The following is a 72,089-nucleotide window of genomic DNA, read 5'->3' as shown; positions in this document are numbered from 1 at the left end:
CGAGCAAGGCTGTTCTCTATGATCTCAATCAAGTTATATTGAATTTGAAAATATTAGAGTTTTCGTTATTGTCATTTATAACAGCAAAGATTAACAAACCACCAGCTCGGTAGCCTAGATGCAGGGTTGGGTAAAGTTACTTTAACTGGATTACTTTCAATTACTTTTGGATTACTCCAATACTAAATATGCTAATAAATGACAAAATAAACTAAATATGAATACAATTACTAAATTTTGTGCTGGCTTGGGGAGTAACGGAATACATGGAACGGCAAAAATGATGTTGGCAAGCTGTTTGGATTTATTTTCATTTTGTTTCTGTCGCATTTTATGTTAGTTTTGGAGGAGATCATAGAGATCAAAGCCAGGAGAGAAAGCTTACCACGTGTTGTGGGTCATCATTTTATTCATATTTAGTTTCTTTTGTCTTTTATTAGCATATTTGGTATTGGACGAATCCAACAGTAATTGAAAGTAATCAAGTTAAAGTAACCCTACCCAACCCTGCCTAGATGGTAGGGCGCCCGCTCCGAAACTGGGAGGTCGCTGGTTCAAGCCTCGGCCGAGTCATACCTAAGACTTACAACATTGGTACTCATTGCCTCCCTGCTTGGCGCTCGGCATTAAGGGTTGGAATTGGGGGGTTTGGTTACCTAATGACTAAAATGGCTGCGCCCTGTTTGGCTGCGGCTGCATCGGCTCGCTACAGTTTAACTGTTCGGGTCAGGTGTATCGACATTTCGTTCTGTGTGCATGGTTACAAAGAATGACAATAAAAGTAAATTCTTCTATTCTTCTGTTTCTGTTTCTCCATGCAGAAATTCACTTCAAGTGACACTTCATTAGATAGTTTAGAAGTTTTTAGTGAGTGAAAAATGTTGGCTTGTACCACAATAAACAAGGCACTCCATCAAATCAGACTTAAAAAAGAAAAACAACACAAAAAAGAATGTTAGGCTAAATAAGGAAATATTTACAACGTAGAGCACGTAGACTGCCTTAACTTGTAAGTGCATCGGAAATTAGTTTTTTGACATTAGCAGCAATATTGTGTATAAAATAAAACATGAATATTTTTTTCTATTCATGTGGAATATTTTATTTCCACCATTTTGCCTGCTTATTTAGGGCGGTGATGGCTCTGGGTAAGAAACGGTCTCTGAGTCTGAAGTCCTTGTCTTAAGAGACCTGTAGCATCTGCCAAATGGCTTCATGTCAGAGAGGTGGTGAATGGGGTGAGAGGAGTCATTAAAAATGTTGTGAGATCTGCTGTGGCAATGTCCTCTAGATTAGGCAGAGAGCATCTGCTTATATCTGAGCTGTGTTCTGTAAGGGTTTTCTGTCTGCAGCCATGCTCCCCACGTCCAGAATATCATTATAATGCTGTAAGCCGATATGCACTCAACTATGGCTCTGTAGATGGACACCAGCAGCCTCTGTTCAAGGTTGTTTTTCCAAAATTTTAGTATTAGGTGTTTATGAATTAATAATGCAATAAATTAGAGTATCTAGAAACGGTACAGAAATTTATATCACAGTAAAATAACTACTTAGCTTTTTGGGCAGGTTAACTTTTCTCTTTGGAAAAGCCATTAGTTATGTTCATTCCAGGACTGACTTAATCATCGTTTTGGAAAATCACTTTCTTGGTTATTTAGCTTGTAGTAAAAGTCAATCAGTTTTGGACAGTGCCAACGTTTGGACGTAGGAGAGTAAAGTAATTTGACTGGTCTGGTATTTATTTTTTGTTGGGAAAAAAAACAAACAAAAAAAATACAGTTTATCCCAAGATCCTCAGGGCTTAAAAAATTAACCTGCAATCAATAGTAAACATATTTAAATAAATGTTGTTGATTATAACTGACTCTTGTATTAAAGAGTGAAAATCAGCTGATTATTAAAATAAAGTGTAAATTTGGACATAAAAGACAAGAACTAAAAAGTATGCAGAGGCCCGCTGCAGTTAACTTCCTGAATTAGTTGTAGTGAGACAGACCTACCTCCTTGTGCTATCAATGACAGATCTGGCCAGTCAGGTCATATTTCACTAGGCGGTGGTCAACTGCCCATGACATACAACATGAACAGGTGTTTGACAAGAATATTACCTGACACAACCGTCACATTTTTCAAACCTTTTTTCTTGAAGACCTGCCATCTGTTTCTTCCTTAATCTTCCTGGCTCAAGCAAACGCTGTTTTGGTCCTCTTAAACATTTGATTGTTGTCACTGCTGCAGTACGGCCGGAACGAGAGTTTGTTTGTGTAGTTGCTTTGTCGACTTTTTTTGTCTCGTCTGCACCTCACAACTATCAGACATCACCTTGAAGCATGGCACAGCTGTCTCAGGGGTGCATGCCGGGCATAATTTAACCTTGCATACAGCAACTCGCCACAGAATGCGACTTTAAATTGTTTTTTAGATGCCTTTATTCTGTGCCAAAATGCCCTTTAGTATTCATGGATTTTATTACTGAAACAGAATGTAACAGAACTCCAGATAGCCTAACTAATGTAGTATAAATTTTGCCTCAAGCATTTTAGCAAGATTAAGACAAAAGTAGCCAAAGGAGCTGATTGGCCTACACGAGGCAATGAAGCACATGCAGATAGACAAGATTAGGCTAATCGAGACATAAGAAAACATTGAACACAAGTCAAGCTCGAGTTTAAATTAGGGAAAACCAATGACATTGCCTTAGGACAAATATACTTAAGGATTGGATAAACCTGTCAAGACTGGGTAAGATCTGGTCAAGAGCAAGAATGTGGGTTAAACAGAAAAAATACTCCAAATCAGGTGGGAGTTATATGAAAACCCAAACATTGAAGCTGAATCAAAATGAAGATACAAAAAGGATTTGTGAAAACAGAAAAATGCAATGAAAAGGGTAAAAACACAAGAGCCATGTTGAAAATGTTAGATTTTGATGATGAACAATGAGTTGTGCAAAACCTAAGTCTTAATCTTCACAATCCAAAATCCTTCATATCTGAATCCAAGACAAGAAGAAAGTCAATTGGTTTTGAGAACCTCAAACTGGTAAAGCTGGGTTTGTGTTCTTTATTACAATTTTCCTGCATTTTGTTTCATTTCCCTCAATGTCTTCGTAATCAAGTCTTCTACCTACTGTGGTAAACAGCTTAATACCCAGAACAGGTTTTTCTCTTGACCAAGGCCAACCTTGAGTCTACCTGTAAACAGTATCAACTTGGCAGTAGCCTTCGGATCTCTTTGGGTAAAAGTAATTTCCTTACTTAAGCCCCAAAACATAAGTACAAGGTACTCTCCATCTCTTACGAGTTGTTGTTTCTGAGGTTTCTTGTTCCGACAGATGCGTTTAATGTGGCGTTTTTTTCCCAGTTTCCTGAAATGGAAACATTCCCTGACATGCATAACCCAATTGTTGTTAGACTGGCTAGCCGATAAAATCAAGCCCCAAATCGGGAATTTGTGGTGTTATTCTCAGTTGAATCAGAGGGCCAAGGCTACAAAGAAGTCTATTGTTCACCAACTCTGACTCGGGGAGGATTGCAACAAGTCATCCCAACCTTTATTTATTTTACTCAAACTTCTTGTTTTCCAATCACACATCATTCAAAAGTCCTTTCTCACTTCCTAGCCACAGGACGGCAGGTAAACCCAAATATTACGTCAGGCTGCCTTAGAGAATTCTAGCGTGGGAGAAGAAGTTAATGACCCAAGTTGATTCACTCACTAATGACTGCTTCACCACTGTGTGGCGTTTATTTTTTTATTTTTTATTTTTATGGGATTCAGAAGTCCAAACGTAAGCCCAATCTGTTTTAACTGCACTTTGGGCGGTTTAGTTGACGCTGCTGGGTACAGCGGCAAAGACGTCTGTTTTTACTTGGGCTTTAGGGTGATCTCATTTGAGGCGAGGTGATAAAATCATAATGAAGCGATTAGCTATGAAGGAACATGGTTGGGGAAAAGGGGAAAAAGGAGTTTTAAGTGCCTACTTTTCACGTTGTTTCGAACAAAGCGCAAAGCATTTCATCAATGTCACACCTGCATTGCTCTTAAAAATGAGTGAAGCCGTGCTTCTAAAATATGTATCTCACCAGTTGTATAAAAATGTGTAGTCTATGGATAAATCGGTATTAAGATCTGATTTACTTATTTGTTTGGGAATTTTGTCACTGCTAAATGTTATTTCACTACTTTTCATTGCACTATTGTTACAATGCATTGAATTTTTCATTGTACTATGATTACAACTTAGACCAGTCTCCAAGATATACCTTATAGATGTTTAGTCCATTTACCCTGACATTCTTTTTATATATTTTTTATATATCTTTATCCAAGAGTTCTGTGTCTAATCTTGTTGCAAACAATATTCACTACATTGTTATCAATGCCAATTAAGACAATTCGAATGCTAATTTATATGTGAGGAGTAGCAACATTTTGCTTTATTCATTTCTTTTTGAATTATGTTGGAAAAATGTGGAATAGAATGATGTAGTTTTCCAATATGTTTTGAAATTTTCTGTTTTAAAGGTATTCCCAAATAGATTTTATTTTCTTCCAATTACGCACAGAATGTGTAGTGTTCCTCATTAAAAATATGCAAATGGGATTCCAAATATGGTTGGCATAATTGGAACTTTGCTTACCCTGTTGCTGGGGGCCTTGTCACTGTTTTGTCTGAGGTGAGTGCTTCAACCTCCAAAAGCTGCATTGGGTAAGAGTACCTGTCACGATTACAGTGCGCATTGCCTTCACCTCCCTCTAGATGGGCTATTGTGGCCTTTTGTTAGTGTTTTTCACCACACGTGTCACACCTGGTATAATTTTGTCCAGCTAGCTCCCGATTAGCATCGGGGCTGCTCAGTGCTTTTTTGTTTCCTCCCAGTTGGAGCTCATTGGCTACCCTCTGTGTGTTATTTGGCCGGCTAGCCCGGAGTAAGCGACCTGTTTTGCCACGTCCCTTGTTTTTTCACTGGTTGGCTTTGCGTTTGTCACCATAGCCGTTCCCGCCTTTCATTGTTGGTACCCGGTTGGCCTGGCTGCTCACTGCGTTTTTTTGGTCAGTCAATCTTGGCCAGCCTCCGCAGAGGTTGCCGCCACCCTTCGTTGACCGGTTCCGGTTTGCCCACCCGTTGGCGGCTCTTTTTTTTTTTGTTTTTTTTTTGCCACTTGGCCCCTTTTTGGCTGCACGTTCTTTGTTGTACCATTACTGCATCCACCTTCTACACAAAGCATTCCCCACAAAACCTACAAAAACCTCGCATAAAACATTCATAACCTCTTCAACTAATTAGAAAAGTATGGCAATTGGCTCACCAGGGTGCTGGTGTTCTTCCTCCGATTACATCACAGCTAAGGAAGTCAAAGAGGAGACATGCTGTCTTTAAAATACATGATTTCAGAAAATAGTTGGAATATACAGATGAAATACATACAGTATTTTTTGGAAAAAAAAACAACGTACTATTTCCTCACATTTTAGGAATACCTTTGTCAACATTTTTGTTTTTTTCCCCAGGGTGTTTGAAAGCAGACTATTTCCCCACCTTTATGCCCTCCATTTAAACATCAAATACGTTTATAAGAGCGCTGTGAGTCACAAGCTGGCATCCTAAAAGACAAAATGTGTGACAGGTGAGCTGTCAAAGTCGGCCTTTTCCTAAAGAAATGCCAGCAAAAATATTGTGTTGCGTCTACAGTGGTGAAAGATGGGTTCGCTGGGTGTGCTTGGTGTTGAAATAATTGTCTACTTTTGTGTTCTTGTCAAAATATCTGGTCGACTACAATGTGTCAGTGTTTGAACTTTTCGCTTCAGCTGGTAGCATGAAGGGTTCATGGCGATTGCATCCATGTCAACCTATAGGTGTTCTTGTGGTTTATATGTTTTTGTGATCATTTCACATATTATACCTTGTATAACCATTTTATAAGGGGAAAAAACATATAAGAAGACCATTCTCGTCTTGACCATTTTAGCCCTAATCTGGACCGTCTCTGTCACTAATAGCAGTCGACAGCGTCACAAATGCTTATATTGTCGCTGTATTTTATATAGTCTATCTTGCTGTGAGTAAAAAAGTGCCACGTTGTGATTGTGAGGTTTATTATCGCTTGAAAAGAAGATTTGCAAAAATTAAATAGGGAGGAATTAGCGGAGGTTTTGACAGGTATGAGACCGAGAGACTATTGACGATCTGTACGCATTTGAAATGAAATGAAATGATCTGCATTTATATAGCGCTTTTCAAGTCAATGACTTCCCAAAGCGCTCTACAATGTGCTCCACATTTCCCAATAGCGGCCTTGCAGCCATGTAAGGCGCTAACCTGCTTATTGGGGGTATTAGGGGTTCAGTGTCTTACCCAAAGACACCTCGACATGTAACACGGACGAGCCGGGATTCAAACTGGGATCCCTTGATCCCAAGACGAGCGCTCTACCTCCTGAGCTACTGCCGCCCCATTTAAAATTAGTTACAATACTATATAAATGGTCATGAGCACGGAAAAATAAAATTCAGTCATTTTGAAAATTTAATTTTCCGTATTAGTTTGCTTGCACAAACATCCCGAGCTGGCGGTAAGCAGTCACGAGCAGTAAGCGGTCTCGAGCGGTCTCCAGCGGTAGCTTCTGGGACTGCTCATGACCTGGCTATTTCTTTGTATAGATTTTTGTTTGAAAATGAAATTAAAAAAACTTGTATCCTGAAATATTATGTTTAAAGGTGCTCGTATAAAGAGGTATCACTGTACCTATGGATTCCACCACACCGCCCTTTGTACCATATCTTACGAATTGCTTCTAGTATGGCCCCAAGTCAAACGTATATTTTTTCAGTTGGTTTCTTCCTAACGTGCCTGCATAATTAATAATCAGAGGTGGCCGACTTAGAGGAGACGCTGTTTTGACTGTTTGATTAGCGTGTGTGCTTAAGTGTGTGTTGTCAGGTCAAGTTTAAATAGGGGAGGAGGAGTGAAAGGAATTCCTGGACGCTGAGCACATGTTCTGTTTCGCCCTCCTTTTTTCGAGGTGTCAGTCATGTCGCGTTGCGTCGGTGCACATTGGCCCACAATGATTTACACAAGACTCGATAATAGGCGCACCATTTGAAAATAGCAGGTGTTCACTCGCTTCTTAGATCATGGAAAGGAACTTGTATTTAGGTGTGTGCGTGTGGGGGTAAAGGAAGGGAGGGGTGTAGATCTCATAAACGGTGCAGTCAAAACTGGCATTCAGGTCACTGAGTTTCCCTACCGCCGCTGTGCTGTGCCTGTTTCTCATCCAGCGACAATCAGTTTGCCAGGCAACTTCCAGCAGCACTGGAAGCAGTTATCCTGTCGCAGTTATTACTTTGGTGTAAGTCACGTCAAAGATATTCAGGTCAGGACTGAAAATTTAGGGATTTATAGTACTTATAAGCTACATAAGGGGTGAGAAACGATGCACGTGTGAAGTCAAGTCAAGTCAAGTTTATTTGTATAGCCTTTAATCACAAAAAGTCTCAAAGGGCTGCACAGACCACAGATTACCGCAAACCACAGACTATCATAACACCATCCCCTGATCTAAAACCTACATGAGGGCAAATAGAAGGATGACATCATGCTGAAAAGTGATGTTGGAGAGGAAAAACACGATTGAGAGATTAAAATAGACCACAATAGACTTGATTGTCATTGATAACAATATAGTGGATATGTTTGCAACAAGAATAGACATGGCACCTCTCGATACACAAGACAAAACGGGTAATAAAGACAGAAAAAAGAAAAATGGGATAATAGAATGTTAGGATAAATAGGCAAAAATATTGACTAGGTAGTGTAATTTATTTTGTAATAATAGTGAAATGAAAAATAGTGCATTGTAACCAGTGTTGGAAGTGTCACTCAAAAAAGTTTTTGGTTACAGTTACTAGTTACTTCACTCAAAAAGTAAGTGCTTTTCTCACCAGATTACTGACACCCATAAGTTACAAATTACTTGCATTGAAGCCGACCCCCTAAACCAGCCTAAAAAAAGCCACAAAACAAAATAGATAAAAGAAAATGTGTACACCACCCTGTGAAGCGGTAAAGCCTTAATATATCTTTGTGCAATCTTGACAGCCTGCAACCAAACACAGCCAAGACACTCCATGTCCATTTTGTCTTTTGTCGTCAAACCACTTGAAAATTTTCTCATCCATTTCCTGGACTTGTTTTTTTTCCAGCACATTTTCACCACTGTTTTATGTCAATTCTGTGCTCACTGCTTACGTTTCTTCGATTGATTTCCTTTTTCCTGTAAAAGCCACGCCTCCCTCCCACGCACTGCCTACTATTTGCTGCACCCAACCAAATTGGTCCAAAAAGTCATAAACTGAACCCTTGATTTCTGTAATTTATAGTTGTAAATACGGCTTGTCTCTGATTATATACTCTAGGGAGGATATCAGAATATCACTTGGGATAAATTACGCGTTCTCATACTCTGTGCCTAAAATGGCACCACCATCACTGTATTTTGTTGTATTTTGTGAGTAGATTTCAACCACCCTTCATGGTTTGTTTAATTCAGCATCATGTTGCTGGGGGGTAATGTATTGTATGTTACCTCATGAGCGAAGCCTTAATTGTCAAAAACAGGAGTCGTCTTGATTCATGACCTGCTTTTAAAAAAAGTGGAGTAACGCACCATGTTGTAAAAATAGAAGCATTATAGAGCATAGGACTAACAAGTTACAGTACAAGAAAAGTAATTGCTTTCCAGGAACGTGTTTCTTTGTATCGCGTTGCACAACAGTGCCATGAAAAGTGCCTCAATAGTATTAACAGTAAAGTCATTTACAACACAATTGGCCAGATATATATGTTTCACAGTGTTAACAGGACATTTCTAAATGTCTTCATTTTCCACAAATGTACAAAAGAGAATTTAAGTTTGACATGAATACTGTTTGTCTTTTTTTAATTGTGTTATTTCCTCCCAAATTGTTGTTGTCACTCACCAGTCTGGTTTTAGCTTGTATGGGTTGCTTATCTGCCTCCCACAGTGGTGATATACATAAAAGGCCCAGGCACAAAAAGAATAAGCCACCACAAAATGCAATTTAATGCTTGAAAGTTCAACCAAAGTTAGTTATGAAACTCCGGTTCTTTGAGCACGAATGAGGTCAGCAGGGGCGAACATATCTCTTGTGCGGTTAAAAAACAGATAGCTGCAAACAAAGGTCGTACAGTACTTTAAGGTAGATGAAAGGACTTTGTCGTACGGATGTACTCCGACAGGGACCCTCATTGGCATCAAAAGACTTTTCAACAAAAAGGGATTTGCTGCAGTGGCGAAAACAAACGCGCTGCTATGAAGTCCGAGATCCGACAATGTCGACGGCTTGTCAGAAATCGCTGCGCCTTCTTTCCTCCCCCTGTCGTGACCTCCTGCGTCAAAGCTGCCTTCCGCCCAAGCGCTCCCGCCTTCAGTCTCACCTCACTTCAAAGCCGCTTGTGTGGAAGCAGCCCTTATCCTTGCCAACATCTTATCTGGAGCACACAACCATCTTTTTAAAACATATTTGACAGGAAGCTTCGAGTGTATTTAACAGGAAAATGTCCTTTTTTGCCTGAGAGCCTTTCTTCAACCCTACACAGGAGTAATTGCACAATACTGTCGTCAAAGAAGTGGAAAACTGTCATCACTTCTACCTTAAAATTCTTCTCGTTCCTGATTCATGACTATAAGGGGCTGTTTGAGAAGATCATAATCCTCACATACTACATCATACTCTCACACATGAAAAATTATTCCCATGGCACAAACAATACTATCCTCTCTCATACATATAACTATACTGTCATACACACTACTATACTCTCATACACACACGACTGTACACTCTTACGGGTAACACTATACTCTCATATGTAAAGGGTGTAATAATAACTTTTGTTTTATTGAAATTCCTGCTGAAATATGTGTATAGTTTTTGGTAAATGTCCTGCAATGCTGAGTCCAACAGTGCCATCTGCTGGTATGGGGTGGGGTTTGGTTTTGGCTTCTAACATGTGACCAGGAGGCGGGGTTTGTTGTTAGTCTTACCAGAGAGAACTACAAAGGTAAGACATATCTTTTGGTGCTCCACAAAAGAGGTTTTTTTCAAACATCATAACCCCAGCTGACAAATCTCTCACCATGCATAGTAATGTGATTGATATTGTCAAGCTGTTTAGGTTTATTTTCGTTTTGTTTCTGTTTTACTAAATATTAATTCCCCTTGTAGAGATCAAAGAGATCAGACCCAGCAGAAAAAGCTAATGTTGTGACTCATCCAATTGCAGGTAAATTGTACCCATTTTCATACTCATTATTGTTTTCATTCCTATTTTCTCATATACATTAAAAAAGGATGATGTTGGTTAAAATTCAGACTAAAGAAAAACATGTTGAATTCATTGTAAACGTTAAAAATCCACTATAAGATCTCTTGTTAAAAGTATCTTGTTAAGATGTAAAAGTGTATTGAGATATTCTAAAATGTGTTTTATGTAAAGTGAAAAGAAAGCTCTTTGATATGCTTTGTTGTTAGTCTTACTAGAGAGAACTACAAAGAGATCAAAGAGATCAGACCCAGCAGAAAAAGCTAATGTTGTGACTCATCCATTTGCAGAAACTGTAATAATAAAAACCTCATCATCCAGTCCAGCGTGAATGTGGATCTTTGGTGGGACACGTACACCGCGGTTACACATACACATACTACTACACTCTCTCACACATATTATTTAGTCTCATACAAACATTACTATGCTTTCTCACTCATGTTACTATACTCTTAAACAAGAAATACTATGCTGTCACACACATGCAACTATAATCTCTCACATTCACTACTATACTCTCTCTCATATACCACTAAACTGTGAGCAACTTCAGTTTGGTGTCAAACTTCACAACATTTACACACAGATCAGCGAGCATCGCCTTGATTACCAGAAGTAACCAAAATAAAACAACACTGAGAGTTGTATTGTATTAGCAATTTTAATGGTGTGTGAGAATGAATAGTTGTTTGTGAGTTGAGAGTCTAATGGTGTATAATGGTATAGACTTGCGGGAGGCTGTAGTAGTGTGTGTATGAGAAAATAGTATTATGTGTGAGAGAATATAGTAGTTTTTGTATCAGACTCTAATAGTATGTGTGAGGGAGAATAGTAGTGTGTATGAGAGAGTGCAGTAGTGTTTGTGCATGGGTATGTGTCTGTATGAGAGTATAGTTGTAAGAGTATGATTTTACGTATATGTATGACTTACTTCTGCTCAGCCTCATATATGCATCCCTCTTATCTCAGGTTAGTTTGGGTGCAGTAATCACCCATAACCAGTCACTGCGGACTTTAAGTCTTCAAAGATCATGGTTAGAATCTTATGACGTCCCAACAACATAAAACAACACATTGAAACACCCATTATAAATCTGAAATACAGTGAAAGCAGAAAACATTAAATATGATGTAATTGTGCTTCATTTGAGGAGTGTCCATTATTTAATTAGGAAAAATATTGGAAAAAATAGTTTAGAGCCGAGGTTACCCTTGTCAAAAGTAGAGGCAAAGAGTCAAACGAGGCCATCGAAATATTGTGTAACGCTGAATATTTGTATGATTTATAGATTGTTTACTTCTGCAGCATCACATTCTAGTATTGCCGGTTGTGTAGTAGCATTATCCGATAAGTCCTTTTGCACTTTTTTCCATCTGTAAAAACAAAACAATTTGAGATGTGTCGTATAAATCATGCATTCAAAAAAGGTGGTTTGGGTGGGTGGTGGGTGGATAGGGTCCAAGGGGCACCATTTCCTGTGGTTTGTCTTGAGCAAATACAACCTGGTGGTGCTCATCTCTCTCCAGGCCAGCATTCATAAGAAATTTGTTCACAATCATTAAATGGGATGTGGAAGCTAAAGCCTGTGTTTTAAACCATCTAAATTGTTCTCTCTGGTGGCTCAATATTTGCTATTCCTGTTAAGTCAAAGTAAAGATTTAACCATTCATAGGAACTTGCATTGTTACAAATGTTCTCTAGTTATAAAAATGTTTTCTTATTGCCAAGACATAAAAAAAGGACAGATGCAAACTCTAGCCAATCCAATTGCTTCCCTCATTCCCATAAGATCAATGCAACTACAGATCACTTGACAAATTGTGCGACCTATTAAATTACTCACCTGAGTTAGTTAGCATGCCTGAGTCTTTATCTTTCATCTTGGACGTATACAATTGAACATTTACTAAATGTTACAATTATTCAGTGAGTATGTTCTTGACTCTAACTACCTCCCACTAGGGCAGGGGTCGGGAACCTATGGCTCGCGAGCCATATATGGCTCTTTCTATGAGTATCTGTGGCTCAGAGACAAATTTGATTGCATGCAAAATTTCTCCATCTTGTTCAAAACTTGAATTGTCTATCCTATTCAGGTTCACGCAAAGCCAAACCAAAGCTAAATAACATGGTATTACTTAGCAGTATATATAGGGCACGTTTTTCACTACAATTTACAGTCAAGGGGGGGGATTTTTTAAGGGTTATTGATCTATCTTCTTTATTCATTATCCATTATCTGTTATCGGTCAGTTCATAATACGCTACAAAGCCTAGGAGCTGGGACTCTTACTCTCAGCCAAAAGGCCAAGCTAAGGTCCTAGCCTTAAAGCCTTGCTGCGATCATTGCGAATGCACCGTTCCCGGAGGTACTGCAATACCGGGCCGATGGTGTCACACAAAAAAAGGGGGGGGGAAAAAACTCGTTTTGGCTGTACAACGCTAAAGAATCCTTTATATAAAAGTTCACTATACAATCTGTGTTCAGTGTTCAGATACCTTATGATGAATCCACAGAACTGTAAATACGCCAAAACACCGGAAGAGAACTTAGTTATTTGATTGGGTGAGTGGGAGGGATGGGTGGAGCTATGCAAAAAGTGCAAGCACTCCCTCCCATCTTTCGCCCTACGCCATCTGCGCCAAATGTGAGCTCATCAGGCTCCCTATTTGCAGAATGTTGTGACGTTTTTACACAATAACTGCTTGCATCTGGTTTTGAAACCAATATGTATGAAAAAAAGGGTCAAAAGGAGTTTAACCGATCTTGAGTAATTGCAAGAAAGAGACAAGTTTAAAGTGGTATGTTTGTTAATTTTGGGACAGGGGCTCAGGCATTATTCTCTTTTCATAATTTTTATCAAATCATCAAAACTAAATGTGCTGAAGACTAAGCTTTTGTCTGGAGCACGGGTTTAGCAATTTAGTAAATTTGTCTCATAATATATGGTGTGACTCTTTCCCAAAATAAAATTAATATTTTTTGCTTTTATGGCTCTTTGAGTCAAAAAGGTTCCCGACCCCTGCACTAGGGTAACATATTACTGTGCTGAGTGTCTGCAGATGCAGAGTGAGGCTCGCAATTCTCTTGCCTCATGAGGTAGGGAGCCCAGGATTCAGATTTAGCAAGCAAAGGGAATGTCCACCCATCCAGTGTTCTTTATCTTGTTGTATTGACTTTTTATCATAAAGGAGGATTAGCTATCTATTGACACTGTTACTCAAAAGAATTAGTGCATTGACTGCAGAATTTCATATAATATACAATATAATATGTGTGTATATATGTATGTATATCTTCTCTGGAAACTTGAGCTGTTTCCCCAGAGTGACTTTTAATTACTCTGACAAAGGTGATGGACTGCCTCGCCCACTGCTTGGTGTTTGCTGGTGGAAATCCCGGTGCAGATGGCTTTGGCGATTTCAGATAACTGATAAAGTTTATAAGACAATTGAAAAAATTATCAACAGTTTCTCTCCTCAATAGATATAGTAAGGGAATTGACAGATAGAAAGAAAATTCACAGTCAAGATCATCTAAGTGTTTCAGATAACTCATGGTTTGTTTGATGCTTGAAATGCACAGAATAAGGATATACCGGAGATCAGCGTATGATTGAGTGCTGAATGACCTTCATACCGCAATAGATGTGTTAGGTCACTGTATAGAAAGCTCGGTATTTGTATGGCAGATGTGTATGCCAGCAAAATTGAATGAATTGATGTAACTTTTGTTGAACATGAGCAGACAAAAAAAAACAAGTGAAAAACAAAAAAAGGTTTAACATAGCATGTCTGAAAAGGAATAGGAAAAAGCATATGATTATTCATTCTTACCCCTTTGACTTAGTGATTGTGTCTTTCAGCTAGACCTCCTGTCTAGTTACATGTAACAAACACCTCCCGTAAGTACATATTTTCATAGGTTCTGTGGTCACCTCATCAACATCATCATCACAACCATCACTATTTTCACCGTTGATTAAAAGAAGTAAACAAACCATTTCATTACGTTTATCTGATTTTCAATCACAAATTGAAGATGTAGCCATTCCTGATATGGTTATGAAGACATCTCGAGAAAAAAATGAGTTATGGTAATTGTCCTCAGAAAAGGAGTTCATAGTAGTAAGCTACATGTCGATTTGAATATATACTATGGTCAGCCAGAGCCGTCATGGTTTTAAGTGAGTCCAGTTGTCATGAAAATCATATATGTTGTGTCCATTATTTTGATGTATTTTTTTAAGCATTCAGGACCTGTTTTGACATTTGATGTAACCCCGAAAATATAGTAATTTTCTACTAATTACAGTGCAGTAATTTCCAAGGAAACTCCTACTCAATTCTCACATGAAGTGGCACGAGAGTCTTTCATTTGAAAATTGCAGTTGTGCTGCCCATTATTGTGAAATGACTAAATCTGTACAGATTTTTATGTACTTACGGTCATGTGAATCTCACCTCACTGTTTTTGTTTTCTGACCTACTAACACAATTTTGCCTCATGACTCTTCTCGCTTTTCTGTTTTGTTTTTCTATGTCAGCACCCCAACATTAGGTCAGGGTCTTTTCTTACCTCACAATGCAAAACATAAGGTCTTCCTGGTCATGTTTTCCACCTGCATCACTTTCTTTGTATACTTGACTGCATAATTACTGGGAAGGTTTCCAAAGGGCTGTGAGGAACCTTGCTAGATTTTGGAAATGGAACTGTTTACCATGGCAGAAACTATATACTGGGCATGGGTGGAGTGCCCACTTAGTTTTCCCTGGTACTGGTGAGTTAATCCCGTCTTAAAGACCCTGTAGAGTGAATTCAGGTATTTGTTTCTTATTACATTACACTTGCTGATATTTGACGCGTAGTAACTGAAAAAAATAGCACACCTTAAAGATACTAAGTAATTTAGTGAAAGAAATAAGACCGCAGTATAGCTTTAAGTATTTCAATTGTCTTATAAACTACCCAACACTTTATTAGTTATCTGAAGTATCACTTTTCAAGGTATTTTATAGAGCCCTTAATCACTAATAAGTGCCTTAAAAAGTGACTCCACAGGTTTGCAGTTCACTACAAAAAGAAAAAAATGACGAAATGATGAAGCAAAGGGGAACAACCTGTAGCACACTACTAGATATAGGAATAAACTGTGAGCTTCACGGAAAGTTCTGAAATTCAAGCCTACATGCATTTAAGTAGTGTTCATCTTTGGTTCACCCCAATTAAATTGTCTCTGGGTGAACCCGGAAAAAACAAAACTTGTAATAATGTCATTGAATTAACTTTCAGTCTCCAGGCGTCCGGAAAACCTGCCAACAGGCGTCAGGTAACGAGAAGATTTCCTCACGTGTTGGGCCAGGAGAGTGGTTAAACATGCCGCAACCACAAAGCGTCGTCCAGTATCTTGAATCCAGCCGTTGCTCATCGCCGCTCGATTTTGCAGATGGGAGGTCGGCTCAGGCCATTACTCCTCCCACGGTGGCAGGGATCAAAGTAAACAGTGATAATGGTTCCGCAATAGTTAATAATGCTGCCAGCCGAGAATGTCTGCCGAATACTCCCGACCTCACACACACATAGCTTCACAAACACACTCACACACACACAGCTCATTCCACCAATGCAGTGACACATCTTAAGCTTTCCTGTTTCTTCCCACAAACCAAACACTTCATTCTAATTGTAACACTTGTGATTTATTGGATTTGTAAAGGAAAACTGGCTTTGCTAGCTGCGCCCCCATTGGAAAATACTCTCACACACAGAGACATTGTAATTACAACACATGCAGTCCAAGGGCCCATTAGAACCTAAATTATCTTTTGCCACTGGCGTCCCCTCTCAGCAGTTCCTCTTACTTCTGCCTTTGTTCTTCCCACTCCCCATTTAGCGATATATACAACCTGTCAGGCTTTGCAAAGTGGGCTGAAAGTTGACATGTAGCCCCAAGTACGTCAGGTCAATCAGGGGTTGAATTAATCCCATTAGATCCCAATGGCTCTTTATCTTATGAAGGCATTTTAATGCAACTGTATGATTCTAACTTTGCGGACGAATTGGGGAGTTAGGTCCTTTCCTGCCCTGGTGCTCAAACCCAAATCTCTCAAAGGCTTAGATGAGTTTGGTTTGGCATCAACTGAGAGCTTCGAGGTCTATGGCATCAAACACCTTTTGAAAGGACTGGAACAGAGTTCGAAAGCGAAGCCATCTCACAATCATTCCCACGGACATACTCCAAATTCTTGCTCTTCCCAGAAAGACTAAAAGCTCAGCTTGATAAAAAGAGTATTTGCTTTGTCTTCTCTGAACCTTTTTTCTTGATTCCAACAAAAATTGGTTAAACTTTAAAAACACTTGGGTCAAACAAAACCAATAGAATGGGGTCAACGACAGACTCAATACAACTTTTTCAGGTGTTTTTCTACAAATCTCTTTTTCAAGGTTTGTTTTTTTATAATACCTACATTTGGCATTGTTCAAACAAATATATATCATTTTTTTGCTGACACTTAAAATAACGGTGTAATATTTAACCACAAGTGCTAAAAAGCACAATCAAGAAAACAAACTACGGAGACTCAAAGTGACCAAAACACCATTTTACTTTTCTTTTTTTTTTTTCCAAACTTTTTAAGGTTTTATGATATATAAGCAGTGAGATGTCAGACGATTTTGTCAGCTTCCTTAGGTGAGGCTCATGTTACAATGCATATTTCTTGACCTATGTGTTTTAAATATTGCACGTGTATATGATAGTTCATACATTTTTGGTTATTATTGAAATTAATATTGTTTTTTTAATGAATGATTTGTTTTTTGGGGCAGCACGGCGGCACAGTGGTTAACGCGTGTGTGGCACAGTTCTGAGGTTGTGAGATGGGACCTTCCTGTGTGGAGTTTGCATGTTCTCCCCGTGCTTGTCTGTGTTTCCTCCGGGCACTCCGGTTTCCTCCAAGGTCCCAAAAACATGCGTGTCAGGTTAATTGGCCAGTCCAAATTGTCCCTAAGTGTGAATAAGCGAGTGAGTTGTCTGTCTCTGTGTGGACTGCGACTGGCTGGCAACCAGTTCAAGGTGTCCCCGGCCCACTGCCCAAATATATCTGGGCTCCAGCACCCCCGCGACCCTACTGAAGATAAGCGGTGCAGATAATGGATGGGTAATTTTTTTACCAATAGGAAATGCTAAATAATACACTTTGTCCTTTAAAGAAAATGAATCACACTTTTTTGTCCGTTCTTTGAACAAATGGGTGCCCTTTGATGGTTGTTTAAGGCTATATTTCTTCTTTTAATTATTATGAAAAAGATTTGACTTTTATAGTTGATAAATATTTATTCATAACAACCCCAGGAGATGGGGTCAAATCAACCTAAACAATGGGAGTGTCAGCAATTGACCCAATTCGGGTTTCAGTGATCCTCACTATAACACGGTTTATTTTTCACGATTTAGCTACTCTACGGATTTGCATTGTGCAATTTGTTCTACATGCTGATTGGCTAAACCATCCCGAGGATAGTAGTTTTTTGGTAATAAATAAATACATGTTTACAGGAAACAGTACTTGTATTTATTAAATAAATACCTGGGCCTGTAACAAAGTTTTGTTTTTTTATTTCAATGAGTCGTAAAGAATTAACCTAACCCCTTCTCTAATGGGTACTAAATGTGTTTTTGACCCAACTCTTTTAGAATGCATAATATGTGGTAATGAAAGTAGTCATGAACTTTTGTTAATGTCACGATGAAAGTATTTCAGTGTGAGCACCTACGAAGTTGTCTTTGTTGCAGGCGAGATTTTATCCCATTTTGCTTTCCGTATCTTGAAGAGATCTTGATTGGTGCGTTCTTGTCGCGAGCGAGATGGAGCAGCCAGATTTCATGTGCTCGGACGTAGCGCGCTCGGTTTACATTGAAGTCACGATCTGTCCCGCGTGCGTTGTGGACAAATGTTTGTGAAGGATTGCCACCCACGTGTGAAACCGGAGATCCGCAAGCGCAAGCGACCCCGTGCCAAGCCCGTCGCCATCGGCCCTCTCCACAATCAGCCCCCGCTACCCTAATCCAGTGTTTACACAAAACGCCGGGCAGTAATGATAACCATGCGACCACCCCACATCCCCGAAAAAGACCCTCAACCCCCATCGCCTTCCCAAAGCTGTTTTCACGGGAGCCAAATACCTTAAATACATAATTAGCGGGGTCATTTCTAAGATGGGGGTTTGAGGGGGGCACTCCAACGGGGCCATGAGAGCGAGTTGTAGAAGAAGTCGGGGGGCGGGATGTGAAGACCTAAAGTTGGACAAAGAGACGCATTCATGAGCTCTACCCAGGACAAACTTGGCTGTCGTCGTCTTCAAAGGCCACCTCTGCCTTTCCTCAAAAGCCAGAGGCCAAAGAAAAGAGAAACAAAACTTTGGGGGGTACTTGAGGGGTGCTCTATTACTAGAGTGGAAGTATTAGAAATGCAATGAAAGGAAAGAAAATCAGTCTTAGAAGAAGCCCTTACTCAAATGAGACATGCATTTTTTAACGTTTTATCAGGTAGTATCAGATACAGGTAGAAGTGGGCGATACTGGGAATTAAGATATTGATCTGATCCAAGTAAATACAATGCAGTATCGATTGTAACCCAATACCGATATTTGCTTGGAAATTTCATGAGCATTGTATAGTTGAAGATTATTCCCATTATTTATAAAAATGATAAAACTAATAAAAGGCCTCCCAAAATATTAAAGAATAGTTTATTCGAGCTCTTCTAAGAAATGCATCATGACTTTCAGCCAAGAGATGGCGGCAGGGAGTAACAACGCTTCAAAGTGTTGACAGCACCTTTGATAAAAAAAAAAAAAATACTTGAAGTGGCTAAATATCATGTGCCTTGTTTATAGAAATGTTTAACTAACTCAATGGGGGATGGTTCAATTATTCAATGATCATGACATTTCCAAGCAAATATATCAGTATAGGATTGGTATCAATCAACCACCCTTTACAGACTTGGATCGGATCCATTCCAAAATTCCCAGTATCACCCACCTTTACTACCTAGGAAGGAAATAATCCCATTAGAGGCTCGATTAGATCGACAGCCTAAAGCATGATGCTATCACCACACAAGAACACCTCGTGTTTACGGTAAACAAAAATAGAGAATGAAATGCACTCAGCCAATTTGGATCCGCCCTCTGGTACCTCACTCCTCCCTGGCTCCCACAGAGTCCTGAACCCTGACCCCGCTGTGTATTATGGCTAGCAGCCCAATCATTTCAGTAGTCAAGGCGGCCCAAAATTCCTGCAGCCTGCGTTTCACACCAGGAGACCGCCTTTGAATTTGGAAAGCACACATACCCTCACACTTTCAAAGGCCATTCAAACAGCCTCTTTACACTTGGGCTGCTTGGTCCACCTCTGGCATTGTTTATGAAAGCATGTCCACTTAGCGCCCTACACCCCCCGCCCCCCTTTTGCACCCAACTTATTATCCACATCCTGTGTCCACTTGGCTTTCTCTTCCACCTTTGCTATCTCCTGTGCTCCCATTACAAGTTCTCCATTTCAAAGGTGTCCATGCAAGACCAGATGTAGATTTAGGCTCAAACTGATTGAAAGATTCTTCTTCTTGATCCAAAGTGGAACTGCATAGGCAAAGATAAAGAAAAATTATGCATATGAATAACTAATAATAAGATAATTAGTTTTTTTTGGTTTGCTTTTCAGATAAACAGCCCACATACTTTAAATACTGCTATCTTTTTTTGTCATAAAAAACTATAGTCAAACTTTTTAGTGTTGAAAAACAATATATATAAATATTTTCCTAAAGAATGGTGTAATAATATGATAATGATAATATGAGGGTTGTTTTGACCCCCTTTTTTAAACAAAAAATATTTGGGGGGAGTTATTCTAAACAGATTTACTTTTTTATTATTTATTTTTTTATTTCATTTTGTTGCGCAACTGAAAACAAGTGCTAAAAGGCACAAGGAAGAATACAAACTGAAGGGACTCAAAGTGACCAAAATACACAATTTTACTTTCATCTTCTTACCTGGACTACAACAAGATGGAAGATATTGTTGTCAGCTCCCTTTAGGCTAGGCCTATTTCATGTAAAATTCTTAGCCAATGAGTATTTTAATTGAAATGAAATGAAATTATCTGCATTTATATAGCGCTTTTCAAGTCAATGATGACTTCCCAAAGCACTTTACAATGTGCTTCACATTTACCCATTCACACACACTAACACACCAATAGCGGCCGTGCAGCCATGCAAGGCGCCAACCTGCTTATTGGGGGCATTAGGGGTTTAGTGTCTTCGACATGTAACACAGAGGAGCTGGGACTCGACCCTGCGATCTTTTTAACGAATTAAATTAATTTTACCACCAGGAGGAGTTAAATAATATAGTCGTCCCTATAAAAAATAATCTAACTTTTTCTTACTTCTTTTGTACAAATTACCATTTTTGGTGGTATTTATGAGGAGCAACCTATCGTTTAATAAAATGAGGTCTCAAAGGTTGTTCTGAGCCTTATCCCCCCTCCCCAAAAAAACCAAACATTGGATCGAGTCATACTTAACAAATTGATTCTCTTTTTAGTTATTCTTTTTTTTCATCACAGCACCAAGAAGGTGGGGTCAAATCAAGCCAAGTATCAGTCCACAATTGACCCAATTCAGGTTTCAGTGATCCCCTTCGCTATAACGTGGTTTCACTTTTCACGGTTTTGCTTTTCCGCGGACTTGCATCATTGTGTTCTGCATTCTGATTGGCTAAACAGTCCCGAAGATAGTGATTATTGGTAATAAATAAATAAATGTTTGGTACTTTTATTTATTAAATAAAAAAGGGGTAAAGGAATTTTCTACTTTTTTTTTTAAATCGTAAGTCATCCATCTATCCATCCATCCATCCATTCATCCATCTATTTTATGTGTTGCCTGTCCCAACCAGGTTCACAGGGGTGCTGGAGCCCAAATCAGCTATCTTCTGGCAGTGGCCGGGTGACAGCCTGAACTGGTTGCCAGCCAGTCACAGGCAACTCATAAATTATTATGTTATTTATGTTTAAAGGGACAGTGTGCTTGATTTAAATAATAACCAACAATACATGCATTTTTAGGGCAGCACGGCAGCGCAGTGGTTAGCGCTTGTACGGCACAGTTCATGTCATGGGAACCTGTTGTGGGTTCAAATCCAGCTCCAGACTTCCTGTGCGGAGTTTGTATGTTCTCCCCGTGCTTGCGTGGGTTTCCTCCGGGCACTCTTTTAAACACTCATAGGTCAAGGAATTAGTATTTATTTCAAATATCTTGAGCCTTAACTAAAGCGAGCTGGCATGATTGCCCGCCATCTTAATGCCACAGGTACACTAAAACTTCAAAAAGGCTGGGCAAAAAATAAAAACTCAGATAATGCATTTTGGTCACTCTGAGTTTTTGTAGTTTGTATTCTTCCTTGTCTTTTGTATTACTCGTTTGCACTGCAACATACCGCGTCATTAATTGGTCAAACAACACAAAGTGTCTCTTTGAGCAAATGATGGCATCGGAAAATTTAAAAAAAATGAAGAAATTCTGAAGTGTCATTTTTTTTTAATGTATTGAGCCGTAATATAACACCAAAAAAGATGAAGTTGTTGAACTTTTTTGCCCACCACAATCTAAAATATTTTGAAGTAAAAAAAAAGTGGAATAAATTATTAGGAGAAAAGAACAAAATCTGTGTTGCAAGTCATTTTTTTACAAACTGATCCTGATACTCAACTTTCAAGTACTCAAAAGTACAAATACAAGATACAGATAATACTAAGTAAATAAAATTACTCTCCTCCCCAAAGGTGAGTCATGTGAAAACCTATAAATCCATACATTTATTTTGTCTATAAATACCTGAAATTAAGACAATTTAATTTTTAACTATTTATATTTTGTGGATTTTAAATTTGCAATTATAGACGGGCAGCCGCTACTGGTATCGTCCACCATTGCTTGCTCTGATGCTTTTAAATAAGTCTGATAAACAGCAGCAATATTGCTGCCAAGTTGTTTGGGGAAATAGATGGTACTTTATAAGAAAAATAATGTTCTATTTTGTAAAATAAAAGCACATTTTTATTGGAAATTGTCATTTTAAAGTCTGAGGCTCTCTGGAACGTTTTTTTGGTAGCCCTCCGCGAGGTGCTTCAACCACTCAGTATAACCTTTTGGATCCTTACAGTTCAAAGATGAAGCGCATATAGTCCAAGAAAAGTCCCAAAGTCCTCAAGTATCTCACCAAGCTACACAAGGGTCAGACCATTGACACTGGCTAAATCGCTCGACCTTCATGCTGCTCAAGGAGTAATAGGAATATTTGTCAGGTTGCTTGTTAGCTGTTTTCAACATAATTAACTGTCAGAATATGGTTTTTCATTCATCCATCCATTTTTTCCCCTTATCTGGGGTAGGGTTGCAGAGGCAGCAGCCTTAGCAGTAAAGCCTTGACTTTCTATCCCCAGCCACTTTGTCCAGTAGTCTCTCCTACATGTCCTGGGTCGTCACTGGGGCTTTCTGCCAGTGGGACACGCCCGGAACACCTCCCGATATTATCAGATGCCCGAGCCACCTCAACTGGCTTCTCTCAATGCAGAGAGGTAACGGCTCTACACCGATTCCCTCCCGGATGACTGAACTTCTCACCCTATGTCTAAGGGAAAACCCATCCTCCCTTCGGAGGAAACTCATTTCAGCCGCTTTTATCCGGAATCTTGTTCTTTTGGTCATGACCCTCAGTTCATGACCATAGGTGAGGGTAGGAACATAGATTGATCAGTAAATTGAGAGCTTTGCCTTTCAGCTTAGCTACTTCTTCACCACGACGGACCGGTAAAGGGTCTGCATGACAGCTGACGCTGCACTGATCCGTCTGTCGATCTCCTGTTACATTCTTCCCTCAATCATGTACAATACCCTGAGATACTTCTACCTCTCCACTTGGGGAAAGATCTCATCTCCAACCCCGACAGAGCATGCCACCCTTTTCCGCTTGCTTAACACCCGGCTGTGAATCCCTCCAGTGAGAGCTGAAGATTACTGTTTAACATAGCCAAGAGCATTTGTGGGGATTGACATCCAAGAAACAAAGTCACAAACAAACAAGGGGCACCAAATAAATAACATGTACAAAGAACATCAAACCTGACAGTATCCAAACCCTGTTTTTACCCCTCGTTTGTTTGATACTTTGTTCCTGGTTTTGTTATTAAATACCCTCATTATTTTGAACACCCCTGCTTCAGTTCCTGCTTTACCCCTCTTGGGTCATCTTGTAAATCATAACAGGTTCTTTTTGGCCTTTTTTCTAAATCCCAATACAATTCAACCTTTATAACAAATGTTTTTGCCAAGCCCATTAACCCAATACAATTACTAATCATCGAAGACACATTTAGAGATGTTATGCATAAATTCAGCCCCCCTGCAAAATATGACTCCTCTTCACGTGAACTATGCTTTCGACAGCACGTGTGTCGCATTTCTAGTCTGAATAACGTGTTTATTGCTGTCTTGCTCTGCCAAACAAATGATGAATAAAATACATTTATTTGTAAATCTGACTGTGCCGCACCAGGCACGAACCTCACAGCACATCACCGATTCACAAGGAGACGGTTTTCAATTTGTTCCACGTAGGGCGGAAATAGTAAGGTATACAAATATCAGTTCCAACACCTTACATGTACAAATATCAGTTAAGCACTTTACTTGAACAAAGCAGGTTTGTACGTCAGGCGTTTATTTTTCACACCTTCGATTACATACAGTGCTGAGTTTGCATGGGTTTTCTCCGGGAGTCTGGTTTTCTCCCATCCATCCATCCATTTTCCAAACCGCTTATCCTCATTAAGGTCGTTGGGGTGCTGGTGTTCATTTGTTTACAGTGGGCAGAAGACACTCTAGACCGGTTGCCAGCCAGTTGCAGGGCACACAGAGCCAGACAGCCATTCACTCCTACATTCATTCCTATTACAATTTGGAATTAACACTCGACTTGCAATGCATGTTTTTTGTAGTGAGGGAGAGAACCTGGAATTGATCCCAAGATGTATGAGCTGTTAGGCGGATGTGCTAACCAGTCATCCACAGTGCCAGCATGTTGATTGGTGAATCCAAATTGTCCCTATAAATGAATGCAAGTATAACTGGTTACATGTCTATTTGTAGAACCAACCCAGGGTGTCCCCTACCCATTGTACAATTTCCACTGGAATAGGCTCCAACACATCTGCAACCCTTGTGAGTATAAGTGGTATGGAAAATGAATGAATGAATATAAATACACATTGTCGCTGTTTCAAATCATCCTCCAAAACAAATAAGAGTCAAGAGTCAGGAACAACTGATGAACATTTATTGTTGAACATAAATAGATAAATTATGATTACGGCCGTCTTCATCCAATGAATTTGTCCTGTTTTCTAGTCGAAAAAACCTTTTAGTAATTGATATTTATGTTTGTCTGAATCAAGAAAATGTGACGAGACATAAATAATGCACCCTTGGCGATGGTCGGACTTTGTCTGGTCTCGGCTGATAGCGTCGCGCTTTTGATGTGACTCACCGGATTGTTCGGTAGCCTGTGCTCTCCTTTTGACGGGACGTATGGTGTCGACTGACATGTGTGCACGAGCGGACGGCGTGAAAAGCAACGCCGGGCTCCAAACAAGGATTTCATTCATGCTCTGCTTTTTCACTCACTCTTTGAAGTGGACTTTCCTCTGTGTGTTCATGTACATTTAGGTGTGTGAGTTACAGCAGACTGGGTGGGCATCGTCTTTATCAGCAGTACGGTGATACGGCTGTGTCTGCATACAATCCTGATAGCGCCTGCATATTTCACGCATATTAAGGGACACTTACGACATGTTTTTTTTTCTTTTCCAAATGGATTAAGTACATTCAATAACCTATGAAACGTAAGCATAGTATAATTCATAACAAAAATAAAGCATTTTCCTGCAACTGGCTTTCCCGCATCTCCTCCCGTCATTATCCAAAGCGTACACAAAACTCGATACATCGTCATTACAAATAATAGGATGACAAGAGTAAAGACTGGGCGAGTCTTCTCCAGTGTCCTCAAGTATAAATAGTTTGCAGGAGCCGTTCGGGTCGGCTCCTAGATGACGGCGTCGGCGTCGGCGTCTTCTGTCTCTTTTGCCAGCTGACGTATTTTGGCCTTGCCCTGCCTCACCCTGCAGGGGATGATCTGCCGATTTGTAACAGCGCCGTTGAGTCCAGTGAAGGAAAATCCCTTTCAGCGTCTCCCTCGGCGGCTTCCATTCCTCTTCATCACTCACTTCTCTTTTATCAGATTTGTTTGAAGAAAAAAAAGCACCTTTGGCATCATAGTTTCATATGTTCGAAAGTCTTAAAGGTAAAAGTTCTTTATGAGGCGACGATGAGCCCATGTTGAGGTCTTCACCTTACGTCCACTGGTAGGAAGAAATAGGAGAGGATGCAGTTAGAACACAAACACATGCAGCAAGATTCAGCTGGTGCCTGATTGGATTCATTGGTGCATGCAAATGTGAGCTCCAAATACAGCGGACCCTTGAGATTCAATAAATAGAAAATAACTGACTCGAGCAAAAAAAATGGGATCACTAATAAATGTTGGCTTTGTGTGACTCACTGGTTTAAATTATTTGTAAATAAACAATGATGGATCTTTAAAATAAAACCTACATACTTATCATCACTTTTCTATCATTTTCATTTCTAATTGTGAATCAGAAAGCAGCCATATGAAGGTATTAGCACTGACATCTACGGCAGGAATCAGTGCTCACACACTCGCTAGTTTTTAAGGTTTATACAACTTTTTTTATAGTGTTTTGTTCAAAATTTACTAAATCATCAGAAATCTTAGTACAAATACCTAAAATGTATTGTTATGTATGATAACAAAATACCTTAAATCAAGGGAAAAGGCACTTTTTAATATTTATTTATATTTTCATTATACATATACTGTATATTCTTTGTGGCCTTGTCCCTATTTATGGGCTGCACCTGAAACCTTTAATAATAATAATAATATGAATAACATTCATGATATGATGAAACATAATTTACTCAGCGCCATTTTAGTTTGTAATGGTTCCCAACATTGTCTTCACTGTGCGACTGTACAGAATTCATCTTGATCTTAAATTTGAATGAAACAATTTATGAGTTCCAAGGGTCTGCTGTAAGTGGAGTTCAAATATATGGATATTTGTTTCAAATAGTGACAAAAACCACGCAAGCGCATTACACAGGACGGAGGCAACATGACAGTGAAGCAGTGCCCCGCTAATGCTTTGCAATCAGTGCATGCATGCAGTAAAGGCCCGGTCACACAGCCTTTCACGGGCGTATCACAGCTGAATCACGGCCAGAAGTTTCTGCCCGTGAAGCAGACGCGGTGGAAAATGTGCAAAATTGGCTAAACCCGCTGTTTACCTGTGGTATGCCCGCGAAACAGACGCCGGCGACTGTTCCGCGTCCTTATCGCGGGTAACCGCGGCTGCATCGCGTTTGACCGTGCTTACACGCAGTACACACGCTAATGCACGTGATAACACCGCGATACAGGCGCAGAACAAACGTGCTATGACCGTGCTCCACCCGCGATTACCCGCTAAAATTTCGCCGCCTACCACGTCTTGGCCGCGGCCGTAGCACGTCCTAGCACGTTCGAACCGCGTCTTTACCTTGTGTGTACCACGTGTGCTGCCCACGGTTACCCGTGGTCTAAAGTTTTGAGCAGCGCAAAACTTTTTCGCGCGGCCAACTGCGTGTGAATTTCTTACTGCGTGTAAAGCACTGCTGTATCTCGTCTGTATCGCGATCTCAAAGCGTCCAACAGCGTCTGCTTCACGGGCAGAGATTTCTGGCCGTGATTCAGCCTCGATACGCCCGTGAAAGGCTGTGTGACCGGGCCTTAACATTGCGATTGAGGAGCCTGAAGAACCTCAGCAAATCATAGTGATTGGTGGCTTGACTGTGATTGGCACCCGACTGGAGAGGCGACAGGACGCCTACCTGTTCCCTTCACATCTTTCCATTGAAAAGGAAAATTGGTGGAGGGTAAGGGGGTTGAACGGGCGCAACTTATGTTACGTCGCCAATAAATCCTTGTAGGCCCTTAGCTTTTTAGATTTCCTTTTTTTACCTTTTGCTTTATGGTGGCCTGAAAGTACAAAGGCTGGATTAGGAAGGAGGGTGGAGTTTTGATGGTGAGTTGGGGGTTAAAAGAGAAAGCAAGTGAGGGTTTATAGTATAGGAAGAGGCCTAGGAAAGGACGAGCGCATACAAAGTTATATCATTCATAAATACTTCTAACGCCTTATCTTTGCACTCATCTGAGCTGAGGGAGAGAAAGGCTTCAGACCGAGTCACCGATGGGTAAAACTTGAGTGGCTGGACTTTTACCTGGACTCATGCCAAGCAGCCTTTGAACATCATATCCCAACTCCCATGAATGCTTGCTCTTGAGACTAACTATTTTTTGTTCAATCTTTACAGCAAGCCACGGTGTATTCTCAAGTCTCACACGGGTTAAAGACTATGAGACCATATATGGTGTCCAAAATTGCTACATAAGACTGAATTAAAGACCAATGATACAATTTTTTTTAAGTCAGAAGGCACCAAAAGTATTTACTGTGGATTAATTATTTTCCCCGAAGGAATTTAGAAATTTGACACAAATTTTCTTGAGAAACCGCACTGGCACTATTTCCTTTAAATCTTGCCGTGGGCCTTGGCTTTGACACTTAACAGTGTTGCAATAGGCAGGAGCATGACAGGTGTGTCAAGGAAAAGGTCGACTGGTACAAAGCCGGAGGAACTTAGTGCATACACGAAGAAAGCAGGAAAGTACATCAAAGTATTAGGACAGGCAAATGTTGGGGATTTCTTTTTTCCTCTACTGGTCAGATAAATTGTCAATTAGGATGCTTTCAAACCTTGGTGTCTCTGAACTGAATTGTTTTGAAAAAGTTTTTCATATAGAGGTTACATGGGGGATCTCAATTATTTGTCTTCATTTCAAATTAAGGCATGTTATCAAAATGTGTACGGAAGTTGTCACACATCTATCACTGATCTATGTTCTGAGATTTGCTCTCCTCTGGAGCTGACAAAAATATGAGCCTTACTGGATTAAACTTTTTGGGGAAATAATTTTCACCAAACTGAAGAAATAAAATCAGAATATCTCAGAGGTGATCCCAGATTATGAATATCTTTAAACCGAAAACGAGAAATTGCTCGTACTGGTATGAAAACTCCCTAATTATGTCTATGCAACAGCCACATTCAAGAAACAGGTGGGGAAGTTTACCTGTTTCTGCATCGGAGTGTTCAACAATGTGATGCTGTGACGTGCACACGCACTCCAGGTGGTCTTCTAACCGTACCAAGACCTCTTTCAGCTTGGGCCTTCTTTTGATGTATTCCACTTTGGCTACCTGCAGGATTATAAAGATTGGTCGACAGTGAATATCAATTAAAAGCACATGTTGACTGCAGCACTCTTGTAAGGTCAACACTTTGGCCGGTGGTCGACTGAGTGTCGTATAAACTGTATATTACATGTGTTCTTGTGATTTGACAGGAAAAAAAAATCATAGCATTTGTACGGACGAGGACTGGAAAATCCCCCATTTTTACTGTATGCTTCAGTTAGAGGCCTGGAGTGAAATACATCCACCTTGTCCCAACATGTTAACTTCCATAGAAGCAATAAGACAATTGCCTAAAGACTTTCTATTTTTGGGTGTGTCCACGGCTGAGAGACATCAGTTCATATAAGTGTGTTGATGGGCAATAGGTCTTGAAATGACTTGGAACAAACCACAACAAAAATCGGTTTGCTAAAAAGTAACGATTGGTCTTTATGGATGATAGAAATCACTTGAAGTGTACCAAAAAGCAAGAAGAATTATAGGAATGCCAAACCTTGAGCCTGTAGAAGCTACGTTATCAGGTTGTGTAACAAGGAAAGTGGCTACAATAATTTTTTCTCTTGAATCCTAGTGATACCGGCAGGTAACGTCCACGTTCACCAGCCAAGGCCTGGAGGGTATATGGAAACAATATTACATCCTGACCAGACCATTCTCCTGCTCATATCAAGTTCAGCGCAAGAGAGAGGTTCGGATATGAACCAACAACCATTCACACCGCCTCACCCTGGTGATGCGGTCATCAGAAGACACGAGATGCTTTCTTTCTCCATCCTGTCCTGGCCCGATGCCCGGAAGGGAATTAGTCACACAGACAAGTGAACATACCAAGCCTTTCTGGTAAAACAAAGCATGTTGACACTCACGAAGCATGCTGCCCCTCATGCCAATAGTATGCCCTAAAAGGGGGCAGCCCCTAACAGGCAGCAATAGGAGGGAGCATTATAGCCTTTGTAAAAGTGTCTTACTCTACAAACAGAAGAAAGAAGATGGGGGCAATGCGGTGAGCAAGAAAAGGAGGTATGCAGTGAGCAAACAGAGGACAATGGTGTCTGGCTAGGAGATGGCGTGTTTACCATTATCGGGCCTTGACACAGTAAGGGCGAGGCGATCGTCAACGGCTCGGCCATGTAAAGCGAACTCTGCCGCCTTGTGTTTGCAAACACAAAGGGGCTTTTTGAGGTGGGGCGGGGGGTGGCCGACTCTGATCATGAACAGCATCAGATGACATTCATGTGTAACCTATTAACGGCAAGTTTCTAGGTTACTCGGTGCAGAAATGCAAACACGGGCCAGATAAGGTAAAGGCGACTGTATGAAGGCTTTATTGTTCTCAGCAAAAAATGAGGACAGTATGCTAGCCTGGCATTAATTATGCTGGAAAACATTGGTAAAGCTCAATCAGCATCAGATTAAGATTGATCCTACGTAATGAGGAAACTTTTTCTTGTTTTCAAATGTGTTCCTACAGTGAATTTAGCAGGTAGAATATTTTTTGATTGATACATTGTGTGAGTTGTTTTGCTTTGTATTTTGTTAGCTTTGTTGAGCTTCCACATTGAGAGCCTTTTCTATTGACCATTTAGAACTGTATTAAACTCTGTTTGAATCCCCTGCATTTTTAGGATGCAGTGTAACAGGTGTGTGGCAGTGACTCTTTTTAGTCCCTCAGATATTACCCCCGAAGACTGCAAATTCAAGAGTTGTTTCCAACAATAGTTTTTTCATAACAGGTATTTGTGTTGCATCTGCAGCATTGCGGCAAAGTAGCGCAATCTATTATCGTTTACTCATCAACAGACAGAACTGATTAAAATCAGTGATGATCATACTATCAGATCAAGATTTATCGAGTCAACGTCAAAATTGATTCAAGTTTTGGTCGAACCCGTGAGATGCGTTAAACTTCATGTTGCAAACTGGGTCAATTGCATGCTATTTGGACAGTCTGGAAAATTCTGTTTCAACTTTCTTTCTGAGTCAAATGCCAAGCAGTCTGAGTCAAATCTGAGACTAAAACAAGAAAAACAGTTGAGTTTAACTGTAACAGTTGACCTTCGAGGTCTCTCTGCCTCCACTGCAAGGTGATCAACTTTGAGCATATTTGTGTGAATGTGTGCAAAACAATACTTTGCTCGAATAACATCCAGCACTGCCTACTTTGTCAACATCTCTCCCATATTTCTTCTCTTCTGTGTGTGTGTTACGGAAAGGTGTTACCTTTGAGACATGGTCCCTCCCTTCTACTTTCCTGGCTAGATTTGTTTCACATGCATGTCTCCGCTCCAAGTACAAAAGTTTCTCATCTAGCGCAGTCAATGACTTCCGACATAACACACACATCAGAAAAGAGAACCCCATGCTACATTGAGGGGGCCCCCACAGTCTTAGTATAAATCAAACTGCTCCCAGAAAGCCGAGGCCCTGAGAAAGAGTCCCTTGAGTGGCTTGAGGGAATGATATCCGATCCACAGGGTAGGGGTGAGGCAGGACGCTCTGGGAAGTGCCCCTACTTTGGTGAGTCCCAAGAACCCCCCACCCTCAGACAACAGCCTCTGTGTGACGCGCGATTGTCTTGCGCGCTTTTAATTGGGAATTCCCAGAGTGCCGATGAGAGCTTGACGAAGAGGAAAGTTTTACTCATGCTTTCCAAGAAAAACACAAGGGGGATGTGGATGTGTACTGAGGGGCTACAAAAACATGAAAGTAAGACAAAAATGGAGCGCAAATAAATAATGGAAAGTTTGTTTCAATGAACTGAGGGATCAAAAGAGACCGAGTGGCTGGGTGGATTTTCGGGCCAGCTCCACAATAAGAATGTGTGCCCACCAATAACAAAGAGAAATTCTTTGAGTCTACTTAGGAGAAAGAGGAAATGATATTCCGAGGAACGGATAAAGGAGGGGGTCGTGGGTGTGCAGGGCCACAAAGAGGTGAGACAACCTGCTGCTGTCCTCTTCTTCAACCCGTCATAACATGCACTCAGCCTGACGAGCGGCAGGGTTATCACAGACCCTGTGCACCCGAAAAGAAAGGGGAGCATTTATCACATCTGGAGGGAATCCTCAATGCCCACAAAGACCCACCGTGGCACAGCTCCCAAAACGGATTGCCAGATGTGAATATCAGAGGGCAGCAGAAAGCCCAGGATCAAATATCAAAGAATTTTTCCGATCGCATCTTTATGGTCCACCGAAGAACAATGGAGGGGGTTGCGGGGGTCAAGCGAGCAAACTGGGAAAGCGGCAGCAGAGCGAGTCAGGGAGGGAACAGGGATTTGATGTAACCGACAATCAGACTCCAGCAGTCGAGGATGAAGTCACAAGAGAGAACAGAGGGGAAAAAATGAAACGGAATAAAATACATACAGTACTGATGTGATCCAGCCGGCACGGCAGTAGTTGAGTCCCCCCTAGACCGGATCCTCCCATGACCTTCTACTCCACACTAAAAATGTCTTCAAACTCAATTCTTCATCCAGAGCAGGGGTGGGCAAACTTTTTTAGAAGCGGCCCACATTGGGTTAACAAATTTAAAAGAGTTGGTACTGGAGACTTAAACACATTTTTTATTTATGAATTAATATACATGCGAAAATGTATAAGTCATATTTCTTTTTAAGTTTGATTCTCATACGATCAGTCACATTAAATTGGTTTTGAAACACTGGCATTGCACATAATATATGAGATCCTTGTTTTATATTTAGGTTTATAGTATTACTGTGTTTGTAATTTTTGGGTGTTTTTGTAATATTTACACTTTGACCATTTCCGTTAAGCGGGCTGGATTAAAAAGCCTACAGGGCCGCAGTTTTCCCACCCCTGATCTACGATATACAGAAGAACAAAACTTTTTCTATTGCCGGTTTTGCTCACACATACAGTAGACTGCTCCCGTTCCATGTGAGACTAAGTGAGATTCCTGTCACTGAGTTGTTGTCACCAAGGTAACAGCTAGAGTTTTCACTTGTGTCAGGCCTGCAAAGGAGGCGAAGGTTCTGTGGTTGCGGCCCCCCTCCCAAACAAACTGTGCAGCGACATCCGCCTGCTTCTGTCAAGTCTGTGCTTTGATCAGGAGGCCATCAACACATCATTACTCTACGGTCGCGTCTTCCTCACACACAAATGGCCTTGTCGCCACTCGCTGCTTTATGTAGCGTTGTGTAGAGCGCGCTATGTCAAACACACATAACCAGATGAAAACAATCTCCATCTGAGGTTTGCACATATGGGAGTCGATGACCCAACAGGACCTCTGCCCAAACTTGTACAAAAGGCCATCAAAAGAGACGTGTTGCCAAAATATGCCCTCATGATGAGCAGCAACCTTATACGGTGGGAGTTTGAAGAGCTGACACAAATCAGCATCTTCGCATCGCTCATTTGTAGAAAATTGTACAAAAACCCATGTGGCGGTTGGGACCATTTCCAGAAGTCCCGTCGCAGCTAGGGCTGCACCTATTTTTTTTTTTTTTGTTTAGAATAAAATCCTACATGTTTTCAAACAAGCGTCCATAATCATAGTTTTCTTATCTTATTCAAGGTGGGGTGAGTCGTTTGAAGTGTACTTAAAAATAATATTTTCGCAATTAGGTAACAATACCCAGCTTAGTTTAAAGAGTTCCTATAATTATTTTTCCTGCCACGCCTATTTCCTTTTATCTTACTTTTAGCAGCGCATAACGATGTTTAGGTCATGCAACACATTAAGTAGAGAGACAAAGGGGGATTGGGGTCTGAGAATGACTTTGTGCTAGTCATCGTGTTTTTTTTTCTCAGTCTAGCGTCTAAGGAATGTACAGCTGACTAAAGCTGTGATCATGACTTCAGGCAAGAAGATGGCGACAGAGAGTAAAAAGGTTTTAAATTTTGTACAGGACCTTGAAATATTTTGCATTTTGTTGATCTCATCTCATCTCATTAGCCGTACCGCTTATCCTCATTAGGGTCGCGGGGGGGTTGGAGCCCATCCCAGCCATCTTCGGGCAGTGGGCAGGGGACACCCTGAACTGGTTGCCAGCCAATCGCAGGGCACACGGGGACAGACGACTCATTCGCTCATTCACACCTAGGGACAATTTGGACCGGCCAATTCACCTGAAATGCATGTTTTTGGAATGTGGGAGGAAACCGGAGTGCCCGGAGGAAACCCACGCAAGCACGGGGAGAACATACAAACTCCGCACAGAAAGTCTGGAGCTGGATTTGAACCCACGACAGGTTCCCATGACATGAACTGTGCCGCACAAGCGCTAACCACTGCGCCGCCGTGCTGCCCCATTTTGTTGATTTTCACGCCTATTAAAATAAGGATTAGTTATAAGTGGAGGTTCACAAAATGGTTCTTATTACGAAAAGGAATCAACTATTTACATTAGATCCACTTTTATCTTGCATTTTAACAAAATGTTCGCATTATAACAGCATTGGATTTCTGTATCTTATTCAATGATACTGCCAAATTTTACTTTTAAATACTGCATGTACTGCTAAAGGTTTGTTATTACGATACTTTTCACAAAATCCACATTAAAAATTGAAAGTTTAGGAATTACAAAACAGTCAAATGTTTCCCCATTCATTTGGATTTGTTTTTGCATGAACATTCATTCATTTATCCAGTCATCCATCCATCCATTATCTGCACCGCTTATCCTCAGTAGGGTCGCGGGGTGCTGGAGCCCATCCCAGCTGTCTTCGGGCAGTTGGCCAGGGACACCCAGAACTGGTTCCCAGCCAGTCGCAGGGCAAAAGTTCTCGTGTTTTAAATTTTATAGACAAACACTAAACTTGTATTGTTTACAATACAACCTGCCACAATTGCAAAAATGTTAAATATTTGCTGATTTACCTCATTTACCTGAGGTCTTTTGCATGACACTCAACATGTATGTACGTACGTACGTACGTACGTATGTATGTATGTATGTATGTATGTATGTATGTATGTATGAATGGATGGATGGATGGATGGATGGATGGATGGATGGATGGATGGATGGATGGATGGATGGATGGATGGATGGATGGATGGATGGATGGATGGATGGATGGATGGATGGATGGATTTATTTATTTATTTATTTATTATTTGGTGAAAAGAAGGCAAACACAAATCTCATAGTTGTATTTGAGTCAATTGTTTGATGAGACATTGTGTATTATGTAGTTCCTCCAAGTGGTAATAAATACTTAATTTATGTAAAAAACAATATGGATTTGAATGATAAGCAATAATACCTTAACTGTCATATGAACGTGCTTTTTTTTAAATACTCGTAGGTCAAGAAATGTTTAATTATGTTACATAACAGGAGGCTCACCCAAAGGGAGTTGATGTGATTGGGTACCCCCCAAAACCATAAACCTTGTGAAGTGTAGGGCGAAAAAGAAAAAATGTGCTTTTTTTGTTCAGTTTTAGTGTCCGTGGGTTATATTCTTCCTTGTGCTTTGTCGCACTCATTTTCGGTTGCACTACACAATACTGCGACATCTGGTGGTCACAAATTACACAGTGTTTATTTAATAAAATAAACAAAAACTGCAGCATGAGAAACACATTCTCACATTATATGTGTGACGACAGTCAACTAGGAAGAGTGGACTGCTAGCAAACTGACTAAAATGTCCCAGATTCTTCTTTAAACTTTGACCGTGTAGATATTTGCACGCTTCTACTGCTGCTTCATCTTTTCTTCTATCTCAAAAGAAAGAGTGAGACCCAAGCGATTTAGAGCCGTGTTGTGGCCTGTTTACTGCAGAGAGACATTGCTATTCATACGTGCGCACACAAGTGCACGGCATGCAAAAGAATGCAAGAGCAGACTCACACGTGTTCTTACTTCTTGTCTGAATGTTCTGTAATACTGGACACACAGGGAGTAAGGTGAATCAGTCATCAGTTCTAATAAAAGATGGCTTTTCTATTCCATTGCAGGACATACTTTTACGACACACAACCAAAGCATAAATGAGAAAATCGGGGCTAAATAAAGGTGTATTTGAACAAATGCAAAGCGGCAGCGGGTGTGTTCTTTTCCTAGCCGCAGCATGGTTCAAGAAAAACATGGGGATGTTTTTAGATTTCAAATAAATGTCAGAAAAAGCACAAGGTGGACGTTGATCTGTAGAGGACATGCTGAAAAATGAGTTGCATCATCCGGCGTGGGCTACCGCCAATGTTGGGACTCACGCGTTACAAATGAATTTGTTCCTGGAAAGAAGTTACTTTTCTTGGTAATGAGTACTGTCACACCTTATTAATGTAAATTTGTAACCCTACTGTCCTCACTACATGGTGCGTGGCTGCGTTATTCCGCAACTAATTCATTACTGATCATGAATTACAGTGTTCTCGGAGTACTCCTGCATCTCTCTTGTCACATACAACTCTCAGTTCCCCAGCAACGTACTTTGAAGGGTGGACATGTTTATATTGACCTCAAAACCACGATTGAATACAGTTATGGTGGTGGCGTGTCAAGCACAGAGTACGAGGACGTTGATTTCCTCACCATGGACATATTATCCCTAGCGTATCCTTGCATCTAACCCTGAATACTGAATACTGAAATATGGGGGGGTCAGCTTATATAGGCATATTTGGTTGTGTGTCACTAAAATCAAATGGTCGGCAGTGTATGTAATAATAATAATAATAATAATAATAATTTCCTTGTATTGTCATTCTGTGTAACAATGTACACAGAACGAAATGTCGATTGCACCTGACCCGTTGTAGCGAGCCGATGCAGCCGCAGCCAACAGAGGGCGCCGCCGACCACTTTTTAAGTCTTAGGAATGACTCGGCCGGGGCGCGAACCACCGACCTCCCAGTCTCAAAGCGGGCGCCATGTGGAGGGTGTATGGCTTAAACAGGAAAAACAAACCAACAGGAAATCAATCGGGCAACGTGAGCACAGAATTTACAACAAAAGTGTGCTAAATTTTGCTGTTTTCATTTATAAAATAATTTTTGCAATACACCGTTCTTGGATAAAAAAGATAATATTGGAAAGTACCCAGAGATAGAGGAGATCTTCAAATGGTTTGAAGTACAGAGACAAAATGGATATGGAGTGTTTTAGGTGAGTGTTTGTCTGCAAGCTCTCAGAATTGCACAAATCAAGAAATATTCAGGCTTTACTGCTTCCACAGGTTGTTGTTCACATTTTCTCTTCTTTACTTATTTTATTATATGGCTAGTTTAAGCAGTTTCAAGGGGTCAGATTCTGTTTGAGTACATACAGTAATTTCTAACTAGATAGTTACTTTCAGGCTAATGCGGTACTTTTTTGGTACAAGTCACAGAATTACTATTTAAAAGAAGAAACTAGTAACTGAAAGTAATTACAGTTTTTCAATAACACTGGCTGCATCTCACAAGCATCCCTAAGAAAGACTAGTGACATGGGCTGAATTTTGTTAATAGTTAGCCAGTATCAGTATTGTCACACACCGCTGCCTGTCAATACAGTTGCTAGCTCATCTGAAGAGTGGGAAGATCATTTACGCTGACAATGATGGTGACCAATTTTAGTCATGTTTATTTGCATAGCCCTTAATTACAAGGTAACAGTAAGTAGGTCGGTCGGTCGGTAAGTCAGTCGGTAAGTCAGTCAGTCAGTAAGTAAGTAAGTAAGTAAGTAAGTAAGTAAGTAAGTAAGTAAGTAAGTAAGTAAGTAAGTAAGTAAGTAACTAAGTAAGTAACTAAGTAAGTAAGTAAGTAAGTAAGTAAGTAAGTAAGTAAGTAAGTAAGTAAGTAAGTAAGTAAGTAAGTAAGTAAGTAAGAAAGTAAGTAAGTAAGTAAGTAAGTAAGTAAGTAAGTAAGTAAGTAAGTAAGTAAGTAAGTAAGTAAGTAAGAACAGTATGTCACAAAAGTGATTGCACGCCTCACATTTCTCCAGAGATTTCATTTTTGTGTTTGGTAGAACAACACAGAAGAAACCATGCTTTGACACATTGAAAGGTAGTCTGTGTTAAGCTATTATAAAAAAACTCAAAACACAGCCGTCAATAATTAACCTCCTTTGCAACAGAAGTGGGTGCACCCTTAAGTGAAAGTTCTGGAAGTTTATGGTCTGAGTACTTCCAGACTGACCCCCACTTCTTCAATCTCTGCAGTAATGCTGACAGCACTCCTGTCATTATCTTCCCTAAGGACTATCTAAATAGTATGTGGATGTGACGCTTGGCACGTTCACTTAGCTTCTTTGGACATCCGACACAAGCCTTGATTTTCTTTTTTAAATGCTGGAGGATCTTGGCCACTGTACTGTATCTCAACTTTAGGGTGTTGGCAATCATATTGTAGCCTTGAGCAGCCTTATGTAGTGCCACAATTGATTTTCTAAAGGTCCCCAGAGAGTTCCTTGCCATGGTGTGCCACATTGGGACTTTCAGTGACTAGTTTGATAATGTGTACTTTAAATTGAACACACATGCTCCCTATTCGTACCTGAGACTTAGTAAGAGTAACAAGTCACATGGTAGTTTGGGAAGGAAATGACAAGCAAAGCTTTGTTTGGACATATAAGGGTGTAGTTCCTTTGGGGTATACTCAGTTTTGATGCCAGGGGTGTAGTTATTGATGGTTATCATTTGAAATACATTTACTCTCCTATGTAAGCTTTACACAGACTTATTTTCCTTGAGTCAAAACTATGTTTCTTCAGCGTTTTTGTTTGTTTGTGGCATACTGTAAGTAAGTCAGCAAGTAAGCGAGTTAGTTAGTTAGTTAGTTAGTTAGTTAGTTAGTTAGTTAGTTAGTTAGTGTGTGTGTGTGTGTGTGTGTGTGTGTGTGTGTGTGTGTGTGTGTGTGTGTGTGTGTGTGTGTGTGTGTGTGTGTGTGTGTGTGTGTGTGTGTGTGTGTGTGTGCGCGTGTCTGTGCGTGCGTGTGCGTATGTGCATGCATGAGTTGACTTGCAAGTGTTTGCATCTTCATGCTCCAAAACCGTAAAAGGTCAAGACACATATTTCTCCCCGCCTATGGTGACTAAGCTGAAAGAGTGTCACACGGGGGACAAAGTGGCACGGATTCCAACATTCCGTCCAAACGGGGGCTCGCTCCCCAGTGTCTCCCCGACCAGCCGGCGTCTCGTTTGAGCCCAGACAGAGCTGCCATTGACGCGGCAAACTGGCTCACACTAAGAAAAAATACGTATTTGCATGCAGACTGACTCCCCCACATCCACATGACTCAGCAGTTCAAAAACCAGAAAGTCTGACCAGATCCGATTTGAATTTGAGGAGGCCAAATACTGTAAGACTAGGGTGTCAACCATACAGCCCGTGAGCAAGATCAAGCCCGCAAATATATGTAATACGGACCACGAGAAAATACTGAGAAAAGAACAAGAGAAAAACATAACAGCATCACGTCAAACAATGACTTGCCGTTTTCAACATGTCCACTTGTTGTCGCCAAAGCCAACCTTAGCTGCGTTTTCTGACTATCGTTTATCAACCAGAGAACATCTGAGGAAACATCAATCCTGATGATATTTTACTTAAAATAGAAGTCACGGACACGTTGTGTAAAGCAATACGGTTGGATTCAAGTGTAGTGCATGGATGTCTCTCTTGACTGCAACATTTGCCACTAAACAACACTTTATCCCCAGTGATTGAAAATGATCTGTTAGCACCTGGATTAAAAATACAAATTTAGCATTTAAGAGTCTTTGCAGAAGTTTAAAGAATATTTTGCTAATTTCTATAAAAGATATGGAATCTAACAGCAGAGAACACAAGTTCAGGTTAGCGTTTTTATTAAAAAACATTAAAAAATACAAATAAAAAGAGGGAAACATTTTTACATTACACCTGACATAATGAAATCTACCATTTTAATCATTTGCACTTAAATTAGTGTCTGTGTACTATTTTTGTCACTTTCTAATTTACAGGAGTTATATGAACTTTAAAGGAAATTAATTTATTTGATTTTTTGCTTTTTGCTTTATTTTGTTTTTACAAATTTACTGTTGAGTAATACTACGAGAGATTAAATCTTAGTTAAGGAAAAACAACAATCGGAAAAATATCTCAATAGCCACTAACCTCCCTGAATAATAATCATAATTTATTTGTGAGCTTCCATAAGATCTTCAACCCTACATCTAAGCCAAGTTCTTTATACAATTAATTTACCTGTCCCGCCCTATGAAATATTTTTTTTACAGTTTGGCCCCTTGGCTAAAATACGCTTGACAACCCTGCTGTAAGGCAGATGTGGGCACTGTGGTCCTCAAGGGCTGCATGTTCTGCATGTTTTTGGAGGTTTCCCGTCTTCTAATCAGGTGATACAAAGCTCATGTTTGCAAGCTAGCAGGGAGCAGCAGTTTGTTTAGGGTCCTGGTGAATGGTATTGTCTGAGTTGAAGTTGAGTTAAGAGAAACCCCCAAAAACATGCAGGACATGCAGCCCTCAAGGACCGAGTTACTCACCTCTGCTGAAAAACCTAAACATAGACACTAACAAATGAATTTTAATCAGTTTAATTCAAAGCAAGCTCTTGGTTTTATTTCCTTGTATTGGCTGTGATGTTTATAGTGCACGGACATAGAGATGTCATATATCACCAAAATCTTGGAACGTCAGAGAAGAAAAGTGTCGGATTCACGTCATCAGGTAAGGCCATGGTAACAATTGCATCGTCCACCCCTGTCCAAATCAAAAAGACGGGGGGGTTTGGGGTTTTTAAGGGTTATTTAGCTATCTTCGTTATTCATTATCCATTATCCGTTATCGGTCAGTTCATAATACGCTACAAAGCCTAGGAGCCGGGACACTTACTCTCAGCCAAAAGGCCAAGCTAAGGTCCTAGCCTTAAAGCCTTGCTGCGATCATTGCGAATGCACCGTTCCCGGAGGTACTGCAATACCGGGCCGATGCGTGGAGTGGACAGAGCAAGCTCTTATTCCATCTCCAGAATGCAAAAATCAAAGCCTAGGAGTCGGGACTCTGAGTCAGTCCCCCTCATGATCATGGTATCTCCCCTGCCAGGTTATTCGAAATGAAGAGAAACAAGAGCTGGCAAACAAACATCAATAAATTCAAACACCGACGCGAGGACAGCATGTTGTCCCAATAATGAAAGAGCACAGGCAATGAAGTCCAGACTCCAACGCACAAAAACAATTTCCCAATCTTCTGTGCCTTCGAGAAACGGAGCTACATCTAAATACAGCAGACGTTTGACTCATCCCAAGCCGCAGTGTCCACACACTTGACGCTGAACAGAATTGGGGGACGTGTTTGAAGCTGACTAAAAAGGCTTCTGGGAACTCCACACAAAAAAGGCCATTTCAGTCCTTTGCTCTTTGACACGTGAGGTTCGTCCTTCCAGGCATCCGGGCAAGACAAAGAGCCATACAGACGGAATAGCCAGACCAAGGACAGCCATGAAAAATCCATTTATGGATTTTTGATCATCAAGAAGAGGGTTCTGATGTGGCTATGAACAAAGTTTTCCTAAATTTGTGTAAAGGAGCCTTCAAAGGGTAATGGAGTTTATTTCAAAGCTACAGAAGGCACAACGAATCTGAATTTATTGCCTGGATGGGGCCCTTAAATTGCTTTGCTGTATCTGTGAAATGTTCAATGTGTGTGATTTGAATGGGCTGAGATTAACCAGGCTAGCTAAATTAGCACTTTGCTCTGCTTGCATCCCTTCCATATTGCCATCTTTTTTGTTTTTTTTTATGCAGTTATTCCGCAGGGATTTGGCTTTGGACCTCAGTTTATATAATCATTCGTGCAATATATTATGCAAACTACAAACATTATTGTTGTTTTAGACGTAGCAGATATTTAAGTTTTATTCAAATGTTCATGTATTCTTTTCATTTGATGTATTTTTCAATGTACCAACTACAAGCCTACCTAAAGGGGCATTGTGCATTATTTAGGACCTTATAAGATGTAAAAAAAAAAAAAGAAAAAAAAACGTTCAAGCATTAAAAACATAATAAATTTTAATAAATAACCAACATAGATGAAGGTACTCTTTTTAAATACACGTAAGTATTTATGTTACATAACATTGGATGTCACTCAGTTTGGCTTTGGAGCCATATCCAGACTTTCTGTTCTCAGGCGGGCAGGATCAGTAAAAGAATGTCAGCTTTTTCAGTATTATGCTATTTTTAGTAGTTGAGTGAATGCTGTTTTACACCTCAACCAACTCACCAGGCTATACAAACGGTGTGAGAGAGCATTTGGTTTGTATTGTTAAAACAAAAAAAATCATAACTTTTAGTAAAAAATGAAATATAGACCGGCTTCATTATTGACATACTCCGTACATATGGCGGGCTGGATGAAATCATCCAACGGGCCGGATCCATGTCTCTTCGATGTAATCTGTCTTGTAAGTAAACAGGTGTCGCCATGTGTTTGTATGCTTTAGTATGGCTTAATATGGGAAATTACAATTATTAACAAGAGAAGAAATTGGCTGATGTTGACAGGTAAAAATTTCCCTCTGAAAAACGTCTTTTAGGGAAGGTGGGACCTACCTTAACGGTGCGGTGGTGTTTTCGCGATGGATGGCACCGCATGTTGCTGGTGTTGCAGCAGCCCGTGCAGCGCTTGACCTCCACGCAGGGCGGCCATATCAGGAAGTTGGCCGACGTGGGGTCCACTTGGCTCCTGGGGATCTCGTAGATCACCGTTCTTGTCTTGCATGCTGCCGGAACCGCCTCCTCAACTGGGGTGCACGGAAAAAAAGATAAAAGTGGTGAAATGAACGGAATTGTGGATTTTTGTTCTATTCCCTTTTGGTTTTCCCAGCTGTTTATTGCAGTCCTTTTCTGTTATTATTTGGTGACTCCGTCTACGTGGGAGTATTTTGTTCAGCTTAAAATGTTTCACGAAAAGTCCTTCCTCACACCACCTGAACAATTTGTTTCAAATCTTGGATCATTGGGAGGCGCAGTCAAGGTCAATAAACGCATGTTTTGATAACATGATGTGATCAGCTACTGTCCACAATGAGATGTGGTTGGAAAAATGAAAAAGGAGCATCCTTGTTCTGTTGCCATGTGATTTTGCTCAGTTTTGTGTTTCTAATTTTATATTTTTATATTTTGGCTAATATTGCTGTACAATCAAAAACAATGATGCTTCAAATTAACAATATAATATTTTCTTCACATGAGATATTTTCTTCAAATAATGATAGTAATTTATAGATTATATCATAATTTCATTTTAAAGAGACACTGTGTATTATTTAGCACCTCTTAAGAAAACCTGTAATCATTAAAAAAACAAATTAAATTGAATAATAAGCCAAAATAGATCATAGTATCATATACATTTCCATTTTTAAAATACTCGTAGGTCAGAAAATGTGAGTTTCTTTTATGCTCATCTCAAGGTCATGATTGCCCAACATCTTGCTGCTAATGGTGCCTTGACGAAGGGTTAAAAAATAAAAAGAAAAATGGTGCGGTTTTGTCACTTTGAGTCTCCTTAGTTCGTTATTTTCCTTTATGATACAGTCACCTTTAGTGGTCAAATAATACAGTGTCTCTTTATGATTTATTGAGTAAATAGATAAAAAAAATCCCTATTTTAATAGTATTTTCTTCAGTAAAATAAAACATATCTAAAATGAGGGAACTCAATTAATTATGTTATAGATTCATTTTAAGTTGTTTAACCAATTGCAAATATATTTGTATTCTATTTAAGAATGATGCTTAGATAAGAATTATTGTCTGATAACACAAAAAATGTTTTCGCAGAGTGCTGCACCCTACTGTACTGTTGAAAAGGAATTCCACCGGAGCATTTTGTTCTAAGATCCTCAACGTTTCTATCGCGCAGTTGGCACGAAATCGAAGCAAATGCAAGCGCATTGCTAGCGGGCCGCAACACAAGCCAAGTAACTATCTCTCTCTCTCTCTCTCTCTCTCTCTCTCTCTCTCTCTCTCTCTCTCTCTCTCTCTCTCTCTCTCTCTCTCTCTCTCTCTCTCTCTCTCTCTCTCTCTCTCTCTCTCTCTCTCTCTCTCTCTCTCTCTCTCTCTCTCACTCTTTCACTCTCTCCTGCTCCTTCCCACACCCTCTCTCTGTCCTCACTTCGATCATATACCACTTTTAGCGCCGGCGTTTGATTAAGAAATGTGACCAAAAGACTCGGCGAGCTGCAACTTGATGTCTTGAATGAGTGGAATTTTCACGCTCAAGGACATATTCCTTTCCTGACACGTGGTCTCGCCTCTTAGTCAAAAGTGCATCCTCAACCTGAACATTAATTTGAACTGCACCGGTGTTCTTAAATTCCTTCCTACCCATATAGATCCTTTGCACCTGACGTCACGCTGCATTTGCCGGAAATATAAGCGCCATGAAGGACGGCAAAAGCGCTTGAGCGGAAGACAGGTAAATGTAGTAGTAATAAGCAGTTGAGTTGAAACAAATATCAAGGACCGCGGGAGAAGAATATAACCACGACTTTTTACGATAGGGATTTATTGCCGTGCAGCAGGCTGTGTGAACCGGCAAGGCCCCACTCCCAATTTGAGCATTAAGCTTTCTTCCTTGTGCTTTGTAGCATTCTTTTTTTGATTGCACTACAGAGTAGAGTGACATCTACGGGTCAAATATTACGCAGTGTCCCTTCAAGATGGAGGTCTCCAACGTGATGTCCGCGGGCACAAGTGAGGCCCCTAAGAACACCTGAGTAGCCTACGGACAGGTTTCGAAAATAGCTTACCAGTAATGGGTCATTGTGATTGTCTAGGAGATTTTATTTCTAACTTGTAGGATGTTTTTGTGGTGAAGCGGGCCTAGTTTGGTTCTAATAATTACAGCCTGGTAATAACAGACATTTAAAATTCCTGCCTCACACACAAAACCCACGAGGTTACCCCAACCACCCATCTCACAGCCTCTTCAACCTGCTGCTGTCAGGGAAGAGACTTCAAAGTCTTAGAATAGGAACCAGAGGGGTCAAGGACAGCTACGTCCATCAGGCTTTCAAGACTCTGAACTCTCTCCCTACCCTACCCTCTCTTACCCCTTTGCCTTCTGCCAAATCAATGCAAAACTGATCTATCTAGCCTCCGGCTATACTGTACATTTTAATTCTAAACTTTATAAATTTTTATATGCATACATTTTCTTTTCCTTTTTTACCTTGCTGTTATTGGTATTGTGTTGTATGTATTGCATGTTTGCCCGCTGGTATGAGGAAGTAATTTTCATCTGTGCTGTATAAAGTTGAAAGTTGAACATAGTAATAAAGTAAGTTCTTATCTAAGGAATGCGTATCAAACTAGAAGCCCTCAAAACTAACCAGAAAGAAAAAGTAGCCATCATCTTGCCTTAATTCACTGCCATGTGACGACACATAACAGCATAAAGGACGACATGAGGTCAGGCTTACCGAGGCTTCTCTTGCGGCGGCTGTGAAGCTGCGAACTCTTCAGGTTGCTATAGTAACTTGGATGGCGAGAAGAATTCTTGTGCTGGTGCTGGTGCTGGTGAAGATGGTGCTTATGATGCTTGGGCCCCTCGATGACATCGTTTCCCGTACCTCGTCAAAACAGAAGGCAGCAACGTTAATAATGGCACGGCTGCCCAAGCGTCGCCTTCCAGACGTGTCACTTAGTCACGGCAAGCGCATGCTGAGGCAGGGCAGCTCCTTTCAATTTCAGCTTCTCCTTGCATGGAAACTCAAGTTATTGTGATATTTGAAACTTTCTATCACGTTTAATGGTGTTTGTTTGATTTAAACTAGGAAGCAAAATCCACCACGGGGTTGACCTTTTTACCATGTACTGACACAATAGGGACTAAAACATACAGAACGACAACTAAGAGGTAAGGATATCCAAAACAGAGATTGAAATACAAATAAAGATAGGTAATGATTCTTGGAGTTGTAATCAGCCAGGATATTAGCTAGATACCCCTTACAAATAGTATAGAATCCAATTAGCAAGGAACATGGCAGTTAGGTGTGGATGCAGACATATATTTGACCACAAAAAGTTTTTCAAATAATGAGCGGTTCCTTATTTAAGTTTCATTATTTAAGTAATTGTATAGAGATTTGGCGGAATACATAGAAAAGCAATAGAGAAACACATATATTATTGTAGAAGAATTGTGGATAACGCTGAGATAATTGTGATTGTAATAACGCTGAAAAAAAACATGCAAACATACTTTTTTTAAAATCCAATTTTTAAAAAATTGAAGACAAAGTGAAACTTAAAGGTTGTTTGAGGTATCCTGAAAAAGTACCGAAGGTTAAATATTTTCTTCATTTAGTCTGTGTTAACAATGCCTAACTGAGTTCAAAGAGCCATTAAAGTTTTTTTTCCACTCCGCCCATCTTCTTTTACCCTATTTTTAGCAAAGCTGTTCGAGGTGGAACCTATTAGGTTGGTGGGGGAGGTGGGGGCATGATGGAGAGGTGACGTCATGTTTGTCCCTGTCCGGTTTGTTTTGTTTTTATTTGTTAGTGTAGGATGGAAATGGTGAAAGTAAGAAAAGGTCTGCTCCAAGTAGAGTTCAAACAACAACCTGAGTTGATTCAAGCGTGTTTTAGAAATGCATTTAATCGCAAACGCATCATGAATGTGCCAAACAGAGGCTTCAAATGGCGACAAAAGCCAGGAGATAGTGGCAGCTACTAAAAAAGGTCCAAATTCCGTACAGCTCTTTTGAATCTCTAATAGTAGTATAAAACTCTCCACAATTAACGACAGTTACAGCAATACAAACAATTGTTTCTCTACAGATACAACACTCATCATCTAACATCAAGGCCCAATATTTTAGGACAATATTGAAAAGCCCATGTGCCACCCAAGAAGGTATTTAAATATAAATATATACATTTTGAAAATTATCCACCATAAGTATTTAAGCTAAATTGTTTCCTTGGGTATTTTAAGTTTTTGGGAATCTTTGCGATACAATTGGAGGTTTTAGATACCATTCCTTTGAAAAGATCACCAGATGCCCCCTGCCCAACCTGGAGGAGATTGCCAGCTCTCGCAACCTCAGCCAAGCTGAACACATCCTGAAAGAATCCTTACACCCTAGCAACCGCCTTTTTGAACTGCCACCATCGGGCCTAACGAAAAAGTCTAAAGGGATCAACACAGAGCTATCAACATACTACATTTTAGTTTTGCAACAAGGATCTAAGTGCAATATCCTAGTTGTGTATCGTTTTTATTTTAGATGTGAAAACTTTATATTAGTAGTGAATACTGTATATTTTTCTAGGGTTCAATTCCAGCTACCGACCTGCCCGTGGCGAGGTTGCATGCTTTCACCATGCCTACGTGGCTTGACTCCGAGCACTCTGATTTCCTCCTATGTTAGAAAAAAACGCTCTCGCCAGGTTAATTGGTGGGTCCAAATTGTCCCTAGTTATGAATGAGTACGTGAAATGTCCGTCTCTGTGTACCCACCAACTGGCTGTCAACCAGTTCAGAGTTTCCCCTGCTCACTACCCGAAGATGGCTGTGATGGGCTCCAGCACCGCCCTAGAAAGGATAGGCAGTGCAGAAAATAGGTGGATGTATATTTTATATTGAATGTTTTCCCAATTGGAGTGTAACTCTAACTTTGTTGTAGCAACGCAATGATAATGAAGGTGATGCTGATTAGTCACACAAACTGTCTATCACTGGACAGTGAAGACATGTTCAATCGACAAGAAGTGACGGTAAACGGGAGCCAATGATGTCATCGCTTCTGATTGCAGGTGGAAACTCTCCCAAGTGAGTAAGCACGTTGACACAGCGCTCACTTGACAACCCCGCGTCCAGTGAGTCTGATTTTGCCCAATGTTGGACTTCCGTTGAAGAATCACGTTTTCTTTTTCACTTGCTCAGCTATTTCGATTATTCTGATGAAGCTTGTTTTGGTCGCCGCCCTGAATATTAGAGAAGGCGGAGCAATAAAATAATAAAGTCTGCTCACATCCCATGCTGCATGCATGCTGAAAGCAGAGCGTGGATGTTTGCGGTGAGTTTTGGTGTTTGCTCAGCGGGCGGAGTCTACCTGTATGTGCGTAGACATCTTGGCATAAACACACTACATAAACTTCTCTTGTTATCCCGCAATGCGTGTTGAAACCCGACATGCAAGCACAAAAGCATCGCTGGAGGCCAAACATGACACACTATATCACGTTAATGTACTTCGCAATTACGATGATATGCACTTACAAAGTGGGGGAAAATTTGACAGTGTTTCAAGTTTAAAAAAATGCTTTGGCTATACAAAAAGAGGGTAATATAAATAATCATGTGTCAGCATTTTTTCGATGAATACTCTGTCAAGTCAAGTTCAAGTCACATTTATTTGTATAGCCCTAAATCACAAAATGGTTCAAAGGACTGCACAGGTTACAATTACACCATCCCCTGATCTTAGACCAACATGCGGGCGAGGAAAAACTCAAAAACCTCAGCATGAGGAAAATAAGAAACCTTGAGAAGGGGCCTCACAAGTGCTAATCCCCTCTCCAGAGTGACCCGGTTGCATGGGTAACATGGACTTTGGATATGCAAAGAAGAGTCTAAATAATTGTTTAGCAATCAAATTCATTACTAGATCATACCAAGAATGTGAGTACAGATGTCCATCCAGCATTTACTCAATTAATGCTTTTCACCTAGTAAAAAATCATGGGATGTATGCTCAATTCTCAATAAAAGAAAATTGTACTCAATAATCAGTATAACAACACATTTTTACAGACTGACTCTGGCATGAGGCACGTCGAAGTACCGATATCTTAAAAATTAGTGTTAGAAATTTTATCAATACCTGGTATGGGTCAGAATTCAGAGATAAACAATATAAAAGAGTGAGAGTAGAAAAGGTCATCACTGAGCATTCCCTGAGGAAATTCTGTGCACTTGAAAAAAAGAGTTTGAAGGAAATGCTCGAGTCTTGGAATTTAACATATCATTTTGGACACATAATATGTAAACAGGTTAAGGCTGTCCTTCTGTTATTCGATGAACTATAAGAAAGTGGTACATATTTAAAAGAGTATCAGTATTACGTTTCTCAGGATAATTTGTCCCAATATTCTGGATATATTCAAATAGGTGTGCGTTTGAATGCTGGGGTCACAGCATTCACACAATAACTCTCTTGAGTGAACAGGAATGTAAAAATGTATGCATGTGTGTCTCTCAAGATAATGTTTATCTGTCAGCTTCAGTGTTGGGAACACTTTCCTCTGTAACAAGTGCAGTAATGCATTATAATTTACAATCTTTAACGTTACTGTTGTTACTAAGAGGTGCCTTATCATGTTATTTAGCTACTTATCCAATGCATATCATGGATTATAGGGGGCCTCTTTTTTCAGAATACTGCTGCATCACAATAAAACCCTCAATATGCAAAGAACATGTGACTGAACGGTGGGCATATTTATGTTTACCTACAAAGTACAAGTGAATACGGTTGTAGCGGCACCGTCTAAGGCACAGTACAAGAACGCTGAATTTCTCCAAATAGAGATATTCTCGCTACCGTATACGCTCACATCCAAGTCAAATTTACAAAAATAAAGTATTGATATCAGAATTTATGGTAAAAGTGTGCCGAGTTTTGGTGTTTTTATTTGTAAAATTATTTTGGACTTCACCATGCCTGGAGAAAAAAGAAGACGTCTTGGGGAGTACCCAGAAATGGAGAAGGAGATATCCGAGTTGTTTGGAGTCCAGAGACAAAATGGATCTTGGCTAACTGTTCATTTGCATGGTCTCAAGATTGTACACGCTTGGAAATATGAAGGCTTTACTGCTACCACATGTTGCTGTGCATGTTTTCTTCTATTTTAATTTTTCATTTCGCTATTTTAAAGCAGTTTTAAGGGCTCAGCTTCTGTGTGATTCATTTTCAACCAGATTTTTACTTTCAGTGTAACCACGTTACTCTACATTTCGTTGTCAGTAATCTGGGGGTAACTGTATTACTTTTTAAATGAGGTAAATAGTAACCGCGATTATTTACTGTTTTTCAGTTGTGCAACCAACCCTTGTCATTTACATACTATACATGGAGTGGTTTGAGTGTGAAATTAATTATAATGTCTCTGGACTAAGTTTTGTTGATCAATCCGGGTATGTAGCCTAACTCAGGGTCTGCCAGGTGTCCAATGAACTTGAAAGACAATGTTTCTCAAAACATATTTGTTTTTGGTCCAATATTTTCGATACTTCCATTTATTCTCATCTCTCGGCATGTATTGCTTCACGGAGCACCAGGACTAAAATTCCAGCTCCATGCATGCCAAGGATCGTGATCCTTGTCAATTCCAATTGTCAGTTGGTAAGAGCTAAAGTAAGGCAGCCTAACAGAAACCTTCAGAAAATCTATCAAAATCCAGCCAATGGTGAGCGACGTCCAAAAGACAAAAAGCGTTGCCAGCACAGCAGCTCCAAAATTCCAAACATCTTTACCAGCTGGCTAATAATGTCTTTCCAGCGGTGAGCATTCCCACATTGTTTCTGTCACACTTTTTCTAACTTCTCCAGCAACCGTCGAATATATGTCAGACCCCAAATTTTGTTTTATTTTCAATTTCCTTTTGGGTGTTTTCCAATGCTCCCACTTTGAAATCAATTTCACCCATTCACAAAGCAGCCATTTGGGACACAACTAAAAAGTAGGATTCAATCTGCAGCAGATGATCATTTGGAAGATTCTCCAGACATGAGTTAGAATCTCATGGCGGGCCAGTTGAAATGCTTTTTCATAGCTGGTGTAAATAAATAGAAGCTCATATGTAGTACTTGGAAAGTGAACCCTAGACCCATTGGACTGTGCTGCACCTCCAAGAAGCTGAAGACCGCGAGTGGCCATCTCCGTTTACAGGATACGTAACAGGCGGCTGGCTTTCAGGTCAATATCAATGATACCATGGCAACAACTGCTAACACGCTATTCACCATTCCACAAATGAAATCTGTCGCTGGGTTATTGAGTGTAAAAATTGCACTACTCTTTTCTTATGCACGTTCCCCGTAGTCGACTTGTGGCTGTGCAATTACTTACTGCAATATTGTGAGGCCCTAAGATTTTAGGGTGACAAGCCTCCGTATTCTCGCAATATTGAATGTCCAAAATGATAAGGTTAAAGCCGAGTCACATTATAATATTTTCAAACCTGGAAACAAAGAATCAAACCCTGAAGACTAAAGGCTGGGAGGCAGCTGTATTAAGTAGGGCCCGGTGTTATTGGGAATTTTGGTATCTAAGTAAATACAGGGAACTATTGGTTTATAACGATCTGATACTTATATTTTTGCCTGGAAATTTATTTTGCACCTCGCAGTACAGCACTATCTTGTGGTCAAATAATACACCATGTCCCTTTGACAACATGAAAAATAAATAGTTCTACTGTAAGACCACCTGAACTAAACTAAAAAATGCATTCCATTGCAGTGTTTTAAAAAAAAAAAAGTCAGCAGTGCAAATAAAGTGTGAACACAATTTATCTGATTTGAAAGGTATAATGTTCTGTATGTATAATATTACAATTCACGAACAGCATTATTATTGTATTAATTAAAATGGTCGGACAGTATTGATCCCACGACAGTAGTATTGATCCGATACAATACCTCCCTCTGTATTTGATAACATTACTATTTGGCTCGATTTACCCTCTTTTAGTGTTAAAGGTGCTGTCCAGAATTTGAAAATGCTCTACCTGCTGAGGCCATCTTCCAGCCCAAGTCATCATTGCAAGCTATGTCAAGGTCCCTGTGTGGAGCGTGCAAGTACATTTATTTCTTAGATGGACTAGAATAAACTGTTGTTTTTTCATCTTTTTGTGAACTAGATTGGCATTTGAACCGTGTTTGAACAAGGCCTTTTCTTACTTTCTGCATTTCCATGCTACACTAGCAAAATACTGATGACAAGCAAAAATTACTTTCCAACAACCCTAAAGTACTTTGATCTAAGACAATATCTAGTGAGTGCCCATAAATAACCAAAAGACAGATTAAGTTGAGCTCTGGCGGCCAGGCCAGAGTCTGGTCTATCAAAGCAAATCACTTGAATGATAGTTTACAGAGGGGAGGGATCAAGAGGCGGAATTTACCTACGGAGTCAATTTCTAGCAGCCGCTGGAGGTCGCTGATGCTGTGGATTTCGCTGTGGGCCAGCCTGTCGATCAATTCCTGGGGAAAGTGCACTTCCTGCAGCACAGAGCAGGAGAAGGAGGGGGAGGAGGTGCAGAGAAACCAAGCAGGGGGAGAGTGAGTTAGACTCGTCATCAGGGATCAGGGCGTCGGACTTACACTTTTCAAAATTAAATCAAACTAAAAAAATACTTTTGTGTGCATTCCCCATTCTTTTGCATTTTGCTTCTTGAATGAGTAAGTAGTAAGTTACATGTGGACGGAGTACTGAACTTCAATGGTTTTTTTTAATTTAGTGTGCGCACTTGTTGCGCTAACTCTGCAGCAGCCGCACTCTGCAGAGGGCGCCTGTAGTGGTGGTCTGCCACTATTAAATCACTTCGAGCAGTTCCCATGAAGTTTACCCACTTGGCTAAGGCTTCAAACGAACTGAGCAACAAAAGCCCAGAATAAGCGCGGCTGTTAATGCAGCACGCAGTTCACTTCTTTTTCTTACCTGAGCGGTGGCGTGCAGCAGGTACGTCGTCCACAGCAGGAAGAAGTAAATTGCGGCTCTCATCTCCCTTTGAGTTTTATATGAACCCCAAAAGATAGGAAGCGGTCTTGGAGGAGCAGTGCAGTCGCTCCGGGCCCCCGAGGACCCTCGACCATCCCCTCAGGGCGCGGGGAAGAAAACGAGAGGGTTCAGGGGTTCTCCAGTCGATCTTAACGTGGAAAAATGTATTTTGTTTTTGCTTTGGGTTTTGATTGGATTTGATTTCTACTCCTGCGCAACAAGCTGTGCAACACGGCTCAGCATAACTCCTCAAAAAGAAGAACAATCCAAACTCGAACCAGACCCGCGGTGCACTTGTCCTCCACAGCTCAACACTTGCACAAAATAACAAATCCTTTTAAAAACTTGTCTTTTTCCTGCAGTAGTAAAAAACGTAATTCCGTGGCGAATTCCTACAGGAAATCACTTGTGGAGGACGCTGAAGAAGAAAAAGCAGAGTTGGGGTGAAGTTGTGGTCCGTCCGCGTGAAGGCATCCGCAGTGCACACTGGAGTGGAAGTGAAGTGCAAGCGAGCGTGTGAGCGGCTGCTTATTATAGGGAGAGGCGGCGTGCGGCTCCGTAACACTTGCGCCTCCCCTCGCATCTCTCTGATGATGGTGCGGTTCCCTCCGCCAGGGGAGCTGGTTGCACTAATGAAGGCCGGGGACAGCCGCCCATACTACCATCAACCCCATCCACACTCGTCCCATATGCATCTTAAACGTTCACATCTCCTCAAAAAAAAACTACCATTAAGAACAACTTAATTTGTGAGGGCCACATAAAGTTTCCCTTCTCTGGTGAGGGGGCAAGCAGAAAAAGTGTGACAATTGAAAGAGTGCCAAAGTTTTTAAAAATGTATTTATTTTTACAGAAAGCCACAATCAAACAACCCCTTCTGGATTCCTCACAGAACAAAAGACAGAAAATAAATAAATAAAATAAAGTAATTACTATTCATGAAATAAAAAAGAATCAGTGGTATACACGATTTACCAAAAACCCAATTTTCTTTCATCAATACACTATTTTGAGTCACGGTACCAGTGACAAATGTTTGCGTTTCACAAGTTACAATGACAATTCGAATATTTTCAGTGTTATAAAATGAAAATATTATATAAATTACTGTTACGGTAACATGAGAAATGCACAGCAAAATCAACATTCCTCTCAGTGCCTTCACTCAAATACGCGCACTCAGACATTGATTTATTTTGTAGGTAAAAAATGAAAGGCGCGTCAAAATGCCCTGGTATTTTTCAGTGGCCCTGACCAAATGTGGAGGGCACGGGCTACATGTTGGAAAGCTCTGTTACTCAATACAACTCCGTTAGGCATTTCATTATCCAAGCCTAAGCTGGCCACTTGTACCTGCACTCATTTTTTAAAATGAATTGATTCAATTCTATTAACATGACTAAAATAGTATTTTTTGAAAAGAACATACATGAAAATGCTAATAAAAAACGATATAGACCCCCTTTCCAGCCTACGTCATTACTGGATCACTACAGGATGCATGCACATTGTTGACCCAAAACAGCGGGATCAGTATATTGAACCCAATATGTTTGAACTGTGTCCTAACCACCCAACCAACGTGATACCCATTTATATTACAAACATATTTGTTAATCAAATCATTAACAGATCTTAACTTATTTTGAAATAATTTGATAGGGTTTACAACCACTGTGTAAACAATTGTCTTGTACTTTGTGTTGGTGTAAAAGCGCATCACACAGAGAAATGGGTTTGAGTGAAATTTGTTGCGGTAAGACAAAATAAATTAAAAGTATTCCAGCAGAAAGTGATTAAAGGGTGGTGGAGTTGAAAATCTTTTAACAGTCAGTTTGTATAACCCACTCTGATTGATAAAATAAGTACTGGTTTGTATTTCTTTGTTCGGTATGGATCAGGTAACTACAGGTTATCAGCTGACTGGCCCAAATCCTTCAAAGGGGCACCAAATTTTCCTTAGGTGCTGGCTGGTGATCATAATATACCTGCAAGGGTGTTGAGCTGCATGGTGGCCACTGGTGCCAATTAGCGCCCGGAGGCATGAGGTCAGCCCACCAGGGGGCCGACACTCCACCCTTTCCTTGCAGCCGCACGACTGATTAGCCTGAGCGCCTCGATTTTTTTTACTTTCTTCCAGGAAGTGTCTCCTTGACATCAGTTCCATTTGGAATAATTTCATTCAGGAATCTGTTTGGCTGATAGAAGTGGACAATTGTAAACAAAATGAATGCTACTTACTCCTGGCTGACCTATGCACATAAACAAATTTACTGCAATGGAAAATCTTGAAGGACAAAAAAAATCAAACCACACTTGTCCAGCGCCTAACTCCTGTTATTGCATTACCAGAACATGTTTTAAAAAAACAGCAGAATGTAAATTTGTGTGTAAATTTGCTCCTCACTCTTGGGCCAGCACAGGAGGATCCCAATCAATGGAGCTAGAGCCACCTTCAATCAATCACCTTCAAAATCTACTCAAGACAAGCAACTGGTGCTTGAACGTTGATCATTGTGGTTCGTTGAAGCCTATTTATGATTTTACTCATGGTTTTGAACATATATATTTTGAATACTTTTCTTGATTGGTGCCTATGCCTCATCCTGCTAACCCTCTGCTTCTGTCCTTCTCTCATAGACTCCTTCCACTCTTATAGCCAGTGTCTCCAACCCCATGCTCAGATTCAGTCAAACTTCCTTTAGATTCTGGCATTCCACACATACACTTCAATTATATCAATACATCCTGTTGTTTGACATGGTGGTCCTTCAGTCTATTCCTTGGGTACCTGGCACATTTGGCTACTTATTTGGTTGTAATTACTTCATAAATAGAGGTATTATTTGTTTTTTGACTTTTGTTCTGTGAAGACTCCAGTGTTGTTTGATTGGAGCTTTCTGTGAAACAATACATTTTTACATCTAGGCACTCCTGCAATTGGGACACTTTTCTGCTTCAAACTGACCCCTGGCTCCTCATCAGAGAGGGGCAAAGTTATGTGGCCCCCAGGAAAAAGTTATGGAACCCCTGAGCAAAGTAAGTCCTACTATTTTCGAGGCATTCCATTTTCACTGTCTGATACTCACTGTTAACGTTTCCCGCCAAATGCTGATACTATTAAGGCAAGAAATACCACGATGATGCTAAAGCTATCATGGTGTTGCATTTTTAACAGTGGCTGAAAGATACGTTGCTCCCTGTCATGGTGATGTCACAGAAACGAGCTCCGTGAGTCACCTTTCTTGGAGGTTGACACTTCACATCCTAGCGGGAAAGAAAAGGGGAAAAAACAACTACTGGGAGGATGTGATGCGTTTTGAGGGGTGGGGGGATTTTTTAAGGGTTATTGTTCTATTTTCTTTATTAATTAACTATTATCCGTTATCTGTCAGTTCATAATACGCTACAAAGCGTTTTGAGGATTCCCTCTTTGGGAAGCATCAAACTGATGACAAAAGGAAACCAGTGTCATGTAAAGGACAAGGAGTAGCATCACCGTCTGTAACAAACAGGACTGCATCAAAGAACATGACATCGCGTCTGGGACAGGTACAGTAAGCTATTTCTTTGGAAATTCTAAATAATCCTCATACAAATTATATTAAACATACATTTTGTCTAAAGTGCCAATCAGAGAGAGATTTTTTTTAAAAAAGTCTCTCTTAGTCACTTTCATATAGTAAATACATTTCAAAACCAACACAAACTGTTTTAATGCTGCTTTCGAGGGACATTTGGACAGATTTGTGTTCCATTTGGATGAGAACTTTTACAGACAAATGTGGGAGTTTTCCAAACTTTAACCTAAAGCAGAAACCTTTTCCTCTTTCAATTCTTCACAGGCTTGTGGGCAACATGTTTACTGGCAACCATGTGCCTACCAAACATTTTTGACCCAATAAAAGGACTTTTATAGACGTCAAAGCACAGTAAAAAGAGTTGTAAAGAGGACGGGTGAAGTGATGACGACTCCCGTCTCCCTGCAGGCCACACATTGAGTTCCCTCACGGGAGAATAGTATGATTTCAGAATGTGACATGAGTGGATGCTAAGAGAGTATCACAACTTTTTTACATTTTGTCAAAAAGCAAACCTTTTATCTTTTATCACATTTATTTGCAAAGCCCCTAATCAAAGAGAGTCTCAATGAGGGCAAGGAATAAACTATTAAAAAAACAAAAAACAACCTGAAAAAAATTAAGAAACCTTTGATAAGGGGTCACAAATGAAATAATCCCCCGAGTAATCTGACTATGCTGCAATGGATGTTGCATGGGCACCAATAGACAATGTTAATTACAATTGCAAGTATGCTATAAACAATAAAAGAAAATAAGACACAACATTTGAACAACATGTATGGATAAGGTGATAAAATACTAAAATTGTCCATCATTTTTTTTCCATAATCAAACATCGATCAAAGTGTTTCAATAACGGGAACATGTATAAAAGAAGGACAAATTGAAACCAACCGTATGTTTCAACTTGATCCTGATAAAACAGGCAAGTTCTAAATTGGAAACAAATCGATAGCTAAAGGGAAGAAGTGAATATGTCAATAGTTAGCTCTCTCATGTCAGCCTATCAGCTCCCTCAGCCTCATGTATGTTACAAAGGTGTGTGTAGTTGTCTGGTCAGTAATATTTATCTTTTGGACCTCAGCTTGTTTTTTAAGTTATTGTGACTCTTGCTACTGGTTTCGATGATAAATTTTGTTTGTCATAATGATTGCACCACTACTTTTTTGTTGACTCTTCCCGTTTTTGACTCCCACACTCCCCTAAGGCCAAATTTCCCTAATAAAGAAGTGTTGAGGTCATTAAGTAATCATTTCATCACATAATTAAAATTTTAATTATTTTATTAAGAATATGTTTGAACTATATGTTTTAATTTCAATCTATATATTTCAAAATACAAAATGAGTTCAGAAAACTATAATTTAGTTACTGTTTTGTCCTGAAATACTCTTGATGATTCCAAAGGACTGTAAAAGCAAATCACTGGAATCAGGACTAAACAATCTACCGCCAAAAAAATACAGTATAGGATTAGAGAGACACTCATAATGTTCAATTATTTGTAAAAAAATAATAAACATAACACCTGTGACCAATATATTTTAAGCAAAATTTTAAATTCCTATGTAATGAAAAAATAACAGTTTCATCATCATGAATTTTAACAAAGGGATATTTGCTGGTTTAAGATCAGGTAATTGTGCAATTTTGTAATTGTAATCCTTTGCAGTCCTTTGAGACATTTTTGTGATTAAGGGCTATATGAATAAATGTGACTTGACTTGACTTGAAAAGTGGACCCCAAAAATATCCCGGTTAAGGGACAAAATTTACATTCAAGCCAAAATCTCCAAGAAGGGAACCCTGTCAACTTTTTATCAGAACTATCTATCAAGGCAATAGTCCAAACATGACTTCATCCCTGAATTTTACTCAAATTTACCTCCAAATATTTTTGGAAAGAGTAAAAAGGCAACATTTGAGTAAATAAATGTAACAACATTCAAATAAAAGTCGAATAAGCCAAGAACTCTATCAGTGAGGCCACCAAGTGCATGTGCTGTGAGTTCACACTCTTTTAGTACAGTTGTTGTTAACACAAGCTTTATCAGCGACATCTGAGCTCTGATCCTGAGACAGTTACAACTTGGCGTGCCCATAAATGAAGATAAGGGGGCCTACAATAAAAACCGGTTGCATATTCCACATCTCATATACTAGGTTTGGGGATCCTGGTGCTGAATTGCCTCGCATCACATAAACACACAGAAACAAAGGTCTACGTCCCGAGGAGAAGGCGTGGGTCAGTACAACTCTGACGGATTCTCCTCCTCCCTCAGCTTGATCTGCTCAAACTTCAATTCACTTGTCTACGCCCATGATGACAACGTCGACTCCATTAGCGGCTTTTTGCCTTAGGGCTTTTTAATGCGTGCTGTTTAACAGCACCTCACGTCTTGTGATGGGGCTTTTTAGAAACAGTGGTTACATTTATGGTTGGCTTACTCATACATGCATGCATCAGTCACACACTCACACACACGCATAATTCAGGTGAGATTTTCCAGGAGCAAAGGTGGATTCCAGTGGCTGGTTTGCGATACAGCTGGACTATATCCAGAGCAGAGTGCAAATCCCGGGCAACCTCTTTATGCACACAAACAATCGTTGCATATACATGATGGGAGTCACAGGGACTCTCACCTGAATGTGAGAGAGTCGAGGGAAGCCAAATGCAGCAGCCACCCCTCCAAACGGCTCCAACACTCAGCTGCCTTTTTCTTTCTTCTTTCACCCTACAGAAATAAAAATGTCATGTGCTAGGACAGCATCCCTCGGGTCGGAAGGTTCAAGAACTGCGACGGGTAGACTTTTGTGCTCGAGTGCCAGGCCACAATTTCACAAGTTGAATTGGAATAGGTACATTTCAGAAGATTTTTCTTCTAGACTTTTAGTTGTAAATTACTGCCAATAGTACCCTATAGGACAAGTGCACAGTTGTCTTATTGTTTGTATCTATTTATGAATGTATTAATTTATTCATCTAGCTGAGTTATAAAGCCCACCGAGATGTGTATGAGGTGTTTGTGTGTTTTTTAGCTTACATTTCATTTTATGTGTTACTTTTTGGGTGGTGGGTGGTTCGTGCCCTGTAATCCATCAGAACATTTCAGCACCTGTATTCAATATAACACCTAAAAATAATGTCTTCATTCAAAAACAAACTAACAGTGATCCATCATAAACTGACCATCTTCAAACTATTTTTTGTGGGGATCATTAATGTTTCACAATTTGGCAGGTCTCCCACACATAAACTGATTACTTACAATCGTGTTACAAAAGGAACATTGCTACAAATTTTAATTTAAGATTTTTTTAGATCGTATAACATTGTATAAGCTCAATGACATATTAAACTGATTTATGAGTAAAATACGACATGAGATATTTACAGGTCATTTAAAATTGGATAACCGGACACAAATTACACCGTTTGGAAAGCCTTTGATTTGAGAGAAGTACAGCTGCCATTAAAGGACAGAGGAAAGATATCCATAGTAGCACTACTGACATGATCAACGTTGGGCCCATTAGTGGGGAAGTGTACAAAGTAACAAACAAGAAGAACCCTCATGCCATGGCCATGACAAAGAGAATGACCCGTCAACTTCTGCAGTCCGGTAGATTCAATCTAGAGTTTTGGAAAAATCTAGTGACATAATAAGCGCAATGGCCGCTTTCCCGCCACTTTCCCCAGGTTATCTCCCTCTTGGAGTGAAATTCTGTGCCAGATCCTGACAACTACAAACCTATTGAGTTTGAGGGCTTAAATACTTGACTTGCTTCTGGACAGAATCTTTCTAAATTTGTAATGATAAATTCCAGTACTGTTCAGGATATGATAAACCAGAAGTGTTTGGGAAAGCGCATACTAGGAGGTAGAAACATTCATACTGGTGCAACTCTCTGCTTGTCCAGGTATGTCCCATTGAAAAAGAGTCTCTCTTGATCAAGAACATATCGGGAATATCATATCTACAAATCCCAAAAAGTGATCAACATTTGATCTATTTTGGTCGGTCAAAGACAGACTCAATGTAGGCCAAAAGAGTAGTTGAATGACACCCGAGCAACCGTAGGTCAGGGGTTGAAAATCCTCGCAACATCCTCTCTTTTTAATATGCTGATGCATCAAACGACACTGCGTCCTTGTCACGACACCATCCCAGATGCTTGCAGCCCCGGTGTGAAGAAGGTCATCCTCAGGGAAACTGGAAATAGGCATGAGGTGTGAATCAGAAATGGCACCGGGGAGAGAAATGACTTGGAAGTCGTTAGAGTGAGCCAGAGCGTGGGCAATGTTTGCTCTATGCTTGCAGATTTTTAGTTCGGGCAGGTTCAAGGGTGCAACCCTCGCCCTGTCACTGGTGACCTCTCTATATTTAATGCATCTTCTTTTGCAGACCTTTTGTAGCTTCGAGATGATAAGTAACGATAACCAAACACAGATAAAAAAAAGTCAGACTTGTTGGTCAGGTATGTAGCGAAGCACACATGCATTTTCTTACAAGCTTACACGATGATTGTATATAATGTGAGAGGTCGACACACACACCTGGACTCTCTCATGCGTGCGCTCCGATTTCCACAATTGGACAGACAACCGAAAAGTTACAAGTCTTTGCATGCCCCTAAGTCACCTTCTCTACCCTGTTTAACACTGCCTCTTTATTCGTTATGAATGAAAAAAAAAACATAGGACACACACGCAGTTGGAAACAGGGGACTTCCAGTGACTGAAAGAAATAGCAGCATAATTGCCGGTGCACTGTTGTCTATCAAGACCTGACCTTTCCAACATGTGTGCAGCATGTTGGAAGCGGTGGGAACCAGCAAGAAAGAGTTTTTCGAGGTCTCCTCGTCTCTGCGGTGGTCTGACCCGACTCACCCCGCCAGGCTTCGAAAAAAATGAAGGGAGCTCTCACCACTCCCCCACGTCAAGCCAGACAGTATTTCGTGGCACAAACATAAAAGTTGTTTTCCGTTCCAATGGGAACATGGCCCGTCAAGGATTCCCTTTCATCAATGCTGCCGTGAAATACAATTCAACATATACAGAAATAGTCACAATAAACCCATTTTAGGTTCAGTCAAACGGTGGGTGACAATATTTGATTTTCAAAAACAAGGCCATACAGATAAATATACAGACTAAAGAAGAATGCTGAGAAGCTGCATGGTTGTTGAAAAGCTTTTCTTTTAAGGTCATAATAACCCAAATTGGCAGACAGCAAAGCAAAAGAAAAGCAAAAAGGAAATATTTTTATGATTTAGCAAGATATCAAATACGCGAGAAAATAACATCAAATTTAAGTGGAAAAACAGAGATTGTATAACTGCTGGCGTGGAGGGTCCAAGGAAGGTTGCACGTATAATGAGCAAAAAGTGAAGATTCAGTCTTCATATGAGTAACTTGTGATGTTATACTTTGAGTGGTTACTGGTGGAGACTCCACCGGAGTCATTGGTTTGGCACACAGCCGAATTAGAATCCATGGTGGCACTATTACCCTCTGCCGTGGGAAAAGAGTAATGTTTGCCTCACTCTGCTCAGCACAGTAATGTGTTACATACTGCTTTTTTTAATACAATCAACAAAAGATAGGAAATCTTCCATAACAAAACAAACACCATTTAACGAGATGGTTTCACTTGCTGTTAGCTTGCTAATACTAAACTAAGTCTATTGTTTGAGGGTGAGATGTGTGCCAAATGAGATACAATAATATGAGATATTAGCGGCATTTGCTCAGGAGGTAGAGCGCTTGTCTTGGGATCAAGAAATCGCAGGTTTGAATCCCGAATCTGTGTTACATGTCGAAGAGTCCTTGGGTAAGACACTGAACCCCTAATGCCCGGAATAAGCAGGTTGGCGCCTTGCATGGCTGCACGGTCGCTATTGGTGTATGAGTGTGTGTGAATGGGTAAATGGGAAGCACATTGTAATGCGCTTTGGGAAGTCTTCATTGACTTGAAAAGCGCTATATAAATGCAGATCATTTCATTTAATTTAATCCAATAAGTCGTTACATACCAATTGTATCAATGATTTTCATAATACTATGAGAAAGTTCAATGATTTTGAAAATGAAAATCCAAAATGTGAAGTTAATGAGAGTGAACTTTAACACTGAATAAATGTAGTCAAGTCACGTCTCTATTTGTTTTCAGTGAAAAATTTCCATGATAGGGGAGGCTGTGCCTCACCTGCCTTCTCTGACTGCACGGCATTGCATATATGTGAAAAGCAATTATGCAAATTAATTTGTTAGGCTTAAGGATGCAATTTTTCAGTCATCATGTGTTTCTGTTATGTGGTGTTACACTCTGTGTGGTGCGACTCAGTTCATTGAATGTGACTGTAAGGGTCCTCATCCCTACTTTACCATTGATGACCCTCCAGTGTTAAGTAATTTTTGGGGGGCCATGAATGTTTTGTTGTTTTAATGGGAAAAGAGGTTGGAGCACTTACTTGACTTTTTAATGGGAAGTAGAATTTAGGCTGATAGGAAAAAGGGAATTCCGGAATTCTTCTCCCAATTCGATATCTCTTATCTGTTGCATTTTTTCTTTGCAATCCTTTCAACAATGGAGCTGAATATGTTTACCTTACCATGACATCCTGGGATGTTATCCCCAATCTATTTATAGACATAGCAATCAAAAATGTAATGAAGAACAGTCAACGCTCACACAATCCCAATAGGAATAATTGGCTTACTTTAAGAGATTCCAAAGCCCACTTCAACCCACTGTTGTCTTTCAGCATTCATTTGGCCCCGGGGTACAATCGGGCTCAAGTTATGCCTCCACATAGAGCAAGGCTTTAAAATTTTCCGCAACACTGCGACATTGCCAAGGCAACCTCACCAGCGGTTTATAGATGGGACTGTTTTGCAAAAATGGCGCTAATGCTTAACAGTGGTTAACAACTGCTTTTAAGAGCTCAACATATTTATTCAGCACTCCTGCCAGATGGAAAATAATACACATGCTCACACACACACACATGCTCACACATGCTCACACACACACACACACACACACACACACACACACACACACACACACACACACACACACACACACACACACACACACACATATACATTTATATACACAGATAGATAGATCGATAGGTAGATCGATAGACAAGCACGAACAAGAAGCACCCGTTCCCCCACCCGAAGGCGGAAAGAGGCTACCCTCTTGTCTAACGGGGTGACTTCCAACATACAGATGCCGTGGGGCGGCCAGTATGCCCATATCCGCTCTGCGCCTTTCGCCACGGGCAACTCAAGAGTGGAAGAGAGGAAGAGAGTCCAACCCCTCTCGAGAGGACTGTTACCAGAACTCAAACTGTGTGTCGTGATGAGTCTGATTATTTCTAGTTGGAAACGCTCAACCTCACACATGTACTTGGGTTCCCTCCCCGCAAAAGAGATGACATTCCATGTCCATAACCCAGTTTCTGCAGCAGGGGAACAGTGCGCCAAGGACTACTCCTTTGGCTGCTACCCAACTCTCTGTGCACCTGAACCCTTTTGGCCACCCCCACAGATGGTGAGCCCATGGGACAGGGGATCCCACATTGTTCCTTTGGGCCGTGTCTGGCATGAGCGAAGGCCCGATCACCAGGCGCCCGACCACCAAGCGCTCGCCAGCGGACCGCACCTCCAGGCCTGGCTCCAGAAGGGGGCCCCAGTAATCAGCCCCCAGATGAGAGAAATTGTGCTTCAATGTTCGTTTGCATCATAAGGGGTCTGTGATCTGCGCTTTGTCTGGCCCCTCACCTAGGACCTGTTTGTCATGGGTGACACTACCATGGGGCCAACATGGCTCCTAAGATCATTGGGACACACAAACTCCTTCACCAAGGTAAGATAGCAGATCACAGAGGAGGCTTTAACTAAAGTTATGCAATAAAACTTTAACTTCGAGTTAAAACAGCTTTAAAGCTTTAACTTATGCTGCAAAAACTTTGTAATGCAAGTTAATGAAGTAAATATGCGGTACTTCCGACCGCTGATGTATGCAAACATTCAGTTGCATCAACTGTCCATGAAGAAGGCATTCCTTTCCCAGAAGAATCCAAAGGATAGCAGTCACATCGTGGCATGGGTCCACGAGCCCTCCGGGAGACCCATGAGGCTCCGGTTTTGCTTTTTTTTTTCTCTCGGCCACACAATCTATTCATTGTGTCAACAATGACACTGTGGGCAATTTCTGTTGCAATCATGCACAAGAGACGAGTGTACAGTGCAGTATGTGTGTGGGACCAGAGCTAGACAGGCCTTTGATGCCAATTTATTTCTGTCATTATGCTACCCAGACCAGAACTCCGCTAAAAACCTCCTTCTCCTCTCTGAGGATTTGAATAAAGTGACAAAATCTCCAGCCAGTAGGGAGATCACAACAAGATGATTATACACAGGAAGTGGCTCCATTAAGGGATTAAAGATAGGCAAGAGTGTTCTCTGGTTTCAGGCCCCCTTAAAATCCACACATTCCAGCGGGGTTTAGGAAGAGTCAGGCCTTGCCGAAGCCCGGCGGCTTGTCCCGGAGGAGACTGGGGGGATCCCACTCGGGGGTCCCACTTGGGGTCTCATCGGGTTTGTTGTGGAAACCTGACAATCAGGAAGCACTTGACAACAGACAACTTGTGGTTTTGCACACCTGTGTTGAGTGCCAGTGGAGTGGGGTGGATGCGGCTCAGTATAGATGGTGGTCCAGGATAGATGGTGGTGTTGGTGCAGGCCAAATTATGTCGGTTTTATTGATGTTCAATAATGTGTACTGTTACCCAATGCTAAATCTATTGCACCCTGGTCATCCTGGAAGGGGGATTACTACTTGTGAGGCGGATGGTGTAATTGTAACCTGTGCAGTCCTTTGAGACATCTTGATATTAAGTGCTATACAAATAAATGTGACTTGACTTGAAGAGACACAGAAGATCAACTGACAAATGGTCACGGATTCCCGCCGTGATTCACGTTTTATCCCAGACGGTATCCCGCACCATTTCTTAAGCAGTCAATCGTAAGGATTCGCGTTATCACATTCTACTCCACGACGCACTGCTCCATTTTTTACTCAATGAGCTATAAAAATAAATAATTTAAAGGTTTTGTTCCAGTGAGACCAACGCCGTATATTTTAAGACTGAATTATTATCCAGAAAATGGGAGTAGGCACAAGGTTGCTGAGTGGTTAACACGTCTACAGGAAGAGTTCTGAGGTCTTGGGTTCAAATCTGGCTACCAGCCTACCTGCGGGGAGTTTGCATGTTCTACCTGTGCCTGCATGGGTTTCCTCCCACATTCCAAAAACATGCATGGCAGATTATTGGTGAGTCCAAATTGTCCATAGGTTTGGGTGAACGTATAGATAGTTGTCTCTGTGTACCCTGCGACTGTCTGGCAACCAGTTTGGGGTGTCCCCTCCTGGGATGGGTTCCAGTGCCCATGCGACCCTACTGAGGATAAGTGGTGCTGATAATGATTGGATTGACAGCTGGACGGATGGATGGATGGTAGAGTTTTTACCATTGTATTTTGAGCATTTTGGCCCATTGAATGTTTGTCGAGATGCAGCACGGCGGCGCAGTGGTTAGCGTGTGCGGCACAGTTCTGAGGTCGTGAGATCAAACCTTCCTGTGTGGTGTTTGCATGTTCTCCCCGTGCTGTCGTGGGTTTCCTCCCACTTTCCCAAAAAATGCATGTCAGGTTAATTGGCCTTTACAAATTGTCCCTCGGTGTGAGTTGTCTGTCCCTGTGTGCCTTGCGACTGGATGGCAAACAGTTCAGGGTGTCCAGCACCCCCTTGACCCTTCTGAAGATAAGCGGTGCAGGTAATGGATGGATGGATGGATGTTGGTCGACATATTTGCTCGAAAGACACCTTGTATCTTGAATTTCTTGTCACCAGAGTATCTCATAGGTGGAAGGGCCACTCTACTTATTGGTCCAAATTTGTGTTTTTATTTTACATAACATGAGCCTCACCTAGAGGGAGCTAACATAGTTGTCAGCCAACTTGCTGCTACTGGTATACAAAAACCAGAAATCTGATTGATAGAAACCAAAAAGCAAATTTAATTCATCTTTAGCAGGAACTTGTACTTCCTTCCACTGTTGACTGAAAAAGACATCACAGGATCTCAGTTTGGGTGGGCGGATCACTCCAAATATCAATATTATCGATACTGAGCAAGTACTTGGATCGATACTGTTCTCCTGGGATCGAAACTGCCTTACCATTCGGACTAACACAATAACCGTTAGCGAATTAGAAGATTTAACGTACATTAAAACTTTTTAAAAAGATCAATCGTGATTGCACTTTATTTGCACTGCTGACTTTATTTTCTTGATATTGTGTAATGGAAGATATCTTGGTCATATTGCTGATTTTCTTTTTTTTTTGGTTTAACTTTCGACTTTTGTTCTGAAACAGTAATATAAGTATTAAAATACTCTTTTTTATAGTGTTAAATGGACAGTGTTTATTATTTGATCGCTAGATGTCATTGTACTGTGCAGTGCAAAAGAAAACATTTGCGAAAAAGCACAAGGAAGAATACTTACTATGGAGACTCAAAGTGAGGAAAAAATGTGTTTTTTATTTTTTTTTAGCTCAGCATGTTTTTGGGTATTGTTATTTTAAATAAATGCAAATTCCTCAAACTAAGTAATAACAAAAGCACATTTATTTTACAATTCATATATTGTCGCTTGAATTTTAAACTGTTGTATTGTAGTTATTTAATTAAAAAGAAACCACTATTAGCGTCTAAAATCTTTGAGCGCTGTTTATCGTAAATAGAAGCTAACTCAAGGGCAGAGGGGTTCAATTATTTAATGATCATGATATAACCAGGCATAAAGTATCAGTTTCGGACCGGATTTTGGCAAGTACTACCCTGCATTTATCTGGATCTAATTGATACTAAAATTTCCATTCATACCGACCCCTAATCTAAAGGCTCAGGTAACGGATAGTCATGTCTCGCCTTATAACTGGGTTGATCATGTGACTTTTCACGTCGCTTTTGAATGGGATTGCTTCGGTCAAGTTTAGTTAATGTATAATATGAAGTGCAAACACGAGATTCCAGTTAATTTTTTTACGTCACATTGCTGAAATCATAGTTACGGAGTAATATACTGTATTGTAATTTTTTATCATCACAAAAACCTGAGAATTTGAGCAAGGGTGTGAGGACCTCTTTACACTATGATTTACAATAAAGAAAATTTATACCAAAGCATAATATAACCAGTCCCAATGTTTTTTTTTGCACCTAGAATCTCCTTTGGAAAACTTTCTGACTATAGCAAAACACTACCATTTACTGGCTCAGGGGGTATTTGAGTCTTTTGCCTGTTCTTTGGGGGCTTGGTCAATTTCTTCTCACTTGTACAGTACACATACCAGCCATTGGTACTCTGTAACACGTGTTATCTTATCGAAAGTAAAAGTTCTGACGACGAAAGCGTGAGCTGGCAGCTCGACTCCAAGAAGGACGGCAGTCCGCTGAGCCGGACCTTGTGATGATCTCCTGACCCGATTTAGGGCGACCTCCTCGGCCCCTAACATTTCAATCCCATGAGCTTCAATGTTGCTCCATCACCTGTGACCAGGCCGGGTGGTCACCTCTGACCCTGGCCAGTCACGGTCAGACCTTAGGAGCTTGTAAAGTTGGCAGAGATGAGACATTTCCTCACGTGGTCACAATATTCAAATGGAATACTGAAAAAAAAAAGGAAATGAAAGACAGCGAGACAGAGGAAGCAAGGAAACAGAAAAAGGAAAGGGAGAGAGGCAGAGAGGGAGTGAGAGCAAAATAAACCAAGAAAATGCGATACATTGTTTATATTGATTGTGTTGCGACAATCTGACACTTTCAAATAAATAAAATGAATCTTATAATCACATTTCTTTATCAGAACCTGTTTTTTAAATCCAGGTTACCTTTGAAAATTATTCTCCCAATATTTTGTACTGACTTTATTATATCTTCAAAGTTAACAAATCTGAATTTCCTTTCCTCAAAACATTTAGGTTATTTTTGCCACGACCTGTCACATTTATAATTTTAAAAGAATCAAATCATAATTTGGTTTGGATTTAATAGTGAATATTTTAAAAAATCATTACTTCATACTTGTCAACCTCAGCCAAATTCTCACAGAATCATTACGCAACAATGAACCTTACAAACACAACATGACACCACCCACAGCTAGACGAACTACCACCTACATTGGATATTACCGAATCTTACTGCATTATGTGTTCTGTGTAGCACTATTTAGTTACTCTATATAACATGCTAAAGTGGGCATTTGCACGTCACACTGGGTATTTGTATATTGTATTCTTTTGGCTTTATTATTGTATTGTTCTCAGCTCAGGGATGCTGCTGGAAATGTGAATTTCCCTTAGGGGATGAATAAAGTATCTATCTATCTATCTATCTATCTATCGACAATAGTAGCAATATTCGACAAGATCCCGATCAGAGCTGAAATGGTCAAATGGTATTGTTTTCTTCCAGTTATAGAAATTGATTTAATGCATACACAAATTGAAATGTTTAAAAAGACTATAAAATATGAGGAAGATTATATGTAGACAGGTATGTTACTTGTGAAGGTGGACAGGTCTTCCAGTTGCTTTCTAACATTGAGAAAATGAAAACTACACATTCGTTACACTTTTAGAAATAAAGATTTTGTTGGCATTTATGGGTGTTTCTTAAAGCCCCAGTGTGTTAAATTTGACCACTAAATGGCACTGTATTGTCTAATGTGAACGAAAACCAGTGCCGCAGAGCACAGCGTAGCATCAAGTGGACTGACAAACATGGCGGCGACCTAAGGTGTGGATTTGACTTTGTAAAACAAATACAGATTTATTCACCTATAAACATTAACATTGGTAAAATAATTCAGGTATTTTTGCCGAATATTCAAATAAATGTTTTTTTTTACTGAATGAAAGACACGAAATATTACACACTGTCCCTTTGAAATCTATCCATCCTTTTTAGGGAGACAACATTATTAATGTGCATAAGGTATTGGGGTCTGGTATCAGTATTTATGACAAGTCAAGAGTTGATTAAAATTTTGTATTAAATAACCCCTATTTTAAGTAAACCTATTTAATGCACTCTACCCATTTTCACCCAGTGTCCTAATTATTTGTAATTTTAAAAGTAATGGTTTAATGGGTGGCAGCACGACGCCGCAGTGGTTAGCGCGTGTGCGGCACAGCTCTGAGGTCATGAGATCGAACTTCCTGTTTGGAGTTTTCATGTTCTCCCTGTGCTTGCGTGGGTTTCCTCCGGGCACTCCTTTTTCCTCCCACATTCCCCAAAACATGCTTGTCAGGTGAATTGGCCGTTCCAAATTGTCCCAAGGTGTGAATGAGCGAGCGAATTGTCTGTCCCTGTGTGCCCTGCAACTGGCTGGCAACCAGTTCAGGGTGTCCCCTGCCCACTGCCCTAAGATAGCTGGGATGGGCTCCAGCACCCCTGCGACCCTACTGAGGATAAGCGGTGCAGATAGTGGATGGGTGAATGGTTCAATGGGTGGTTAGTACACAGCCTCATGATGTGGAGATCCAGGGTTCAATTCCAGCTACCACAGCCTCTTTGTGCAGAGTTTGCATGTTCTCCCCGTGCCAGCGCAGGTTTCCTTCGAGCACTCCTCTTTCTTCCCACATTCCCAAAACATGCATGTGAATTGAAATATTGATATAGTCACATTTTATTTTTGTAAAATTTAAAGTTAATATTTAGATATCATTTGAGTGTGGTTGCATCATAAAATATGACTTCATACATTTTGAATTGGAATAGATAATTACACGGTGGCAAATATGCTCAGTGTCACGGTTGCCATGGCGCCCAATTGGTCCCCGCTGTGTGGCGCCAGGTTCTGTCACGGTTGCCATGGCGCCCAAACGCCCCCCCCCGCCCATGGACACCAGCTGAAACGCGTTGACAGATTGCTCCCTGACTACTCAATTCGCGAGTCATAATTGACCTAAGGAATGAGTGTGTGAGTACCGTATTTTCCACACTATAGGGCGCACCGGGTTATAGGGCGCACCCGCAAAACCAGTTTTTGGTCCTATATCTTCCATAGATAAGGCGCACCAGATTATAAGGCGCTACAACGTCGACAAAACAGTCAGATGATTCAGTCAAACTGATTACCCCCTTAACATTCCCAAAGCTTACAAAGAAGCAAATACGTGTCGTAGACACGTTCGATGTCACTTAAATGCGTCATTTCAAATATCATTCGGAAGGTTAAAGTCTTGAAATTCAAGAAATGCCAACCATTCCTTACTTTCTATTTTCTTTTTCGCTCGCAACTTTACTGTGCATATGACAATAAACACTTGGAATTGAGTTTAATTCACTCAACTCATCACAGCAACATCAAGATCGTACTAAAACAAGATACCGGGAAAATATAAAGCCGCATAACTCACCTAAGTTCTCACGTTCAATAATGATACGCAATCATGGTCTTTTTACAACCGTGAGTGTAGTAAATCCAGGTGAGTAAAATGTTTACATATACAGACTAATGAAACATGTTTCTTTATGGCAGGGGTCGGGAACCTTTTTGACTCAAAGAGCCATAAAAGCAAAAAATATTAATTTTATTTTGGGAAAGAGCCACACCATATATTATGAGACAAATTTACTAAATTGCTAAACCCGCGCCCCAGAAAAAAGCTTAGTCTTCAGCACATTTATTTTTGATGATTTGATAAAAATTATGAAAAGAGAATAATGCCAGAGCCCCTGTCCCAAAATCAACAAACATACCACTTTAAACTTGTCTCTTTCTTGCAATGACTCAAGATCGGTTAAACTCCTTTTGACCCTTTTTTATCATACATATTGGTTTCAAAACCAGATGCAAGCATTTATTTTGTAAAAACGTCACAACATTCTGAGAATAGGGAGCCTTATGTGCTTACCTTTGGCGAGAGATGGGAGGGAATGCTTGTACTTTTTGCATAGCTCCACCCATCCCTCCCACTCACCCAATCAAGTTCTCTTCCGGTGTTTTGGCGTATTTACAGTTCTGTGGATTCATCATAAAGTATCTGAACACTGAACACAGATTATATAGTGAACTTTTAAATAAGGATTCTTTAGCGTTGTACAGCCAAAACGAGTTTTTTTTCCCCCCTTTTTTTGTGTGACACCTTGACTGTAAATTGTAGTGAAAAACGTGCCCTATATATACTGCGAAGTGTTTCCTCTGCATTTGGCTTCAGTTTGGCTGTACGTGTACCTGAATAGGATAACAATCCCGGTTTTGAACAAGATGGAAAAATTTTGCATGCAATCAAATTGGTCTCTGAGCCACAGATACTCATAGAAAGAGCCATATATGGCTCGCGAGCCACAGGTTCCCGACCCCTGCTTTATGGCGTACTTTAGCAAGCTTGCTATCCAGTCATCTTTTTCGGCCAATTGCGGGGTTTGTTTTGGCCCTCTAGCGTATCCGAGGCTCCGAATAACTTCAGCCAATAGCGAGCGATGTAACGGATGATTGACACATCTTTTTCGGCCAATTGCAGGGTTTGTTTTGGCCCTCTAGCGTATCCAAGGCTCCGAATAACTTCAGCCAATAGCGATCGATTTAACGGATGATTGACACATCTTTTTCGGCCAATTGCAGGGTTTGTTTTGGCCCTCTAGCCAATCCGAGGCTCCGAATAACTTTAGCCAATAGCGATCGATTCAGATAATGATTGACACATTGGTTAGCCAATGAAACGCCGGTATATAAATCCCAGCATACACCGCGGACTACTCCACGTTCGGGGGGAAATCGAGTCGGCGACTGTTGCGTAAGTTGCGAGACCTTGCGAATTTA

General features: G+C 40.4%; 1 protein-coding gene and 1 pseudogene across 2 annotated transcripts; both read right to left on the bottom strand.

Annotated features, from left to right (window-relative positions):
- Positions 1 to 24,756: 24,756 nt before the first annotated feature.
- LOC148374950 (platelet-derived growth factor subunit A-like) lies at positions 24,757 to 53,132 on the bottom strand. 2 transcript variants are annotated; one of them, XM_088342885.1, is made up of 7 exons: positions 52,524 to 53,132; positions 51,988 to 52,084; positions 45,274 to 45,423; positions 42,398 to 42,588; positions 28,752 to 28,878; positions 27,449 to 27,596; positions 24,757 to 25,854 (listed from the first exon to the last, which is right to left on the bottom strand). In XM_088342885.1, exons 1-6 carry the CDS (start codon positions 52,584 to 52,586, stop codon positions 27,523 to 27,525), a joined length of 702 nt encoding a protein of 233 aa, XP_088199011.1. In that variant the 5' UTR covers positions 52,587 to 53,132; the 3' UTR covers positions 24,757 to 25,854; positions 27,449 to 27,522. The 2 variants fall into 2 exon arrangements, with proteins under 2 accessions (XP_088199011.1, XP_088199015.1); XM_088342889.1 differs by lacking the exon at positions 27,449 to 27,596 and having other exon boundaries at positions 52,524 to 53,127.
- On the bottom strand, positions 40,728 to 40,903 carry LOC148374951 (U2 spliceosomal RNA; annotated as a pseudogene).
- Positions 53,133 to 72,089: the final 18,957 nt, after the last annotated feature.

The sequence above is a fragment of the Urocampus carinirostris genome, chromosome 1 (genome assembly GCF_059441175.1).
Source record: "Urocampus carinirostris isolate Australia breed hairy pipefish chromosome 1, RoL_Ucar_1.0, whole genome shotgun sequence".
Lineage (NCBI taxonomy): Eukaryota > Metazoa > Chordata > Actinopteri > Syngnathiformes > Syngnathidae > Urocampus > Urocampus carinirostris.
This window is presented reverse-complemented; position numbering and strand designations above follow the sequence as displayed.

Excerpts from the sequence above, each read along its gene's own strand:
- LOC148374950 (XM_088342885.1), bottom strand. The coding sequence starts at position 52,586 with ATGAGAGCCGCAATTTACTTCTTCCTGCTGTGGACGACGTACCTGCTG. Across the intron at positions 52,085-52,523 it reads TGCTGCACGCCACCGCTCAG|GAAGTGCACTTTCCCCAGGA; the intron begins GTAAGAAAAAGA and ends TCTGTGCTGCAG. Across the intron at positions 28,879-42,397 it reads AACACCACCGCACCGTTAAG|GTAGCCAAAGTGGAATACAT; the intron begins GTAGGTCCCACC and ends ATAATCCTGCAG.